This window comes from Hibiscus syriacus, unplaced genomic scaffold (assembly GCF_006381635.1).
Source record: "Hibiscus syriacus cultivar Baekdansim isolate YM2019G1 unplaced genomic scaffold, ASM638163v2 tig00112925_pilon, whole genome shotgun sequence".
NCBI lineage: Eukaryota > Viridiplantae > Streptophyta > Magnoliopsida > Malvales > Malvaceae > Hibiscus > Hibiscus syriacus.
In genome coordinates, this window is record NW_024063420.1 from 698,607 (window position 1) to 767,160 (window position 68,554).

Here is a 68,554-nt window from a genome sequence, read left to right on the forward strand (position 1 = left end):
GGGATCAACATATGAACAATTAGATATAATATCAAAAACAAATTCTTTGACTAGAGAAATAAATATTTCAGGAACAACAAATACAACAACACGTCTTTTTCACTCTTCCTATATCACACGCTTAATTTAACATTACTGTTCAAACTTCAGTTTTCTACTACTATCTTGTCTTCCGTTTCGCCAGCTGATGTTTTCCTATTTTGTGTCTCGGGCAAATCCACAGCTGCCGCTGTTGTTTCCGCCTCCGGTGCTGGTTTGGCCTCGTTCGGTTTGGCTGATTCAATGTTTCCAGGAGGAACAGACACAGGCTCGACTGGCTTTTCAGGTTCCTTGGTTTCCTGATTCTTGGTCATTGATTCAATTTCCAACTCTTGTTTAACTGTATCCGGTGATTCTTGTGGAACTGACTCCAATGTCTCCTTTTTCTCTGATAGTGTGCTGTCACTATCAGCTGTCTCCTTGTTTTCTTTCTGCAAAGAATTAACAATCATTTGCCTAACTTGTGATATTTTTCTGCTTTGCAGATTGGATCCACAGTACATCATTATTGAAAAGAATGCACATTGATGGAGGTTTACAGATAAGGATGTCTAGAATGTTTTCCAGATACATTCCAAAATGTTAGTAATCATAAAGCACTCTATAACGTCATCAATGACTTCAGTTGCAGAATATTATTCCAATGAACAGAACAAACCGGTACAGAAAGTACTTGATGGGCCAGTTCGCTAGCCTAAAAACTATTCATCTGAGGTATTAACCGTGTGAGGAATTTAATCAATCTTTTTTTCTGATTCTTGCGTTTACTTTCACTTTCTCACCAGCCAAACAGTACAAAACCAGTTATAATTCAAAGACAAAACCAAGGCAAAGCACACGTTGAAAAGACAGGACCATATTCAAATGAATGATTCCACCATCCCTGCTTTAATGGGATCACATCAACCACTAAATCAAATAGCTTAAAAAAGCTTCAAGCAGTTAACAGTTGGCTTGAAATTAGAAATAATGACCAACTGTTACCAAAAGATCTACAGCCTCATTCATCCAATTTAGTATGAATTCATTTCCATTCACAGCTAAAACCAAATTAACCAATACACTAATCTGTATTAACAAAAGAAAACCCTTTCTTCTACTTATACTACATATGCATAATGCAGTTACAGAATTAGAAACGGTACCTCTTGGAACAAGTTACTTAGAGATTGTCTCTTGCTCGATTGATCATCTTCCATGTCGTCGGTAACATCTTTGTCCTCGGCAGCCTCGTCGATAGCCAAGGATTTGATTGAAAAAAGCTCAGTGCTTCAGCTCTTAAACTGATCGTCAGTTTCATCAAGATGATGTGATTTTTTATTAGAAGTGTTAAGCAGAGACGGAGCTCTGTGTGGCCAAAGGGTCCGACGCTTGTGAAAATTTTATATATTTGATAGATTTTGATCTAATAATATTTTAATTCATATAAAAATGATTATTCAAATTAAAAAATATAAAAATTCATTAAATATTTAATTAAGTGGGACTCGAAGTAAAGAAAAATAATTAAGGATGGGTACGGGGAGGGTTGGGTCGATTTTTGGTCGTCCCGACCTCAACCCAAAAATATATACCTTATATCTGACCCCATCCCGCCCCGATGAATTTTAATTTTTCTCCCGCCACGATCCCGCTATGATTTTTTAGGTTTAAAACCAACCCCGATCCAATTCAAATATATTAAAATAATATATTTTATAGTAATATATTTTTAACTATTTATTATATTTTAAATTATTAAAATAATATATTTTATATAATTTTATATTTTTAGTAATTAAAGAATATATTTTAAAAATATAAAAATAAAAATCCCTAAGATATTAAATATTATATATGTAAAAGGAAAAATTATTAAGTCGGGTCTCGTCCCAAAATTATATACTATATAACACGTTTCGTCTCGTTCTGAACCTCAAAATATTTTTTTAAAAAAACCTCTATAGTATTAGGTTGGGACCCAGTCCAGTTGTTTTGACCATCCCTAAAAATATCTCATATTATCAATTTTTTGGTGTAATAGCAATTTAAGTCATTATTTTTTTTATTAATATATAATAAGTATAAAGTAGTATCTATTAAAAAATAATTCTCAATTATTTAACATTAATTGCTCGTATCTCTGACATTACCGGTGCTCGAATTCGAGGACCTCAAGGAATATAAATAATTTTTTTACCACCGAAGTCACAAGGGTTTGTGCAACAATTTAGGTCATTATAAGTTTAAATATTAGATAAATTAAACATTATTTTATGAATTATAAATTTAAATACTTAATAAGTTATTGTATTTTTCTTTTCGGTCTCTGTTAATATTTAATCATGGCTCCGTCTCTGATGTTCAGTATTCTACAAACATAAATTATTATTGATTAAATATTATTAAATGGATTTTTAGTTTTTTATTAATTTAAACTATACATTAAAAAGATTGAATCATATCAAATAAAAAGATCGAAATGAATAAGGAAGAAACCAATCTGCTGAAAATGAAATATGATTACCCAAATCAAATAAATATTAGGGTAAAGTCCCTCGATTATAGGACGTTGTTTTGTCGAGTCTTCGAATTATTAAAAGTTACAAAATAGTCGATTAATTAGAGGATATTGCTTTGTTGAGTCTCTCGACTATTAAAAGTTATAAAATTGTAACATGACTATTTATACGTACCAAACTCGTCATTTTCTGTTAAAAAATTGATAGGCGTTTGAGCTGGACGTTAACATACTGACTTAGATATGATAAAATTATATTTTTAATAATGTCTATTGGCATCGTCATTAACTTTTAAGTAAAGGTAAACGGAGAATCGATCTACAAAATACACTTCAAACGGATTTGATATCATATATTATCATATCACAATCAACATATTAACGTCCAACTCAAAATGTCATCAATTTTCTTATTGGAAAAAAATCCAAATTTAGAATATATGAATAATTGAGTGATCATTTTGTAATTTTTAATAGTCGTGGAACTCAATAAAACAACTTCGTACAGTTAAAGATCATTTCATAACTTTCAATAGTCGAGAGACTAAATAAAACAACACTGAATAATTAATGAACCATTTAAGTACCTTACGCTAAATATTACTAATTAACTGGAAAAAATCAATTAAATTCATAATGGTGTTTTAGTACTGGATAGGGCTTCCATAGAATATGTAGCAAGTAGCAACTGTTCATGAAGATTACTCCACCAGAATCGAATCTTCTTTTTCCATCACCAAAAACGAATTTTTATTTATTTTTTTGGTTCCACCACAGAATTCGAATCTTAATTGTGCATCGATTCGTCAAATTTATATTCTGGTAAAGGAATCTCGGAAAATTTTTGGCCTATTTCAGGTTGAACCCAATCGGAGAAATTAAACAAAGAAGAGAAGATAGAACGAAAGCAGGAAACAGAAGATGGGAGTAACAAAGGAACAAGTTGAATCTTCCTTAACTTCAAAATTGAAGCCTTCTCATCTGGTAAACCAACTTCATTTCAGCTTTCTCCAATTTTCTTATCTTTCATTCACGTTTATGTGCTTAGTTTATTCCTATCAAACTCGAAAATTTCCAGAAACCTAAAACTGGGTTCTTGGTTCTAACTTACATCATGTCTTTGTAAAGTGAAGGGCTTTACTTTTTTTCATCCCTAATCATGTTTCCACAATTAAAATGAACCCATGAACGTGCTTTTGCTTGTTACTTTTCTGCTATTTTGATACGTGTACAACTAATGCTATTTTCACATAAAACTGATCTTTCATACTCGTGGGTTGCAGGAAGTGACCGATACATCTGGAGGGTGAGCTTAATTCTGAACATTTTTCTATTGAAATTTCTGCAATAATCCATCCTTAAGTTCAAACATTTAGTAAGAGGTTGAGTGCATCAGGTGCGGTGCAAGTTTTGCAATTGAGATTGTTTCGGAACAATTCCAAGGGAAGAGGCTCCTGGAAAGGCACCGGATAGTGAATGCTGCTCTCGAAGATGAGATGAAACAAATCCATGCCCTATCCATAAAGAAAGCTCTGACCCCAGAGCAGTGGAAACAACAGCAAGATGCAAAAAAAGCTAAACCAAATGCTTAGAAAGATACTAAAGTCGTAATTCAGACAGCTAAATAAGAGTTCATGTAGCCCCATTGAGAACTCGCCCGCTATACTAAACCATCACTTTACCTTTAGCCTAAAATTTGATGTTTTTTTCCCTTAAATTTGTTTAGAATGTTATGCTGTGATTACCTTCCCATGGGGGAGTTTGTGATGCATGCCAAACTACTACTTATGTCGCATGATAGAAAAATATGGGAAAGCAATTACTATATTAAAATCAAGAATGAAGATATATAGACATTAATATGATACATGGCTCCTATTGCATGTGTGGACATGCTGATATTGAAATCCGAATTTTCTTCGGTTATCTATTTTATGTATAGTGTCTATCGTGAAATTTTGTTTGTGTTTATCCCATTCAAAAATCTTGTGCTAATAACATGTGTATCCACTAAAAAATATTTATGGATCCGTCACTGTTTACAACAATATAAAAATATGATATCTATACACAACAACAAACAAAACCCAAAAGAAAACCTTACATAACACAATATCATAAGTGAACCTTGTTTGAAACAAATACACCAAACAACTTTCCGGGTCGTTTTAGGACCTAACTCATATATCAAAGAATGAACTTCATACCTTCCAAGGGTGTGGGTTAAAAAGTGCCAGAAATATTTCATCATTTTCTTCATACTTGTTACACGTGATAGAGAAATATGGGAAAGCAATGAATATATTCAAATCAAGAATGAAAATATATCGACATTAATATGATGCACGGCTCCTTATTCTGCATGTGCATCTTAGAATTAATAATTGCAAAGCTTACGCAAAATAAAATGAAATTGATACCGTAGAATAATACCATGACTGCATTACTTTTCCTCAAACTTACCCCTCCAAAGCTCCCCCAAAACGAGGATAACATTATGCCAGCCCCATCCTATAGAAACATCATAACGCTTACACCATCAACGTTCTACGTAAGTAAAGCAACACCGATCGCTACAATGGAAAAACATGATATAAATAAGGAAATAATTAAAAACCTTAAAACTAGAATTGGTTGGTGGTTTTCAACGAGGAACACCCTTCCAAAAATAGGCGTATGCCACTTGAAGTGGAGAACACACAGTATTCTTTAGTAAAAGGCAAAAGAATAATTCGTTCTATGCTCACCACACGGCTTTGTGAGTTTTGAAGGGTGCTACTTGTTGCTTTATAAACATGAGGAAAAGCTGTTAACCTGCTTTCTCAGTGCGATGTGGGATAGTGGAACTTGACTTGTGGTAATTTCATTTTTATCGTTCCCTCCTTTTAATTTTGTACCAGGAAAAAGAAAACACCAAGCTTTTTTATTTTTTGCTACCATCTCAAAATTAAATAAGCATAAATTCTGCTCTCATGATACTAGATATATCAACTATTAATTTTTTTACTACATTTATATATTTTATTAATCGTTCTCCAATTTAGAGATTATTCAATGGTTTCTTTTGAAATTGAAAAAAAATAATATTCAGTGTCGCAACCGTCTTTCGGTTGGGTCCGGAATTGGGCTTCGACTTGAATGAAATGGGTTAGAGTCGCCACCGATCATTTTAAAACGATATTTAGGTGGACCAGACACCATTTTACCTGATCTGCGTTTTACCATAAACGTGTCGGGTTCAGGAATCAGTTACAGTCAAGGAATGATTAGCACTCTTGTACTGCCCTTTCAGTATCAATTAATTTGTCGGTTGTCTTAATTGTGAAAATTAAAATTAAAATTTAAAGACCTAATTCGAATTACTTACCATCGATTGATTAAAATTACTACTAAAAAAAGGTCAAAATATGTTAGATGGTAAAATAAAAGAAATATCGAATTAAAATTAATTAAATCAAAAGAAAAAAAATCAAAGAATGAAAAAATAAAAAAATGTTATATATAAAAATTGTTAAAAGAAAAACGTAATAAAAGAAGAAAATGTTAAATTTCAGAAGAAAATAATAAAATAAATAAACAACGAAAAATAAAAAGAATAAAAAATAAAAAATATAATAAAAATGTTAAAATAGAAAAACATAATACAAAGAAGAAAAAAATGAAACAAAATGAAATAAAAAAAGTGAAAATAAAAAAAATAAAAATAAAAGTGTTAAATTTTAAAATAAATAAATATGAGTAAATCAGAGACCCAAAAAATCAATTTAAAATAAACACAAGGATCAGAAACTAAAATAACCCATACATCATATACAGGACTAAAATGAAATAAACAAGAAACATGGAGGACTAAGTAACGATTAAACCATATGCAAAATAGTGATTAAAATGTAAACGTGATAAAATACAGGATCAGATTTAAAAATCATTAAACATAGCATAGTAATTAAATTAGTGATTGAAATAAAAACATAGAAAAATAAAGACTGAAATTAAAATTTTAGAAAGTTGCATTAGTATTTAATTGGGAAGATTACAAAACGAGGGGACTAAACCTACTATTTCCCCATGTTCGAAAACACAGAGAGGGGGAGGCTGAAAATGGCGTCGTTTTGGCTTAATTATTTAAGCTCATTTTGACAATGCATGAGACCCAAGTCTCTCATTTTTATCCCCTTTCGTTTATATAGAAAGGGGGGAGAGGTTTCTGAAAACCCTCTCTCTGAAACTATCACTAGTCCCCGGGTTCGTCGCGAACATCGCCTTATACCGTCGTCAACCGCCGCTCGCCAGCGACGAAGAGGACGAGACGACCACCAATCGACGCGTCTTTCCTTCCTCAGCACGGATATGGGGTTTTATTTTTAAGAAAACGAGCTGAAGTTGACAAATCAAGGTCGAAACGATTCGACTTTCTTACCTTAAATCTTTCTTCTGGTCAATGGAGCAGCTGTTGGTGGAGGCACGAAGGTAAACTCTTTTTTTCCTTTTTCTTTCTGATGTTCCTCTGTCGTTTTCTCTCTCGTTTCGTATTTTTTATCCCCGAAATATTTTGTCCTTTCTGTAGGATTTTTCTTCTTTATTTATAGTGCCTCTATTTTTAGGGAGTTTTATTCCGAGTGAAATACTCGGTTTACTGTTATTTGTTTTTTTTTGGTGTCCCACTAACACATGTTGTTGATGGCCGAGAAAATTGGCGGTAGTTGCGTGAGTGGCGGGCTGGAATGGCACTGCGAAGGGAAGAGGCATGCGGCGTTGAAGGATTGGCTTGCTAGGGTTCTGGAAACCCTAATCTTTCGGGTTGGGTCGAGCTTTGAGGACGGTTTGGGTTGCTGGTTCCTAGGTCTGGATCGCGAGTCATAATCTGGTTGTTGTGTAGTGGTCTTGCTGGGTTTATGTTTTATTATTGGGCACAAGTAAGACGAAAATATGGGTCTACAGCTGCCCCTCTTTGTCCTTTTTCGTGGAACGAAAAATAAGAAAAAGATAAAAGGACACAAATTTTCGTTCAGTGAAGTTGAAAATTGACTCTAATATTTCAATTAAGAAAACTCTTTGTCGAATTGAGTTGCAGATATCTCCTCCGTCGCGAAGTCGAGTCTATCTTGAAATGAAATTGAAGTCGTAGCTCGGAACTTGAATCGGAATGTGGCTTCTCGTTTCCAAATTGTAATCAACTTCAGTCTTCTTCTTGTTTTAAAGATCTTGATTTAAAAATTCGACTGGAAAATAGTTCCTTGACTCCACCCTGTGGTTGATAGGCCCTCGAGCTAAACGAAATCGAGCTAAAAAATCTTCGTCTGGAAGATGGTTTCTTGTCACTAAAGCACAGCCAACACATGTCTTCTTCTTGACTTAAAGACCTCGATTTAAACTTTACCCAGAAAATAGTAGATACATCGTCGAGCTGAATGGAATCGAACTAGAAAGTTTTTATTGACAGATAACCCTTCTCGCCTTTGAGTTATGTTGTCCAGAAGTTTAGAGATTGCCCAGATCTTCTTCTTGACTTAAAGACCTCGGCTTCAACCAGATAGTAGTTTCTTGATGCGTCATCGAGTTGAATGGAATCGAACTCGACAATTTCGTTGACAAATAGCTTTTCTCGACTTAAGTTATGCTGTGAATTTGACATGCCCTTGAGCTGAATAAAATCGAAATCGAAGGTATTTTTCGACAGATAACTCTTCTCGCCTTGACTTATACTGTAAATTGGATATGCATTTAAGCTGAATGTAATCAAACTCGAAGGTTTTTTTGTTTACAGATAGCCCTTCTCACCTTGAGCTATGTTGGAAATTTGATGTGCCTTTTAGCTGAGTGTAATCGAACTCGAAGGTCTTTTGTTGACAGATAACCCTTCTCACCTTGAGCTATTTTGTAAATTTAACGTGCTTTTGAGCTGAGTATAATCGAACTCGGAGGTCTTGGTTGATGGATAACCCTTCTCGCATTGAGTTATGTTGTACTGGATATGCCTTTGAGCTGAATGTAATCGAACTCGAAGGTCTTTTGTTGACAGATAGCCCTTCTCGCCTTGAGCTATATTGTAAATTTGATGTGCCTTTGAGGTGAGTATAATCAAACTTGAAGGTCTTGGTTGACATATAACCTTTCTCGCCTTGAGTTATACTGTACTGGATATGCCTTTGAGCTGAATGTAATCAAACTCGAAGGTATTTTGTTGACAGATAGCCATTCTCACCTTGAGCTATGCTGTAAATTTAATGTGCCTTTGAGCTGAGTGTAATCGAACTCGAAGGTCTTTTGTTGGCAGATAACCCTTCTCGCCTTAAGTTATCCTGCGAATTTGATGTGCCTTTGAGCTGAATGTAATCGAACTCGAAGGTTTTTTGTTGACAGATAACCCTTTTCGCCTTGAGCTATGCTGTAAATTTGATGTGCCTTTGAGCTGAGCTAATCGAACTCAAAGGTCTTGGTTGACAGATAATCCTTCTCGCCTTGAGTTATGTTGTACTGGATATGCCTTTGAGCTAAATGTAATCGAACTCGAAGGTCTTTTGTTGACAAATAACCCTTTTCACCTTGAGCAATGTTGTAAATTTGATGTGCCTTTGAGCTGAGTGTAATCGAACTCGAAGGTTATTTGTTAGCAGATAACCCTTCATGCCTTAAGTTATGCTATGAATTTGCTGTGCCTTTGAGCTGAATGTAATCGAACTCGAAGGTCTTTGTTGACAAATAGCCCTTCTCGCCTTGAGCTATCCTGCTAATATTTCCTTTAAGTGAAAAATGGATCCCCTTCACGGGTCTAAGTCGGTCATAATTCTTCAGGTGGCCCCCTTAACGGGTCTGAACCAAGTGAGATGATTTTCCAGTGACTCCTCTTTGTGAGAAAGACAAGTGGGGTAGTTTGTTAGTCGGATACCACCTGTCTGAAGTTGATTCTGAGATCTGTCAATCTTTCAATATGTCAAGTTGTTTAAGGTGTAGCTTTTCACTGTTGAGTTAAGCAACCACCATCGATCTTTAAAGGAGTTTTTGAATCGAGTATCTTTCATCTTGAAGTTAAAACTTGACTCTAAAACTATAAAAATTATGTATGCGAAAAATGATAAATGTGATGCTCTTAAGTATGCGTAATATGCATGCAATATGAATTGGTTATGTTTGATGGAGCCTCATTTTGTCTATCGGTCTTGTACTCGGAATCGACCATGCCCCATTTTCTTCTCGGGTTTTAGCTTCGCGGACCCTTCACATTTGAAATTGTCCTATTTAAAAATCTTTTTCTCCTTTCTCTTATTTTATTAGGGAAAAGGATATGAGAATACAAAAATTATGTAAAACATTGCTCCTTAATTCAGGCTCACAATCGAATCAAATCATAATTATGAGTTCAAAGAATATCAAAGGATTCAATAGCTCTTTTAATGCTTTCAGAGTTATAGTTCTTTGACAAATATTCAAATGGATGAGTTGGTTGTAGGTTGGCATCCTACTTTATAAGGTTTTAGTCATCAAAAATGTCAATTTTTCGATCATTGCAACATGCCTTTTTCTTGGCTTGGCATTTTAATTGGATGCGGGGAAAATGACGCAACTAGCATGATCAATTTCTAGACCTTTTATTTCGGTCCTCTGAAATTTTTCATTTGTTCAAGCTTTGTAAATTCCTCTAAAAAATTCAGTGAAAAAATATCGGTCTAAAAATGAAATTCTTGAGTGCTCGTGTGAAATAGACTATAACAAGTGTTCCTTAACTCCCTTAGTCCATTTTTTACCGAAACTCCTTATTTAATTTTTCATTGTCTGGCTAGCTGGATCCATAAAGCCAAAGCATTTAACCAATTATTTTAGAGGGACAACTCAACATCATTGTATATATATTATAATCACCTTTATCAGGCTAGCTAAATATTATCTATATAGCCGGGACATTTAACCAATTGCTCTAGAGGGACAACTCAAGCTTTATTGTATATTATAATCACCTTTATCAGGCTAGTTGAATCTTATCCATAAGGCGTTTAACCAATTGCTTTAGAGGGACAGCTCAAGCTTTATTGTATATATAATATTATAATCTAGGTATATGGGTCCAATTTCTTAAGTTTGTCAAGAAGAACCTGTTATAGTCTAGGTGTTGTTGAAAGTCAAGAAATATCATCCTTAGAGTTCAATTTCCAAGCAACTGACCTAAACTAGATTCACCTACTCGACTTTCCATCTGCGAAGATCATTATCATCATTGGACGTCTTAAACAAAAGTATAGTAATGTCATATGCCAAAGATGACCCATGTTGTCCGCACCTATGCACATCTAAATACCAAGTCTCTCTTTCATTCCCTTATGAGAGGACAAGGCTATATTGGTTATTTGCAAGAGAAGGGTACAGTGTTTGAACGTATCTTCTGAGACTTTTTTGGCTTTTAATCGTGTTATTTTGTCAAAGATATATAACTCAAATCAATTACAGAGTTTTTAATTCAATTGATATTCAAAGAATTTCAAGTCTGCAAATTTGATTCATTGCTCATCGTCTTTAAAGTAATATATATTTATATAAATGTCCTTACAAAAACTTGAGAAAAGATTAAAAAAACAAATTCAAACAAAATGCTTCAAATGATTAAATGATATTCCTCACTTGGATGTCCCCAAGTTGTTGAAGTCGATTCAGTTCTTGTTACGCATCTTCTGCACGATTCTCTTGAATGCGTAACAGTTCTCAATAGTGTGCCCTGGGACACCGCTGTGATATTCACAATGAGAATTCTCATCATACCACTTGGGGAATGGGGGCTTCATGGGTTCCATAGGATATGTTGACACTACATGGGTGTCAAAAAGTTGTTGATAAAGCTCTTTGTATGTCATCGGAATAGGGTCGAAATGTTCTCTTTCCTTACTAGGTTCTCTGGAATCTTGTTTAGAAGTACCTGACGGTATAGCTGCAGTTGACTTTGAGCTGCAGATTGTAATACCTTTATTGATGTGGTTGATGTTGTTAATCTCTCCATCTATATCCCTCATAGGAGGTTTCTTACTAGCCTCCACATCCTTAATGTTGCCTTGCTTTATGGCCGACTTGATCATTTCTCCGGCCATAACTAAGTCTCAAAAGCTTCCTGATGTGATTGCAACCAGGTATCCGAAATTTGGAGCCTTCAGGATCTGTACAAAAAGTTTTTTGGTTTCTGTTGAAACATTTTGATATTTCGATATAACAAATTAAGTTAAATGGATTTTAAGATTTTCCAAATGATTTTCTAAGTATATTCGATATAACTATTCGAATATCAAAACATTACTCCAAATATTTCAAAAATCATTTTAATCCTTACTTAAGTGTAAAATTAAGTTTTAATCAAAAAACAATTTCAAAATAATTTTACAAAGTATTTCGAACCAATTCAAAGCTAAAAATTCCAGATTGCTCAGAGGGAACCGATTCCCCCCATAGGAGGAACTGATTCCCCCCTAAACAGTTTTGCTCCGAGAATTCCAGTATGCTCGGAGGGAACCGATTCCCCCCAAGGGGGTACCGATTCCCCCCTTGTACAACGGTCGAAATATTTGAATTTTACACTTAGGGAACCGATTCCCTATGAGGGGGAACCGATTCCCCCCACGCTCCAAGCTGTTTTATTAAATGTTTTCACACTAAAACGGCTATAATATCTTCTCTAATTATCCCCAACGTTCAGAAGTGATCCAAGGTGTATTTAAGCAAGCTTAGAAGCCATTGATCAATAACAAGAAACATCAAGCAACTAGAATCAAGAGAGAGTCAAAGAGAAAGCATCAAACCTCAAGTTTGAGCATTTCAAGCCTATTTTCATTCAATACTCATTTTGCTTTCAAGAACACTTTTTGTGCTCAATTGTATTCATCTTTGAGTGTTCTTTTCTTTGTTCTAGAATTGTGCAAACATATTACCTTGTGAGGTTTTCTTGTAAGTTTGCAAATTTGTAATCTTCTCTTTGAGAAAAGAGTGTTCTCAAGAGTTGGGGTATACTCTTGAGGGAATTGTAAGGTTATCTCTTTGGCCTCAAAAGAAAGAACAAATTAGTGAATTTGTTGGAAAATCCTTAGTGTGGATAGCTAAGGTAGTGGACGTAGACTTTGTTTGAGAAAGTCGAACCACTGTAAATCGCTGTGCAATTACTTTCAATTTTCTACAAAAGCTTCCACAAAATTTTTATTGCCAATTCACCCCCCTCTTGGCCAATTTCGTCATTCGATTAACTCAACAATTGGTATCAGAGCCTAACTCATTTGAAGGTTTAATCGCCTCTTGAGTCGATCCGGGAAGAGTTACATCGATTACCAAGTCATCAATGGCCTCCACTTCAAATTACGACTCCGGTCTCGATTCGATGCCCGTCAACAAGCCTCCTTTCTTCAATGGAGCTAACTACGCCTATTGGAAGAACAAAATGATGTACTTCATTCAAGCAAGTGACATGGGAGCATAGAATGCCGTAGAAGAAGGATACATTAAGCCTATCACTCATCCAAGGTTGTGGAGTGAAGGAGATACAAAAATGTTCCAGCTCAACTCCAAAGCCATCCATATTATCTTTTGTGCTCTTGGACCAGATGAATACGGAAGAGTTTCATCGTGTACAACCGCCAAAGAAATATGGGACAAGCTTCAAGTCACACATGAAGGTACCGATGAGGTAAAGAAATCAAAAATTAGTATTCTAACGCATAGCTATGAAAATTTCAGGATGAAACCAAATGAAGACATCAAAGCTATGACGGATAGATTTTCAACGATTGTCAATGGTCTCAAATCATATGGAGAGATCATCTCAAATGAAAAGCTTGTGAGGAAGTTAGTCTACTCCCTCCCAAAATCATGGCAATCAAAGAAGACGGCAATCATCGAGTCTAAGGACCTATCGTCCTTAACTCTTGAAGAACTTATCGGTTCACTCCTCACTCATGAGATGATGCTTGAAGATGAGGTGGACCTTGATAAAGTTGAAGAGACACCAAAGGAGAAGAAGAAGAAGAAAAACATTGGAGTTGCTCTCAAATCCACAAAAGATGAGAGTGATTCTAATGATGATGATGATGACGAGGAAATGGCATTGTTTGCCAAACGGTTCAGAAAAATGATGAGACCTTACCGAGGAAGAAAATTCAAACGAAATGAAGGCCTCAAAGATGAACCAAAAGAGAAGGACTCGATCATTTGCTATGAATGCAAAAAGCCAGGGCATGTCAAATATGATTGCCCACAATTGAAGAAGAAGGGTCAATCAAAGAATAAGCACAAGGCTCATGTGGCTACATGGAGCGATGAAGAAGGTTCCGATGAAGAGGAACAAGAAGTAGCAAACTTGTGCTTGATGGCATTTGGGGAAGATTCTAAGGTAACCTCTAACTCATCTGATTTTGATGATTTATCTTATGATGAGCTATTAGAGGAATATAATGGGTTGGCTTCGGATTATGAGAAATTATTTTTAAAATATAAAAATGATGTTTCAAAGTTGAAAAATGAAAATAAACTCATATCCAAAACCAACAATGCTCTTGAAAGTAAAATTAAAGATTTGCAAATCAAACTAGAAGAGTTTGAAAAGAAAAATTTAGATTTGCAAAATTTACTTTCAAAGGTCAATGATGATCATCAAAAGAAAATTGATGATCTTAAAACTTCTTTTGATAAAGTTGGAACAAAACGTTTTGAAAAAGGAGAAAATTCAAAATCCAACTTTGTTAGAAAAGATTTTAGAAACTACAATCATAGAAATCCTCAACGAACCTTAAATGGTAAAATCTTTAGAAGTATATGGGTTCCTAAAGGACTCATTACTACTAAAGATAAAGATATCCTACACAAATGGATACCTAAGGGAACTAGGATTTTGGAAACTAATGAATATGGACCCAAAAGAATTTGGGTACCAAAAATCAAAAATTAATCTATGTTTGTAGGGAAAGGAGCATTGCTACAAGGCACGGGAAACAAATTCAAATTCATGGTACCTTGATAGTGGATGCTCAAGACACATGACCGGAGACAAAAGCCGATTCATTGAGCTTAACGCCAAAAATGGAGGAGAAGTGACTTTTGGAGACAATTCAAAAGGTCACATTGAAGGTATTGGTACAATAGGTAATACCTCTTCCATACAAATTAAGAATGTTTTATACGTGAATGGATTAAAGCATAATCTATTAAGTATTAGTCAATTATGCGATAAAGGATTCAATGTCTTATTTGAAATTAATGGTTGTAAAGTCATTGACATTGCATCTAATCGGATTATGCTTGTTGGTCATAGAATAGGAAATATTTACATGGTGCATTTAGATTCTATTGATATGACTAATTTATGCCTAGTTGCTAAGGATGAGCATGATAGTTGGTTATGGCATAGGAGACTAGGTCATGCTAGTATGAGTGTTTTGCAACGGTTAATTCAAGGAGACTTAGTAAGAGGGTTGCATTAAATTTGATAATGATAAAATCTGTGATGCTTGTGCTAAAGGAAAACAAAAACGAGTTTCTTTTAAATCTATTAATGATGTATCAACTAGTAGAGTATTACAATTGATCCATTTAGATCTTTTTGGGCCAACTAGAACTACAAGCTTGGGAGGAAAACAATATGCATTTGTCTTGGTAGATGACTATTCTAGATACACTTGGGTTCTATTCTTAAGTACTAAAGATGAAGCATTAGAAAATTTCATCACATTTTCAAAAATAATCCAAAATGAAAAAGGTTACTCTATCACTAGTGTTAGAAGTGATCATGGAACTGAATTTGAAAATCTTGGATTTATTGAGTTTTGTAATTCTAATGGTATTAGCCACAATTTTTCAGCACCTAGAACCCCTCAACAAAATGGAGTTGTTGAGAGGAAAAATCGAACTTTAGAAGAAATGGCTAGAACCATGCTTTGTGAAAATAATTTGCCAAAATATTTTTGGGCGGAAGCCACAAATACCGCTTGTTATGTTATAAATCGAGTAATGATTAGGCCAATTTTAAAGAAAACTCCATATGAAATTCTCAAAAATAAAAAGCCTAACATTAGCTATTTTCATCCTTTTGGATGTAAATGTTTTGTTTTAAACAACGGTAAAGAAAAACTTGGTAAATTTGATGCTAAAAGTGATGAAGGAATTTTTCTGGGTTATTCCTTAAACTCTAAAGCTTATCGTGTATTTAATAAAAGAACTTTAGTTGTAGAAGAGTCTATACATGTTGTTTTCGATGATAATCCCCTTCCAAGGAAGGATTCTTCTGTTAATGATGATGTAGGTATTGTACAAGCAAATGACGTTAGACATGACGTTGGAGAATCATCATCAAAGGAAGAAACAAAAGATGAGAAAACTCATGATTTCCTCGAGAATCCAACCATTGAAGAAAGGGAAGTATCTTTTCCAAGAGAGTACAACTATGTCAAAGATGGTGAAATTATAGGTGATCCATCAAAAGGGGTAACTACTCGATCTTCTCTTAGAAATATCTGTAATTATGTTGCATTTATTTCATGTATAGAGCCTAAGAACATCAAAGAAGCATTAAAAGATGAACATTGGATTATGGCTATGCAAGAAGAATTAAATCAATTTGAGAGAAGTAAAGTATGGACATTAGTTGAAAGGCCTAGTAATAAATCTACTGTAGGTACTAGATGGGTTTTTAGGAATAAACTTGATGAAAGTGGTAATATAGTGAGGAACAAGGCTAGACTTGTTGCTCAAGGCTATACTCAAGAAGAAGGCATAGACTATGATGAAACATACGCTCCCGTAGCTAGGATGGAAGCAATTAGAATGTTATTAGCATTTGCATGTTTCAATGAATTTAAATTATATCAAATGGATGTTAAAAGTGCATTTTTAAATGGTTTTATAAAAGAAGAAGTGTACATGGAACAACCTCCAGGTTTTGAAGATTCAAATTTTCCGGTTCATGTTTTAAAATTGACAAAAGCTCTTTATGGTTTAAAACAAGCTCCTAGAGCTTGGTATGAAAGATTGTCAAATTTTTTAATTGAAAAAGATTTTTTAAAAGGAAAGGTTGACACTACATTGTTTTTAAAGAGAAAAGGTAAAGATTTATTAGTAGTTCAAATTTATGTTGATGATATAATATTTGGTTCTACTAATGATGTTCTTTGCCAAGAATTTTCTAAGCTAATGCAAAGTGAGTTTGAGATGAGCATGATGGGGGAGCTCTCATTTTTCTTGGGACTCCAAATCAAGCAAAGAAAAGATGGCATCTTCATTAATCAAGCTAAGTACGTCAAAGATATGCTCAAGAAGTTTGGACTGGAAAATGGGAAACCTCATAACACTCCAATGAGCTCTTCAACAAAGCTTGACTTAGATGAAGGAGGTAAATGTGTAGATGTTAAATTATATAGGTCAATGATTGGCTCTTTGCTTTATCTAACTGCAAGTAGACCGGACATTATGTTTAGTGTTTGCTTATGTGCTAGATTTCAATCATGTCCTAAGGAATCACATTTACTAGCTGTTAAGAGAATCTTTAGATACCTTAAGGACACTCCTAGTTTAGGACTTTGGTATCCTAGAGACTCTAGTTTTAGCTTGCATGCTTTTTCTGATGCGGATTATGGAGGATGCAAATTAGATAGGAAAAGCACCTCCGATACTTGTCAATTCCTTGGAAATATGCTGATTTCTTGGTTTTCAAAGAAACAAAATTGTGTTGCATTATCTACCACTGAAGCGGAATACATTTCAGCCGGTAGTTGTTGTGCACAAGTTTTATGGATGAAACAACAACTTTTTGATTATGGAATTGAAGTAGGTACTATTCCTATCAAGTGTGACAATACTAGTGCTATTTGTCTCACTAAAAATCCCATCCAACACTCTAGAACTAAGCATATTGAAATAAGACATCACTTCATTAGAGACCATGTCACTAAGGAAGATGTAGTTCTAGAATTTGTTGATACTTTGCACCAATTAGCAGATATCTTTACAAAACCCTTAGACAAGGAAAGATTTTGGACACTTAGGAGAGAATTAGGTTTAACTGACCTATCTTCACTTAGTGTTTAAAATAATTTTAGCACTTTTAATAAATACTGAAAAATGCTTACTATAATAATTTTTGATTGCATTCTTGCTATTAGTTAGGGGGAGTTTGTGATTCTTAGTGAAAATTAATTTTATGTTCAAAAATCGATTAAAGATTAATTTAATTGTTTGAACATAATTAATTTTTGATATATGAGTTGCCAATACCACTAGAAAAGATTAATTTAGCATTTTGTGCTTAAAAAATCGGATTTTAGCATTTTGGTGCAGAGGGAATCGATCCCCCCCTGAGGGAACCGATTCCCCCTTTGAAGGGGAACCGATTCCCCTAACAAGGGAATCGATACCCCCCTGGGGTTCTGTTAAAATCGAACAGAACACCCCAAAATCCCAAAACCCTCATTTTCTTCTCTCTTCCGCCGTTCTTCATCTCCTACACCCTCAAATCTCCATTTTTGCCTCAAATCAACGATATTAATCGGAATTTGCTTCATAAATCATCTGCTAAACCTGTTGGAATCATTAAAATCGTGCAAACAACATCTAAATCCCCTCAATCTTCATCTTTCAAGGTAAATTTTTCTAAACTCTTTATTTCATTATTTTTGAACATAGGATTAGTTTCAATTAGTTCTAGGTTTAAATAGTGATCGGGCATTGATTATTTAGTGATTAGAAACTAGATGTTACAACTAATTTCATCAAAAACACAAGAATTTTTCAATTTTTTTTTTAAATTTTCGAAATAATAAAAAAATGTTATTTTTCAAATCATTGTGTTTTGATTAAATTATGTTGTTGTTATGAAAAACTATACATATATTGTTTCTCAAAACCATATTTTTCAAAAGTTTTTCAAAAACTTTGCCCATTAGGATTGATTTAGAGAATCTTGAAATATTGAGGACTCATTTGAGTTTTGGGATTAATTGAATTGCATACATTTGTTTTAAAATTGCAGGTTATTCTATCTATTCCGATTTCCTTCACCATGTCAAATCCTAAACGTCATAGGTCTTCATCTAGTCGTTCTAGTCGTCAACCAAATCCACCTCCAAATCCTCCTTCTATTCCAATTTCTAATCCCAATCCTACTGATCCTAACTTGACTATCCAAAATTCGTGTTTCAATCATCCTGGGTCTAGAAATCACCGATTTTGGTATTATCAATATTTCGATTCTTACAAAATCCGGGAAGAACGTATTCCTTCTCGTCAAGCTATGTTAGCTATCGATTTTAAATATCTTCCCATTTTACAAGAATGGAAATTTGATAAACTATTTGATCTTGAACCCATCGTTTACCATCAACTTGTTCGTATATTCTACTCTAATGTCGTTTGTGTTAAAAATCAAGATGAAACCGAAACCATAGGAATTTGTTCCTACCTTCTAGGACAATTCTTATATATTGACCCGACATATATAGCCAATACATTTGGATTAGATAATGATGGTATTTCGAATGAAAAACAAATTTTAGGTTCTCGTTATAAAAGAAGAGATAGTGCGAGTGTCTTAGACCTACATGAGCGTTTTCTTCATCTAATGATTTCTTGGTGGTTTCGACCATCCGGAGGTCGTTATTCTACTCTTAGAGCTTTGGATCTTTGGTGGTTACATTGTTTCGAAAACCGTATTAAAATTAACCTACCTCAGATTATTTTTGCTGAAATTGTTGAAACCGTAAATCTTGTTCCTAACAAGAAACACTGTTCATCTCTAGTTTACGGTTGCTTTTTGAGTAATCTGTTTTCCAAAGCTGGGCTTAGAGTCGGTCTAGATGTCGTTTTTCCTCTTAAGAAACAAATCAATCTTCTTTCCTTAACGAGAGCGGGATGGGTAAAGAACAAAGAAACCGGTGAATGGGTTTGATCTTCTACTCCGGGAGCTAGTTCTTCACAAGCTCCACCCGAAGCTGACGAAGATCCCGAGCTTGAGCAATTAATGCAAGATATCGATGAAGCCGAAGATGAGCCTGATCAGCCCGAAGAGCAGCCCGAGGAGCAAGCACAACAAACGCATCAAATGCCTCCATATTTTCAATCCTTTATGGAGACATTCTATTTCCGATACGCTACCATGGACTCGCGCTTTTCCTCTATAGAGTCTCATTTATCCACAATGGGAGCTCAACAATTAGAGATTCTTCGGGAGATGCGTGCAAACAATGAATCAACCAACGCTCGCATCAATGAACTCACACACGAGATGGCCGTTATGCGAGCCCGTTTTCCTCCTACCGATCCGAATGTTTGATTATGTGTTTAGTTTTAAAACTTTGAACAAAAAGAATATTGTTTCAACATTTTGGATATTTTGGATTGTTTGATTTTGTGGATTGTTGGATTTTGGACTTATGAATGGTGTGAACTTATATGTTTGGTGTTTTATTCATTTTTGCATCATTTACATCATCATTAGCAATATGACCAATTTTGCCATATCACATTATTTATGAATATTGATTTATGAAACTAATGGCTAACCTCTCTTTTGATTGTGATCTTAGCAGCTTAAGCTTATAATTAATAAATCAATTGGCTAAATGATTTCAAAACCTTGTTTTACAATGTCTTTTTGATTTAACAAAAAGGGGGAGAAGAATAGGTATGTTAGAGTAAGGGGGAGTAATTTCAAAACTTGATTTCAAAAATCTTAAAATTACTAAAATGTTTTGTTATATCAAAAAGGGGGAGATTGTTGAAACATTTTGATATTTCGATATAACAAATTAAGTTAAATGGATTTTAAGATTTTCCAAATGATTTTCTAAGTATATTCGATATAACTATTCGAATATCAAAACATTACTCCAAATATTTCAAAAATCATTTTAATCCTTACTTAAGTGTAAAATTAAGTTTTAATCAAAAAACAATTTCAAAATAATTTTACAAAGTATTTCGAACCAATTCAAAGCTAAAAATTCCAGATTGCTCAGAGGGAACCGATTCCCCCCCATAGGAGGAACTGATTCCCCCTAAACAGTTTTGCTCCGAGAATTCCAGTATGCTCGGAGGGAACCGATTCCCCCCAAGGGGGTACCGATTCCCCCATTGTACAACGGTCGAAATATTTGAATTTTACACTTAGGGAACCGATTCCCTATGAGGGGGAACTGATTCCCCCCATGCTCCAAGCTGTTTTATTAAATGTTTTCACACTAAAACGGCTATAATATCTTCTCTAATTATCCCCAACGTTCAGAAGTGATCCAAGGTGTATTTAAGCAAGCTTAGAAGCCATTGATCAATAACAAGAAACATCAAGCAACTAGAATCAAGAGAGAGTCAAAGAGAAAGCATCAAACCTCAAGTTTGAGCATTTCAAGCCTATTTTCATTTAATACTCATTTTGCTTTCAAGAACACTTTTTGTGCTCAATTGTATTCATCTTTGAGTGTTCTTTTCTTTGTTCTAGAATTGTGCAAACATCTTACCTTGTGAGGTTTTCTTGTAAGTTTGCAAATTTGTAATCTTCTCTTTGAGAAAAGAGTGTTCTCAAGAGTTGGGGTATACTCTTGAGGGAATTGTAAGGTTATCTCTTTGGCCTCAAAAGAAAGAACAAATTAGTGAATTTGTTGGAAAATCCTTAGTGTGGATAGCTAAGGTAGTGGACGTAGACTTTGTTTGAGAAAGTCGAACCACTGTAAATCGCTGTGCAATTACTTTCAATTTTCTGCAAAAGCTTCCACAAAATTTTTATTGCCAATTCACCCCCCTCTTGGCCAATTTCGTCATTCGATTAACTCAACAGTTTCCTTTTCATCAAGGGTGGATGAACTTGTACAACCAAATCCCTCCATTTCTGCTCGTATTGTCTGAAATTCTCGTTATGCTTCTTTTTCATACTTTGTAGCATAACTCGATCAAGTTTCATGTCATTGGCGTGCTTGTATTGTTCCAGAAATGACTTGGCTAAATCCTTCCAAGTCTTGATATGGGATCTGCTTAGCTGATTATACCACCAGATAGTTGAGCCCGACAGACTCTCTTGGAAACAGTGGACCAGGAGTTGGCATTTTCCTCCATATACTATCATCTTTTGGCAGAACATGGTGATGTGGGCGGATGAACAACTGCTTCCATCGAACTTCTCGAACTCTAGGGACTTGAATTTCAGAGGAAGAACCAAGTCTGGGACTAGACTGAGTTCCGCGGCATCGACTCCATGGTAGTCATAGTCTCCTTTAACTACCTTCATTTGGTCCTCCAATTGCTTGATTTTCTCCTCCATCTTCTTTGCTTTGTCCCCTTCGTCCAAATCCAGTATATGGTAATAACCCGAATTGTTCTCAGGGTTAGATACAGTACTCTATATCTGTAACACCCCTAACCCGTATCCAACCCAGATCCGAGTCCAAGGTATCACATTGGTTTTTCAAAACTCTATTCTTTACAATTCCGTAAAATCTTAAATTCATCATTTAAGAAAATGGGTACTTTACATTAATAATTATAATCAAATTGTTTCTTCAAAACCGATCAGAGCATATTCAATTCAAATCTTGTAACTACATGCCAACTAAACTCTATAAACAAAATACATATGTTCAATATGTTTCTGATCTGATTCTCGTAAGGAAGATACTGACCTGTCTTGCTTCTCGCTACTTCTATTCTCGCTTCTCAAACCTACATATGAAATATTCACACGCTAAGTCGATGACTTAGTGAGACATATAAAACATATAATGGAACTATACACATATTCATGCAAAAACAATTAGTACTTTCATCTCATACAAAAGCATATATCTTTTCATATAACCAATACACACATATACATATATGATTTCACAACGAGTACACGTAGCATCATATCAAATTATACATATTTATGTACAATCATTTCCATTTTTATCACATCATAACACATATATCACTTCCCAACAAAACAAACATAAGATTATATCAAGTTTATTCATATTATTCTTTAACTTCGCCTATGTACATATGTGAGAACTAACGATATTTGAGTACATAGAGGTTGTGCACTATGCTGTCACCACAGCTCGTAAAATTCCCACTAGGGGGCGCATAGAATTTGTCCCAAATGACCACTATGTCCCGAAGGACCACTGATAATCCCTCGACTCTTGGCATTCCAATTATACCCCTAACTCTCATGAAACATAACATGGGCATTATCATTATTTCATTTCACATATTCACATAAACACGTGGTTCACTTTCACATATCATGTAGCTTATACCACATAGATCACTTTTACATAGCTTGTATCAACTTTTCATGTCATTTTATATTTCTTATCACATTGCTTATATCTCTTTGCATAGTTCCACATAAACATATATGTCTTATCTTATTCACATAGATTTTCCAATATAACTCATATCATATGATCCCATTTCATATAATCCTTCTTGTATTCATATAAAACTTATATTCACATCTTTTATCATCATAAAATCAAACAACATACAATCACATGAATCATATGTACAGATGCATTTAACTTCTATATATATATATATATATATATATATATATATATATATATATATATATATATATATATATATATAGGCATATTTATCTACTCATAAACATCATATCACCACATGCTTGTATCTTTGTTTTCATGTAATCCAATATCGGAATTAGACTCATCATAAGTCTTAATTCCCTAATATAACATATCCTTACTATCATGTACTCACCTTAGCCTTGCTTGATTCGAATCAACACTAATACTTTATCTCTCTCTCTCGACTGTGTCTAATTCTTCGATTGTTCCGGAACAGAGTTACGTTCAATATTTACAAAATCATACATTGATACATATCAATATCCAATTGATATACTCTAATCTATCATTTCTTAGACCAAAAGAAAGGTCTATTTTATTTTCCCCTTGAAGTGCATCGGTACATTCTACAATGTATCGATGCATCCCTTAACATGTGTATCGATGTACTACCTATGCATCGGTACACAAATCACCTTCGATGTTTTAATCTTAAGGGGGTGCATCGATGCACTCCTCATGCATTGATCCACTAATTGCATTCGATGTTCATTTATTTGAGAGTGCATCAATACACATTGAAGATGTATCGATGCAAACAACCCCGAAATTACATTTTGAGCCCAAAAATTCTTACTTTGTCCTCAAATTCTACTTATTAACCCCTACTTATGCCTTAAAACTTATCTATACATATGTAAACCTTCTTATAACACTATAACACTCCATTATCCCTCATAATTCACCAAAATTCTTGAATCAAAGAATTTCATCAAATTTCCATGTGTTCTAAATTCAATTCTAACCTTTCATATGCCTTAATTATATTGATGACAAGTTAAATTTAACTTCCAATTTAACTTATCAACTCTCATTCAAGATTTCATTTCAAAGTTCCTTAGCTTTAAGTTCTTCTAACTCCTTCATCTTATGATTTTAAGACAACTTAAGCTTTCTTTATGCTTAAGTATCACCCAATGGTCAAAACCCAACTTAAATTTCAGCTAATAATCAACTACTAAGAATTCTTACCTTTACAAGTTGGAGTTCACGGCTAGGAGAAGAAAAAAGAAACTGAAGAAGACTCTGGAGAAATTCTCTCCTTTCTCAAGTGCTTATTACCCTTTATAAAGGGAAATAAAAATCTTTCCTATGAAATTACCATAATACCCTTATTATTTTCAAAATTTGCTATTAAATCTAACATAAATTTTTTTTCCAATAAGTCATCGAACTATTCAATCTTTTCTAAGATTGGTCACTAAATTTTCTAAAATTTTATTTTGGTCACTGGCCCGACTTTTGGGATGTTACAGTATCCAGATGGGGTCTTCGCTTTTGCAGTGGATGAGTTCCCTTGAATTTTAGGTAAGATTTCAGGTGAGACAACCACTTGTGGGGCAGGTGGTATATTTACACCTTCCGATGAACCTGCCCCAGGTGCACTCACTTGATGTAGACCAGATAACTTGGCCACAATTTGATTGACCAAAGACTCTTGGCTTTTCATGATTATATCCAGAGTACTCAGACTACTCTGGTTTATCTTATCTTCTAGCTCTCTCTGTAACTTCAGCATATTTTCCTCGAGTTGAACAATTTTCCCTTCCATCTTCTTCTTTTTCAAGCGGGTGTTATGCGGATGGAGTGTGTCCAATGCTTGAGGTTGTGTATCCAGTATTTGTTCCTTTTGATAAGATATTATTCAATTATTAATGTGAATGCAAAGAAATAAAAATAACAAAATGCAAAATATGTCTAAATGCATAATGCAAGCAATGTTCGAGGCATTGATCAAAAAATGTGTCTGCTATTATAAATAATCATTATTGGGACAAAAGTGTTATTTCTTTAAGAGACAAAAACCCTTAAAGGCATATTCTGAATAAGTCTTCTAGACCCTGAACGGCTTCTGACAGGTTTATCGATAGTAGTTTTCGTCCGAGTGACGTTTAGTATATATGTTATTATATATATATAATAATATTATATATATATATAATAATATTATATTATAAATATTATTATTTATATAGCCCGAAGGCCCGGTTACAAAGAAAGGTACACAGGCCCAAGTTACAAGTTTAATTTTAGGCCCAATTATAATCAACCCGAGCCCGATTTAAATTCAGGCCAGACCCATCCAAGCCCAGATTTAGCAGGCCCACGAGCGAACCCAGCTATGCTAGGGTTTCCACCATCAGATATTCTTGCCTCCAGCAACTCAGCCACACAATCAGAGGCAGATCTAACGGTCACCAGTCTATCCAGCAGAGGCCCTAGGGTGCTCATTGCAACCCTAAGGCCTATTCCGGCCACCACCTTCACAGCTCCAATCCAGTACCGCCACGATGATTGCTGCCACTCCAGATCTCACCAGAGAACTCTATAAGGCTCTAGAAGATGACCACATGGCGCAAAACACATCACTCACTGGATTTCCTCATCATTACAGAGGATCTCCAGGCCTATATAAGGCGACCTTGCAAACAACACCAACAATAAGCAACAACAGAACGAGCAAGAGACATAGAGCAACAAACACAGAGGAAAACCAGTATCTAAACATAAACAACAAGAACAACATAAAAAAATGAGATCTTACCTTCATCGAAGCTCAAACGTCGCCGGGAAAGCTATTTTACCAAAGGTAAAATTCAAGATCTAGTCTGATTGGTTGGTTTTTAGCAAACAAATGAGCTCATATTCGAATAGAGGGAGCTTTGATCTATGTTTAGGGTAGGTTTGATGTTTTTCGGTCACCGTAGGTGATGGCCGGCGATGGCCGTTAACGGCGGTTCTCGATTGCCACCCGGTGACCAACGTACCTCTAATGAGAGCTTTTAGAGAGATGCCAGAGCATCTCTCAGTTTAGAGAGAGGGAAAAGAGAGAAATGAGAAGAATGAAGGCCTTAGGGCTGGTTATTAGGCATTTATACCCTCACTCGTGCAACGTCGTTTTGGGGAGGTATCTTTATATTTTTTTTGCATGGGTGAACTATACGCGCGATCCCTCCATCTTTGTAAACATTCCACTTTGGTCCCGAAATCAGGTTTTTCGTATATTTTAATTTTGTTTTTATATTTTTAATATTTATATTTTAGTCACTATTATATATACATATATTTAGGTTAAATTATGTATTTAGTTCCTAAATATTAATAAGTTTATATTTTAATCATGTATTAGTAATTAGGTTAAATTATATAATTATCACAATATTTTAATACTATTATGAATTAGGATATTTAATTTGAGTATTTTATGTTTTAATCATTAATTATTAGTATGTATATAATCAATTATCATCAAATTTTTACTTTAGCATTATTATTATGCATAACTTATAATTTAATTTATATAATTATAATATAACATTATAGGACTAATAATATTTATATTATTTAGTATTTATATTAAATTATTTGTAAATTAAAAGCAATTTTATCATTTACTGCAAAGACACTAATTAATAAATAACGGTACCAATTTTGGGCGTTTTGGGGGTGCTAATCCTTCCTCATACTTAACCGACTCCTGAAATCATTTTTCTGGTAAGCAAACCCGAGTTGTATTATTTTAATATTATTCTTAGGAATTTTTATTAAAATAATATGACATTTTGGTGACCAGTCTCACCGAATTAAAAGATTGGTGGCGACTCTACAATTTGGTGTTTCATCTGATTCATGGAAGATAAGCACTTACTTTTTCGAGACTAGTTACACCTTCTGGGGTGTACTATTTGCACTCTCTTTCACCAGGGCAGAGAAATGTCTCGACAGCTTGGTGACTCTGTGGGAGAGTTTTTTTTAAAAAAAGAGTCCAGCCACCAATTTATTAATTATTTGTCTTTGCAATAAATAATAATTTTGTTATAATTATTTTTATTGTTTTACTATTTTTTTATGTGTACAGATTTAATTTGAGTCATTAGAATAGAATAATATGATATATATATATTACTTTATTTCTTTTTATGTTTTTCCTCACCCACTGTGCATTGCATTCATGACATGAGCTAAAACCCCGCTCTTATCCTGTTTAAGTGAATGAGAAACTACTTCCTCGTGTGGTTTTCACCTCCGTATGGACTTAAGGAAGTGTGTTCCTTCGAATTGAACTTAATCCGAAAGTCTGTAATGGACTAGGATTGAGGGCTTTGCAGTCCAAGGGGACTCCAACAAAGGAAAATTCGTTGATCCTCTTACTCTAGAGCCAAAACCAACATATAGTAAAACTTAGAACTTAAGTTCAGGCGAAACCTAACCCAAATAAGTCTTGTAAGGTTAGCACACAAGGAAAAGCATGTTGAGTCTTTCATTTTATTTTATTATATTTTCTGAATAAATGCATGCGAACTAGAAATTATGCGGTTAGGTTATTTTTCCAAACAAAGCATGGAACTAGAAATCATGAGGTTGGGATATGGTTTTTTCTTACTAACTAGTTTTTGTATATATTCTAAAAATGCATATATTAATTATTTTGTTTGCATTTGCATAAACATAACATACCCAAGGGTGTTGATTCAAGAGTGATTATCAAAATCAAAGGCTTTCATTATGGACAAAGGATTTTATGATCAAGTAAATTGTGAAGCAGCCAAAGAAGGGTATCTTAAAGAAGCTTTTAAAATAATGGAGGGTATGCACATAAAAATCCTGTTAGACTGGTACCAAAAGCTTTTTATGGTAAAAGTATCAATAGAAGAAGCCACAAGGGAGAGAATTTTTATGAAGCTCAAGTTCATTTTTAGAAAGACGAAAACAAGAAACTAAGCATAGAGGTTGAAGCCATGGTTGATGATTTCCGAAAAGTCAGTCAAACTTTTAAAGATGTTGGATTAGGAAATACCCCTGAAGAATCGATGACATAAATTATTAAACTGAAGAGTGATGTTGGTTCTTGGAAAAAGAAACATTAGGATCAAGCAAAGAAATTCTCCTATGAATTTCAAATTGCTGAATAAATATACAATGCAACTATCACCAATTTGGAAAAGTGTCAAGCTAAGAACCAGATATTAAAGAATGATGTAGACAACATGGAAACTTCATATATGATCCATCAATGTGAGAATAATACTGAATTAAAATCAACTAGAGCTCAGAACCATACATTGATGAAAATGGTGGATGAATATGGAGATTTGGTACAAGAATTTCTCGAACATAAAGCTTCTATGATAAAAGAAAATGAGCAACATTGTCTATAAATTCAAGAAATGGCAGGTAAAATTCAAGAGAAAGAAGATGAGATGAAGAAAGTTGCTGCTCAAGCAAACAAGGTAGCCCACAAGCTGGTGGACTTAGCTGATTTTACAAGGGAGCTGAAGCAGAATGACAAATCAACTTCTGAGTATGAATAGAAATTAACTTGGCTTTTTAAGGAGATAAAGAAATTATGAGGGAAAGATATCCCTTATATGTAATAATCATGTGGATGTATTGAGAAAAAACCTTTTTGTGTTCAATGGAAGCTGTTTTAAGATAATTACATTAATGATTGAAGTGGACTTTTTTTTGGAAATACAAAGCATAAGTTGCTACATTAATGATTGAAGTGAACTTTTTTTTAAAAAAAAAGAGATGATCGAGTGAAAGAAGATCAAACTTTGGGATCAAGATTGATAGATCAAACTTTGGGATCAAGATTGACATTCATACATTCATAAGAACATCATTTACATTCATTATGCATTTCATTGATACATTTGATTGCATTTGCATAAATACATTTTTCATAAGAAGATGCAGGGACAAAATACCTTACAAGTATAAGGTAGAATCCAAATCACAGGAGTTATGTTTGGAGAGGCAAACATCTGAAGAATAGATGAAAGCAATCTATATAAAGGAAGCATTAATTTGGGGGCATGCCCAACCAACAAGTTGTTCGAAAAATGAGAAAACAAATTTCAAAGTTTCTCATTCAATTTTCAAGAAAATTAAATTTTTAAAAATCTCTCAAGCAAGAGGATTCTTCTCAAGTCAAATGAAACTCCACGGAAGAGTAGTGGAAGCAAATCCATTTTTGAATCTGATATTCACGGAAGAGTAGTGAAATTAGATTCTTGTCAAGTCAATCATTTTCAAACTTCACGAAAGAGTAGTGAAGCAAAAGCATATCAAATTAAAATTCAATCTCCATAAAAGAGTAGTGGAATGAATTTTTCAGCAAAGTAGGGATCTCCACAAAAGAGTAGTGGAGTAATCCAAGATTGAGTTTGAACTTCATGGAAGAGTAATGAAATAGATTATGTTCAAGTCATTCCAGATCAATCTTCATGGAAGAGTAGTGAAGTAAAGCCATTCTTCACAAAAGAGTAGTGAAGCAAGAACAAACTCATAATTCAGTCTCCACAAAAGAGTAATGGAACGGATTTTTCAGCAAAGTATGCAACCTTCATGGAAGAGTAGTGAAGTATCCAATTGCGAGTATGATCTTCACATAAGAGTAGTGAAATTAGATTCTCAATCATTCAGTTGTTTTCACAGAAGAGTAGAGAAACAAACTCTGTTCAAGTCATGCAAATTCAGCCTTCACGAAAGAGTAGTGGAGTGAATCATTTGCAAAGTCATCCTCAGCCTTCACAGAATAGTACTTAAGCAAAAACACGATTAGATCAAAATTCGATCTCTACGAAAGAGTAGTGGAAAGAATTCCCAGCAAAGCAAGAAATTCACTCGATGAAAACTTGTCTTATTATCTTTGTTTTATTCTTGTTTACATAAAAATAAGTAAAGAGGGGCAGCTGTCGACAGTAGTTTTCTTCCAAATGACATTTATTATATACGTTATTATATATATAATAATAATATATTATAAATATTATATTTATATAGCCCGAAGGCCCGGTTACAAAGCAAGGCACACAGGCCCAAGTTACAAGTTTAATTTCAGGCCCGGTTATAATCAACCCGAGCCCGATTTATATTCAGACCCAGACCCATCCAGGCCTAGATCTGGCAGGCCCATGAGCGAACCCAGCTCTGTTAGGGTTTCCACCATCAGATGTTTTCACCGCCAGCAGCTCAGCCACACGATCAGAGGCAGATTTAACGGTCACCAGTCCATCTAACAGAGGCCCTAGGGTGCTCATTGCAACCCTAAGGCCTATTCTGACCACCGCCTTCACAACTCCAATCCAGTGCTGCCACAATGATTGCCGCCACTCCAGATCTCACCAGAGTACTCTAGAAGGCTCTAGAAGTTGAACACAGGCCGTACAACACATCACTCTAGGGTGAGTTACCACCATAGGTCCGGTGACTCACCGAATTTCCTCATCATTACAGATGATCTCTCAGGCCTATATAAGGCGACCCTGCAAATAACACCAACAAGAAGCAGCAACAGAGAGAGCAAGAGATATAGAGCAACAAACACAGAGGTAAACCAGTATCCAAACGCAAACAGCAAGAACAAAAGAAAAAAAAATCGTACCTTCATCAAATCCCAAACGTCGTAGGGAAAGCTATTTTACCGAAGGTAAAATTCAAGATATAGTCCGATTGGTTTGTTTTTAGCAAAAAAAAGGAGCTCATATTTGAATAGAGGGGGTTTTAATCTACGTTTAGGGTAGGTTTGGTGTTTTTCGGCCACCGTGGGTTGTGGCTGACAATGGCGGTTGACAGCGGTTCTCAGTTGATGGCCGATGATCAACGTACCTCTGGTGAGAGCTTTTAGAAAGATGCTAGAGCATCTCTCAGTTTAAAGAGAGAGGGAAAAGAGAGAAATGAGAAGAATGAAGGCCTTAGGTCCGGTTATTAGGCATTTATACCCTTCCTCGTGCGACGTCGTTTTGGGGGAGGGTATCTTTGTAATTTTTTTGCATGGGTAAACTATACGCGCGATCCCTCTAACTTTGTAAACATTCCACTTTGGTCCCAAAATCAAGTTTTTCGTATATTTTAATTTTTTTTATATTTTTAATATTTATATTTTAGTCGCTATTATATATACGTATATTTAGGTTAAATTATGAATTTAGTCCCTAAATATTAATAAGTTTGTATTTTAATCACGTATTAGTAATTAGGTTAAATTATATAATTATCATAATATTTTAATACTATTATGAATTAGGATATTTAATTTGATTATTTTATGTTTTAATCATTAATTATTATTATATATATAATCAATTATCATCAAATTTATACTTTAGCATTATTATTATGCATAATTTATAATTTAATTTATATAATTATAATATAACATTATAGGACTAGTAATATTTATATTATTTAGTATTTATATTAAATTATTTGTAAATTAAAAGCAATTTTATCATTTAACGCAAAGACACTAATTAATAAATAACAATACCAATTTTGGGCGTTTTGGGGGTACTAATCCTTCCCCATACTTAACCGACTCCCGAACTCATTTTTCTGGTAAGCATACCTGAGTTGTATTATTTTAATATTATTCTTAGGAATTTTTATTAAAAATAATATGATATTTTGGTGACCAATCTCACCGAATTAAATGATTGGTGGCAACTCTACAATTTGATGTTTCATCTTATTCATGGAAGATAAGCACTTACTTTTTCGAGATTAGTTACAGCATTTGGGGTGTACTATTTGCACTCTTCGTCGTCAGGGCAGGGAAACGTCTCAACAAGGTTAACTCATCTTCCGCCTTCTTCTGTCACCTGTTGAATACCCTGTTAAATCGTTCCAGCCTCTCTGGGCTATTTTTTGTACTTGTCCCGAGAAATCTCAAATGGTTGCATCTCTGGTTTTCACCCTCTGTTGAGTCGGTTCCTTCAACAAAAGCACCTTTGGAAGCCTCAATTGAAGGGAAAAATCTGAAACTCATTTGTTTGTTTCTGGAGTCTATTATCTTTAACGAAACTCTCAAGCTCAATAATTTTTTTCTCGTCTTGTCCCTGCAACCTTTGCCAGCTCAAAAAGTCAACTTTTGGTGTGTATAGTGTAAATTTCGGTCCATTCTGAGTATTCTCTTACCATAGATGGACTTCTGAACTTTTCATATCTTGTATTATAACCCCTTTGTCCATTAATGCAAATTATTTACGTTTAACAAACACGTTTTTGGTGGATCAACACCTCTTTTGAATGATGTAAAAAAAATAAAAAAGAACAAAAATGAAAAGAGTTAGTAAAGTAAATCAAAACAATAAGGAAAAATAAAAAAAATAAAAAAAATAAATCATACCCCACATGTTTATTATTCCTACCCGGACATGATCTCTATCCCACATGTTAATTTTAAACCAGTCCTAACCGTATAAATTTATAGTTCGCATACTTCGAACAGAAAATAAAGTAGGAAATAATCTCAAAATAGCTTAGGGTTTTGAAATGAGGTTTTAGGGTGGGCTCTAATTCCCTGTAGTCTCCAGTTTAGGTTCTAAAAAGGGTACCCGAGTTCTTCTTGCTGGTGTCCCCTTGGGCTTGCTAGACTCTTAATCCTAAGCCCATTACAAGCTTATGTGGACTAAGTTAAACTCGAGAGGATACATTCTCTTATGCCTGCACGGAGAATAAATTCTCACGAAGATATAAGGTATATGAATCTTGAAGGTTACTTGCTAGGCCCGCACGGAGAATAAATTCTCACTAAGGTGTCGCTTTCACCCCACTTAAAAGGGGTTCGGAGCTCGGGTATAGAGCCTTAGATGGAAAACGTTAAAGATCTGAAATCATTGAAAAAAACTTCAGTACAACTATTTATTTGAAAAATAATCAAAGATAAATAATTGGAATAGAATAAATAAATTAAAATTTAAACTTGCAATTTTCGCTCAAAAAGAAAACCGGAAATTAATTTCTGCTTGACTCACTTACCTGTCCCCAGTGGAGTCGCCAAGCTGTCGCATTCGTCTTTCGGTTGGGCCCGGAATTGGGCATCGACTTGAATGAAATGGGTTTGAGTCACCACTGATCATTTTAAAACGATATTTAGGTGGATCGGACACCATTTTATCTGATCTGCATTTTACCAGAAACGTGTCGGGTTCGGGAGTCGATTACAGTCAAGAAAGGATTAGCACCATTGTACTGCCCTTTCGGCACCAATTAATTTGTCGGTTGTCTTAATTGCGAAAATTAAAATTAAAATTTAAAGACCTGATTCAAATTACTTACCTTCGATTGATTAAAATTACTACTAAAAAAAGGTCAAAATATATTAGATGGTAAAATAAAAGAAATATCGAATAAAAATTAATTAAATAAAAAAAATCAAAGAAGGAAAAAAATAAAAAAATGTTATATGTAAAAATGTTAAGAGAAAAACGTAATAAAAGAAGAAAATGTTAAATTTCAGAAGAAAATAATAAAATAAATAAATGAAAAATAAAAAATAAAAAGAATAATAAAATATAATAAAAAATGTTAAAAGAGAAAAAACATAATAAAAAGAAGAACAAAAATGAAATAAAAAAGTGAAAAGAAAAAAATAAAAATAAAAGTGTGTTAAATTTTAAAATAAATAAATATGAGTAAATCAGAGACCCAAATAATCAATTTAAAATAAACACAAGGACCAGAAACTAAAATAACCCATACATCACATACAGGACTAAAATGAAATAAACAAGAAACATGGATGACTAAGTAACGATTAAACCATATGCAAAGCAGTGATTAAAATGTAAACGTAATAAAATAAAAGGTCAGATTTAAAAATCATTAAACATAGCATAGTAATTAAATTAGTGACTGAAATAAAAACATAGAAAAATAAAGGTTGAAATTAAAATATCAAAAAGTTGCATCAGTATTTAATTGGAAAGATTACAAAATGAGGGGACTAAACCTGCTATTTCCCCTATTCGAAAACACAGAGAGGGGGAGGCTGAAAATGGCATTGTTCTGGCTTAATTATTTAAGCCCATTTTGACAATGCATGAGACCCAAGTCTCTCATTTTCATCCCCTTTCGTTTATAAAGAGATAGGGGGAGGTTTCTGGAAACCCTCTCTCTGAAACTCTCACCGATCCTCGGGTCAGGCGCGAATGTTACCTTGTACCACCGTCAACTGTTGCTCGTCGGGGACGAAGGGGACGAGACGACCACCAATCGATACGTCTTTCCTTCCTCAGCACAGATTTGGGGTTTTATTTTGAAGAAAACGAGTCGATGTTGACGAATCAAGGTCGAAACGATTCGGCTTTCTTACCTTCGATCTTCCTTCTGGTCACTGGAGCAACTATTGGTGGAGGCACGAAGGTAAACTATTCTTTTTTTCCTTTTTCTTTCCAATGTTCCTTTGTAGTTTTCTCTCTCGTTTCGTATTTTTTATCCCCAAAATATTATGTCCTTTCTGTAGGATTTTTCTTCTTTATTTATAGTGCCTCATAACCCTATTTTTAGGGAGTTTTATTCCGAGTAAAATGCTCGGTTTACTGTTATTTGTTTTTGCTTTGGTGTCCCACTAACACATGTTGATGGTCGAGAAAATCGGTGGTAGTTGCATGAGTGGCGGGCTTGAACAGCTCTGTGAAGGGAAGAGGCATGCATCGCTGATAAATTGGCTTGCTAGGGTTCTGGAAACCCTAGCCTTCTAGGTCGGGTCGATCTTTGATGCCAATTCGGGTTGCTGGTTCCTGGGTCTGGATCGCGGGTCATAGGCTGCTTGATGTGTAGTGGGCTTGTTGGGTTTATGTTTTATTATTAGGCCCGAGTGGGACGAAAATATGGGTCTACATTCAGGAAGCTGGAGTGAGAATTAGCAGTAACCATTTCTTTAATTTAAAACTGGAGGTATCCCTAAATAGAATGATAAATGGTAATCGAATTCCATCTGGTTGAGGCAATATTATGGAAACTAAAGTTGATGCAATAGTGTTGAGTTAATCGATCGATGGAGTTGGCCAAGAGGGGGTGAATTGGCAAATAAAAATTTCGGTGGAAGCTTTGCATAAAATTGAAAAGATTTGCACAGCGATTTAGAGTGGTTCGACTTTCTCAACCAAAGTCTACGTCCACTACCTTAGCTATCCACACTAAGGATTTTCCACAAATTCACTAATTTGTCTTTCTTTTGAGGACAAAGTGTAACCTTACAAATCCCTCAAGAATTATACCCCAAATTCTTGAGAACACTATCTTCCAAAGAGAATAATACAAATTTTACAAACTTACAAGAAAATCCTCACAAGGCAAGATATTTGCACAATTCTAGAACAAAGAAAGAACACTCAAGAATAATACAATTGAGCACAATAAGTGTTCTTGAGAGCAAAAATGAATATTGAATGAAATAGGCTTGAAAATGCTCAAACTTGAGGTTTGATGCTTTCTCTTTGATTCTCTCTTGATTCTTGTTGATTGTTGTTTCTTGTTATTGATCAATGGCTTCTAAGCTTGTTTAAATACACCTTCAAATGATTTTGAACGTTGGGGATGATTAGTGGAGTCAATAGAGTCGTTTTAGTGTGAAATCAATTAATAAAACAGCTTGGAGCGTGGGGGGAATCGGTACCCCTCATGGGGAATCGGTTCCCTAAGTGTAAATTTTAAATATTTCGACCGTTAAACAGGGGGGAATCGATACCCCTTGGGGGGAATCGGTTCCCTCCGAGCATTCTGTTTTTCTCGAAGCCAAACCATTCAGGGGGAAACGGTACCCCCTTGGGGGGAATCGGTTCCCTCTGAGAAATCTGGAATTTTTTGCTTTGAAATGGTTCGAAATATTTTGTAAAATTATTTTGAAATTATTTTAAGATTAAAACTTAATTTTACACTTGAGTAAAGATTAAAAATGATATTTGAAAGATTTGGAGTAATATTTTGATATTCGAATAATTATATCGAATATAATTAGAAAATCTTTTGTAAAATCTTAAAATTCAGTTAACTTAATTTGTTATATCGAAATATCAAAATGTTTTCAACAAATAGCTTGATCGAAACAAAATAACTTCATAATAGGTTTATCAGATTTACCATAATGCCAAAACTAGTTAGAGGAAGAGTTGATCAAATAACATAAACATTAAATTGTAATTGAGAAGGGGCCGCGCGTTCGCAGGCCCCAACTGCCACAAATAAAGACGTAAGCTCTCACACTCGGGGAGACCTTAGGCAGGTGCACCTTCTGAGTGCAATGAAAGCCACCAACCTAGGCCATGGATCTTACTGATCACCCATCGACCCCGTCCAGGTAAGTATGTTGCGAAGGCTGCCCATACTTTTTCTTTATAAGCATTGCTCAACTCCCCTCTTTGATGTCTTCCCGGTGTGGGCTTGGAGTTGTTAACAGAGTATCCGGAGGTTTTTTTTTTTTTGTGACAAATATGGGCAAACCTGGAATGACAGGTTGAGACTCGGTTTCTCCAGCAAACTAGAAATATGAATATTTTAATTTAACTTAAAATCCTCTGGCTGTGATGCACAGTTTCTATATGGTGCTCAAATTTCAAGTGGGACAAATACGGTTTTGATTTTGATGAGTTGCTGAAGCACCAAAAGTTTTTGGCCTCAGGATTTCAATCACCACCCTTCCAATCAAACCAAATTATCGATTTTGTAAACCATTTTGGTTGCAGCAGAAACACAACTTCCATAAACCGAGTGTTGTGGACATTAATATGATGCATGGCTCCTTATTTTGCATGTGCATCTAAGAATTAATAATTGCAAAGCTTACCCCAACAACATGAAATCAATGAAATCAATACCGTTTCCATGCTATAGAACAATATCATGTCTGCATTCCTTTCCCCCAAGCTTACCCCAACAATCATCCAAAGCTCTCCAAATTGAATACCAGAAGGCGAAGAAACCATGAAAACTTGCAGAATTGTCTCAACCATATTTACCCAATGACTAAAGAGCAATTGATTACACCACCAAAAATGCTGAAAACAACGCTGGATTACTCAATTTAACAGATGTGCGACATAGCACTTTCCCCCCTCAAAACTAAACTCTCCCAGCAAGTCCACGATCAGGTCATTGACAGTTTCAATCCACTTGCTCTCTAAAATTCAGCTCCTGTGTGCTTTTTTTCTTTAGTACATCATAAACAATAAATTACATGGTGAAAAATTTTAGATAAACGTTTGAAGCTTGTTACATCTATTTTATAATTTGACTTTAACTACAACTGCCTGCCCGTGCCTATCATTTAATCTATTGAATTTGAAATAACCAGTGAAAGAACTCTCCATTTGACCATTCTAAAAATATGATAGATAACTCTCGCCGTCATACCAAGGTAGAAGAGTACCAATCAGTACAGTGGGAAAACATGGCGAGATTCCAGAGCTCCCACCGTTACTACTATACGGTATAGTGTTAAAAAGGAAATACTTGACATTTGGATTGGTATGGGGGCATTCAACAAGGAATGCCCTTCCAAAATTAAGCATATGCCGCTTTAAGTGAAGAGCACACGGTATTCTTTAGTAAAAGGCGAAAGAATAGTTCATTCACTTTGTGCTCACCACACGGCTTCGTGAGACTAGACACAGCTATCAGTTGCTTTATAAACATGAGGAAAAGTTGTTAACCTGCTTTCTCAGTGCGATGTGGGATAGTGGGACTTGTCTTGTGGTAATTTCATTAGAGTGGTTCCCTCCTAATTTTGTACCAGGAAAAAGAAAACACCAACTTTTAATTTTTTGCTTTTGATTTTTTGCTACTATCTCAAAAATTAAATAACCATAAATTCTGCTCTCATAGTACTAGATATCGCAACTCTTAAACTTTTGACTACATTTATATATTTTATCAATCGATCTCCAACTGAAAGTTGAGAGTCTAAAGATTGTTCTTCTGAAATTGAAGAAGAGAGCTAAGAACCTGTAAATAAGTGATATTCTCATGAAGCTAGAACGAGAATTAGCAGCAATAATTTATTTAATTAAAAACTGGAGGTGTCCTACAAATTCTCAGGAAGGTGATATTGTGGAAAACTAGAGTTGATGCAACACCTATGGTTAGCTTGATCGAAGCAAAATAACTTGGTAGTAGGTTTATCAGAATTAAAAATTATGCTAAAACTACAAGGTCAATAAGTATAAAAGTTCAGGTTTTTTCCTTTGTTTCATTATATCTCAACTTTCCTCTGATAATTATTTCACCCATCCAATTGAAGTGACTATATTTTATCCTGGTTCAGATAAGAATCTGAAAAGATGATTTTGGTTTTGATGAGATGCTGAAGCACCGTAAGATTTTCGCCTCAGGATTTCAATCACCACCCTTCCAACCAAATCAAATTATCGATTTTGTAATCCATTTTTGTACTGCTGTTGCAGCATAAACACAACTTCCATAAACCAAGTGTTGTGGCCTGTGAATATCAGTTACCGTCAACTTATTCTTCCATTGACGTTGAAATTGACTCTGACAAGTAAAATGCAAGCAAGACCTGTGAAACAGAAACTTACTGAACCGAGTTCAGCTTCTTAATTGAGAATATCTGTCTTTGCTTTCAAATGTTCAAATCTCTCATAAAAGCAGAACGCCATTGCGAAAGCAACATTTTATTGCTTGGAAGTGCCTGTGTCTGTTTTTAAAGTTGCTTGGGTTTGGAAAATTCCAAGACTCAAACATGAGAAAAGGACTTGGCATAGGTTAGTTTGGTGAAAACACTTTTATTGCTTGGCTTGCTTTACTCGATAACATGGGCCTGCCTAGTAACCACAGAATGCCCCCTATGCAGCACTGAAGAGGAAACCAGGGATCCATTCATAGGTTTGAGATATGGTTCTGCACGCATGTGAAATTTATCCTCGGACTGAAAGATGGCAGGATGCAGTGGCATGGCAGTTCTAAAGGAAAAACTCTGGAAGCAATTACTCTAAAGCTTGCTTGCTTGGAATGTGCCCTTAGCCATGGGGTCCGGCAGGATGGGAAAGGAATAATTGTTAAACAACCTTTGGAGCTTTTCAGGGTGATCAATGGTCATTTACTATCACTTGCACAATAGAGTCGAATGTTAGGGAAATGGTAATTGGTTGTTCATAGGTTATGGTAATATGGTTTATCATTCCGATGACTTTCAATTAATTGTTAGGGAAATGGAAATTGGTTGTTGATGTTGTTTCAAAATTCAATGTTGGTTCATTAGGACCATCTAAACCAAATACCTGAAACTGTTTTTAACATAAAATATTTAAACCCCTGCAGTGTACAAAATATATTTTGTAACCAAGTTCAGAAGTTTCTTCCTCCAACAAGGTTAAAAGTAGATAAACAGGAATCAATTCTAACTCCCACTGATGAAAAGAAAGTATAATAAGTCATGTTACTCTCCAGATTCTGTTTCATTCCATTTGTCTAAAATAATATATGAAAAAGTAGAGAATGACCGACTGAAGCAACTATCCATTATACTATTCATCATATTGTCCAAGGAGTTCCCTCGATCAATTGAGATATAGTCCTTCACTCTTGGCAAATCAATCAAAGAACCCAACGCATTGTCAAATGCCCTAAAGCTAGTTAATAAGATCTGTAATATCAAAAGTTACTTAAGTATATTTAGCATCAATGTCTTAGACATAAATTCATACTACATGTGTATCATCAGCACAGATCTTAGTAGTGTAAGTTCATGCTAATATTTGATTTAACAGTTGGTGGTATCTTTTGTTAATAAAGATCACAGGCGGAATGTCAATTTCCAGTATGATACCAAATGTCAATAGTAAAAATAAATGCTACCATAAGATGAAATGAAACTGGTTCTGTGTGAGTGAAAGCATGAAAGCTATCCAGAAAGCCTACAAACTTAAACAAGTTATAATACCTAAGCAACCATCAATGATATGAGAATTTTCTTTCAATAAAATTTGATCAGTTGGAATATATAGGAATTCCATAGATCATACAACCCTAAACATCAAGTACAATCATAAGTTATATATTGTTAGATTAAAAATACTAAGGTCTCTCTTTCGAACTTGGAGAAACTTGTTAAAAGTGCCCACAAAGTGTTCTAAACAAGCAAAAGACTTGAAGATATGGGCAATATCTGTCATCCAATGTTAAGAAGCACTTTTAACAGCTAATTATTCTGGCAATATTTACAAACTAAACTAATGGTGAATGACTAATCCTCAAAGTAGCATCAGGAAGAAACCAATATTTTTTTCTTATAATCTTAAACAACATCAAACAGGCAAAGTATGATAGCACCAGCAATAACAACAAACGAAAGCTATCACAAGATTAATGATAATATCAATGTAACCAAATCCATAATTCCAGATATAACATCATTGAAAACAATATCAGAATTTGCAAATATAATGAATTTTCTAGCTCTTTTCCAAACACAAAAACCAAGTTGCATATGGAAAAGTCATTCTTGGAACTCAATCTAAAAGCAATCTAACCAAAACAGAAAGGTTATAAAACTTGATATCATCTAAGTTCTGGATTAAAAGATACAATTTTACCGGTGTCTATTCTATCCTTGAATATTAAGCAAGTTCTTGGCTTCACTCTGCTCCTCCAACAACCCTTCACTCGCATACTTACTTAAAAGTTCCATTTTCTTCCTTTCAACAACCATCCTCTCGATTTCCTTCTCATCAGGCAAGGGCACGTGCACAACGAATTCTCTTTCTTTATCTTTCCTCTCTTTCTCCTCCCTCTCCCTCCTCTCCTCTTCTACCACATCCTCCTCTTCCTCAAACAACACTTCCCTCGCCGCAGCTCCAACGCTTACCACCTCCTTCGCTCCTCTCCTTGCCTCTCGCCTAATCTCCTCCACTCTCCGCCATTCCTCCTCCGCTTCAGCCCTCATCTTTGCCTCCACTGGCCCCTCCACTCTAGCCAAAACCCCGTCCTCTTCATCCCTATACCCATAATAACTCGCATCAATCCTCTTATAAATATCATATCTAGTTCTCCTCTTTCGCAACTCCGGCGGCTTCTCAAACAACTCTCTGACTCCTGGCAACTTTTTCGCCGCTCCAAAATACCGATAACCAGGACCACGTCCGCTAGGGTTCGGAACATCCACTATGTTCCCTTCTAAATCCGTCATTTTAGGGGCGTGTTTGGCGTAATTAGAGCCACCGAGTTCAACGATACGGCGTTCCCAATGAGACTTCTCTCGGATAAGTTTGTTGATCTCGTCGTTAAGGTCTCGAAGTCGATGTTCTCCGAGGCCTTCGTTCTGAATCTCGGCGACCTTGCGGCCGATCTCCCGCATGATTTGTTGACGCCATTTATCGGCCTCGGCAAGATCACGGCACTCGGAGGCGAGGAAAGGGCGTCGTTCTTTAGGTTTCTTTTTTTCCTCTGCTTTTAGGGCTATGAATCGATTGAGCATCGACTGGGCTTTCTCTTCGTTTCGAGCCATATCTCGATTGAGGGTGTCGGAACCAAGAGGTAGACTTTCGAGAAAATTTAGCGATCTAGTGAGATTAAAAACTCTAGGAAGATTTGAAATTCAGATCAGATAAAAACCAGCCGATGGAGGGAGGAAATACAATTATTTTTTGCAGCTCGTGCAAGGCACGTGTCTGATTATTTCGATCTTTTTGTTCTTTAATGAACTGTTTTATGCGATTATACCTAGGAGTTAGGGTCAATATGTGATGAGTCGTGTAAAAAATTCGAATTAATGATTTTTATTTTATAATTTAAATTTTGTTTAATTTTTTTAGTCGAATTAAATTATAAAATTAAAGTTAAATCAAGTTATTTAAGTTTTTATTTAAATTTATTTTAAATATTTATAATATTATGATATTAATTCATTTAAATTTAAACGATTTTCTATATTTATAAACAATATATATATATATATGTTTATATTTATATATCATACAAAATTAATGGATTCAACTCAAACATAAAATTCAATCTACTAATTACTAAAAAAATTTAAAAAGTTATTCAAGTTCTATTTTATAACTCAAACTTCATTTAAATTTTTAATTCAAATCAAGTCAAATTTTTCATAATTGAGTTGAAAAAATCAATTTTTTATCTATTTTAATTATTGAACAGTTAGTTAAGTATTTAATTAGACTATGTAAATTTTTTGACAATTTATTCTCAACTTTATAGTTTTTTGTCAAGTTAATCCTTTAAACCAAAATATATCAAACAGTTTACTGTGTTATATGATAATTAGATTGATCATGTAAATATTTGGATCACGAATTAGACATACACATATATATACATACATAAAATATACAAGCAAAATATATATACACATATTTGGATCACCAATATGCTTCCCATTTATAAAGTCCATTGTCAATGGTGAAATGCCTTACTGATGAGGAGATTAAATTTCATCTCCAGAATCACACTCAAAATTCAAAAGGCCAATAAGAAGTTGAATCATAATAGACACAACAAAATTCTAAAGCTTCTTCAACACAAGAAACCAGGTCCAATTCCTTAGTAGGGGTTTAAAAGAAGAAATATAGTTTTAAAAGTGGCATCACTTCAAGCCATCAGATTATTCGGCATACAAGTCCTCAATGACAAAAAAATTGTAAGCTGCAGTCTATGCTATGATAACAACATATCATGAACACGGCAGTTGTAATGTCAAACCAGAAAAATAGGACGTTTGAGACCCTTTGCCATCAAAGAGAATCACACTACAATACAGCTGTAATTCATCATCGGTTTCATAAGCGAAGATTCTCCCTGAGCCTACAGCAGCCACAAAAGATTTTGTGTGAGGAAGATATTCATTAAAACAAGCGAGTTCATTATATGAAACCATCAAATCCCAAAATGAAGAGACACAAGAATAGCAAAGACGCATTCGGGGTTCCTAGCAATTAATGTTGAACATATATTTTCAAGATACCTTGACATCACAGACATACTTGCTAGACCAAAATATATTCTGCTCATGAACACTATTATGAGTAAGAAATGTAAGTACGGTATCTAGATTATTAATTATAAATATATTGAACAAATTTTTACCATCAGATAAAAGTAGATGTCGAAACACACACATGCAAGCACAAAATATTACATTCAAATAAATCACAAATGGAAGTCATGATGAACAACAAGATGGCAATACTAAAAAAATTCAACATGCCAAATGAAGAACTTTAAAGACCATAGACAGGAAGCTCTCATCCGAACTCAGTCAGAGCAGGAAACACTTTTTTGCACAGCATACCTTGATCACAGATATTGTTGTATTTGGCAATAGGAGAATTAGTTATCCAACAATGTAATTTTTCAAGTAAAATGCCATCATGCATTTTTAAACAACAACGTTTGTTTCAAACAAAGCTATCAAGTGCTCTTAAATAATGGAATACCTTTTTATCCAAATCACTCATAGATGGCATATAAAAAGACTAGGAATGCTACACATGCAGACTCTCTCTTTCGCAGAATGGTAGCAACTAGCAAGTAAAACACTCAATCAATTCTATCTTAAGGTTCTACCTTCAATAAATCAATTTCAAGTCCAACGATAGTGAATGGTAGTGCCATCAAAAAAGCTCTCAACGTTAAGTATGATTAAAGTGATGCATAACTGATAAAATCAAGCCAACAAAACTCACTCATCTTTGGCTTCTGAGTTCTAATTGAAATAAATAGTAAAAACTGATATAATAAAGGAAAAAACCATACCTTCCATCTCGCCTTCACCTGAGCTTCTGCTTGGCGTTACTTTTCTTAGTCGCTTCCTTAACCTTCTCAATATAGCCTTCAATAGGTGGAGTTAAAGACGCCATAAGTCGATTTGCCGGAAACGGGGTCAAATCCGGTATCATAGCCGCCTCCTTAAGTTTCTCCGGCAACGCTTCAATTGCCTCCTTTTTCATTCTCAACAAATTAGTCTCAGCAGCCTGCCTTGCCCTATGCTTCCTCATCAAAACCCGACTATACTCCTTGGCCAATCTCCGACCATCCTCCACCGTCAGCTCATATTTGGGTATCTTATCAGCATCGACAAGGCCCAATGTAATCAAATCCAGCCCCGGAGTTCCCATAATCATAGGCTCGTCAGGGACTCCCATCGCCTTTCTTCCTCCTTTCTTCAAATTCTCCATTTCCCGTTGCCGTTCTTTGCTTATTAATCCCATTTTTTCCCTTTCGGCTTCCCGGGCACGCTCTTTCGGTGTGAGATGACGGACCGGAGTGGGTGCATTGAGGCATTGTTCGTAGAGTTTTTGCTTCTCGTCGGAAACTCGGCCACCTTTAGGGAGGGAATCGTCCATGGGAGCGCCGCCTTTTCCCTTTTTAGTGGAGATTTTGGAGCGTTTTAAAGGTTGACCGGCTTTGAGCTTGGATTTGCCTTTGGCTGTTCCGCTGACGTTGAAGCGTTGGAGGAATTGGTGAGTCAGAGTTGCTAAAGGTTTTGGGTTTTTGGCGATTCGGATCATGGTGTTTCTGGGGATTTAAGTGTTTTAACAGATAAAATTAGCCAAGGAATCAAATTTCCTTTGTTATGCTTGTGATTGGAGAAATATGAAACAATTGAGGTTTAGGGTTTATCAGAAATAGTCTCTGGGTCCAGATGATGAAAATCAAATACAAAAATATATAAATTTATGTATTAAATAAATTTTCGATGTACGGCCATGGTAATACGTGTCTTCGATACGTCCGCGCGAATATTATCTTTTTAGAGAAAATTCTTAATAAACAAATGCAATACCACCAGTCGTTGCGAATCTGGAAACTGATTTGCGATACCGGAGATCGCGTTGCGAATTATCGATCGCATTGCGATTTAGTTGGCCATTTTGGCAAATCCAAAAAAATTTGGTTAAAATCGTATATTATAAGACATTTTTAGTCACTTAGGTTATTTTCTCATTTTTTAATCCTTTAAATTACATAAAATATCGTTAAACTTTAAGTCTTGTATCATTTATACTATTGAACTTTCAATTTCTCTAATTATAACACTAAAATTGGTATTAATTTCAATTATGTCACTAGACCGTTAAATTTTAATTACACGATGGCATGAACAAATATTTACGTCATTGTGATGACATGGACAAAATGATATCGTTTTGACGACAACTATTGATGCGTAAAACAATGTTGTTTTAGGCATTGAACTTTAGAAATATATCAATTTTACTACTAAACTTTTAAACATTTTCATTTTTGGCATTGCACTTTTTCGACCATCTTCGACAACCGATCACTGCTCCTCGCTATTAATCTTTCATAGCAACATCAGTTCTAAAATGTTTATATTTCACTCATATTTCCTTTTCTATGATTGATTTTTCACAAAATTCACTCAAAATCGACGAAAGTTCATTTAAAAGTTTAATGTGCTAATACCTTTATCTCTTTCATTGACAGTCCGATAAGACTAGTTTTGTGTTATGTTGTTCATCTTATTAAAATTATACTTCGCACCTTTTAGATTTTTCACACTTTTTAGATTTTCGAATAAACACACAAAATCTTTCAAATCTAAGAAAGCCCTCAAACCCTTAAAAATTATAGATATTTTTTTGGGTCAATTTTTGAGTGTGTTTCATGAAAACTCAATCCTGAGAGAAGAAAAATAAGTAAAATACGAAAGTTTTGATATCAATCTTGCCGCAAAAGAATATCAGTGACGGGCAGTGATTAGCTACCAACAATGCCAAAAAAATATATAACGTCAAAAATAGAATAATTTAATAACAAAATTGATATATACCTAAAGTTCAATGTTTAAAATGACATTGTTTTAAGCATCAATATTTAAATAATGTTGTTTTGTCAATGTCATCACATCATTTAGATTTTAATGATCTATTGACATAATTAAAGTTAAAATCAAAATTAGGTGATATAAAAAGACAAACAATAAGCTTGTTTTCCATTGTTCCATTAGTTGAGGCGTTAATACCCTATTATCCACGAGTTTCCTTATCTCTTCTATTATAGTTGCCTATAGTATCCAATAGAGTGTTTGGATACCTTTATATAAAAATCACAAACACTATTTGGATTATAGCTTTGGGACGAAGAATCTAGCGTCACCTTAATCGGTGAAGGAGAAAGATATTGATCAAATGAAAGAAAAAAAATCTAAAATGGGCACCTACAATATTTCAAGAGCTTTTCTTACTCGATGGATTTTTATGGTGGACGAGGAAGAAATTCTAACCTATAAAACTATACATGTTTTATCAAGGAAGAACTCAAGCTGGATGCTCTTTTAATTTCTGTATAATAATTAAAGTTTTGTCAATTGCAATCAATTTGAAGAAAATTATATCTTCATCACCATTTTCCCAGTGTATTAGTCTCTCTTATTTAGTATCTTTGTTTGTGGTTGTTATATGTCGAAGGGAAGCAAGACCGGATCATTTCTCAGAATAAAAAGGCAAAGCAAGGATGAGGGACTATTTTTGAAGCATGAAAGAATGTTACTAGAAAAACTTATTGCCTCATCTAATGGTAAATGTAATCCTAGCCAAGCAACAAAAGGCTTCGACACCGGTCGGGAAATCTCAAGGTACATTCATTTCGTGTTATACAAAGGTTCTCTCCATGGTCGTGAGATTTCTGTGAAAAGGTACCAGAGCTATAGCAAATGCCTCGAAACGGCTATAACTGATATTGTGATTAGCTCACAAATGAGTGCTAACAAGAATGTTCTTAAACTCGTTGGATACTGCGTAGAGACTCGAAATCCAGTGCTTGTGTATAAGTTTGGTGGTAATAGAAATCTCAAGAGATTAATGTCTGATGTTTGTGAGGGTAAACTTGAAGCAGAGCCATTACCATGGAAGTCTAGAATGAAGATTGCAATGGATATTGCTAATGCAGTTAAATATCTTCATATTGCTTTCTCTAGACCTGTTATTAATCGAGGTCTTTCGCTAAACTTGAAGCAGAGCGATTACCATGGAGGTCTTTCGTTTATGCAGTTACATAAACGAGAAGTGCTACAAAATCATCTCCTGAGCCCTTAGTGAAAAGAGAATGTTCTGATGGAGATTGAATAAATCCAAATCTGATAATAACTTGAGAAAAGCATGGGACCATTGTCTGGATGCTTGTTTCAGACCATAAACAGACTTTTTAACCTGCACACCATGTTTCCTGAATTATTCGAACTATAGCCAAGTGGCAATCTCATATATACTTCATCAAGAGTCCCAGTTAGAAATGCGTTGTTAACATCTAATTGAGGAAGATGCCAGCCATTGACAGCAGCCAAAGCAAGCAGAATTTTGAAAGATTTCATTTTAGCAACAGGAGAGAAAGTGTCAGTGTAGTCAACACCTTCAATTTGAGTGAAACCTTTAGCTACAAAACGAACCTTATACACCTATCTATCTTGCCATCATCTTTGTACTTTATTCTATAAACCCATTTGCAGTCTATCGATTGTTTTCCTTTTGTAAGCGGGACAACTGTCCAAGTCTGAAGATCATCCATAGCCTTTAATTCATCGTGCATGGCTGATCTCCATTCTGGATACTTAACTGTCTGATGATAATAGGAAGGCTCATATGAAGCAGAAACATTGCTAATAAATGATTCATAAGAAGGAGAAAGTTTAGAAGTTGAAACATAGTCTTCAATAGGGAAATCACAAGTGGAATATGTATTATTGCAGTAATAACTATTAAGGTAAGAAGGTTTTTGAATAACCCTGGTCGAGCGCCTAGAAACTCCTTCCACGCGTATAGTATTATTTTGTGCAACATGAACAACCGTATGTGAAACTTCTTGAGATGGTGCATATGTATTTGATTCATCTTGATCAACGTCATCATTAGTAACCTGACTATCACTTTCATGCTGAGTAACATCATGAACCTCATTGTCAGTCAATATATAGGAGTAATTTGAGAATTTGAAATCTGAGCATCTTAGCTATGAATTAAAGAAGAGTCAGATACAACCTTTGGCAAAGAAAAGGATTGAAAAGGATCTAGAACTGGATCAGCACTACTCAAGGAATGAAAAGGGTATATATTTTCATGAAAAACTACATTTCAAGACGCCACTATAGAATGTGTTTGAAGAGTGTAAACTTTGTATCCTTCAACCCCTAGAGCGTAGCCTTGAAATATCCCATAAAACGCTCGAGGTGCAAACTTGGCTCTGTTAGCTTTAAGGGTGGAAACAAAAAGGAAACATCCAAAGGTTTTAAAATGCGAGTAAGAGGGTGTTTTATTGAACAACATTTCATATGGAGATTTATTATTCAATACGACAGAAGGAATTTTATTAATGATATATGTAGCAGTAAGCAAGCAATCTCCCCAAAACTTTACTGGAACTTTGGACTGAAAATAAAATGCAGGAGCAACTGCCAGCAGATGCTGATGTTTCCTCTCAGCAACAGCATTCTGCTGAGGTGTTTCTACACAAGAAAACTGATGAATTATACCAAGAGAAGAAAACAAATCTGTGAACTTAAGCTCATGAGCATTATCAGATCAAAAGATCTTTAAATCAAAACCAAACTACCTTTTTATCATGGTAATGAAATTAGGAATAATTGAAGTTACTTCAGACTTGAATTGCAACAAGTCCATGTAGATCGAGTATAATCATCTACCAAGGTTAAGAAATATCGTTTGTTATCATAAGTTGCATGTTATTAAGGACCCCAAATATCACAATGAACAAGTTCAAAAGATTGAGAAGAATATGTAACTGGTGAAGGAAAAGGAAGTCTTTGTTGTTTAGCAAGAGGACAAACAAAACATGGTCCATTTTTATTCAAGGCAGGAAGATTCAATACATCTTTAAGCAAGTACACCACTCGATTACTAGGATGACCTAGTCTACTATGCCAAGAACAAAAATTGACAGTATTAACATCATTCGATTTCATGTCATTTGAAACATGGCTAACATCATTCAAGCTATCACTAGGCGATAATTGCAGCAAATATAATCCTTGATGTAGATCACCCTTCCCAATCACCTGGTAAAGGTCCTGAATTAGACAACAAACTTTGTTAAATAAAATGGTAAAATTAGAATCTTTAAACAATTCGCTAACGGCCAAAAGATTAAACTTAAATTCAGGAACGAAAAGAACATTTTTAAGAACAAATTTGGAATTCAAACGAACAGTACCAATAAAGCTAACAGGAACTATTGACTTATTAGGAAGCATAATAGAACCACTTGTAATAGGAGACAAATTTCAAAAAAAAAACGTTAGAACAACAAATGTGTCTAGAAGCTCCTGAGTCAATTATCCAATTGGTACTATTGCTAAAAGAAGGTAAACTATTAACATAAGACAAAATCTTGCCTTGCATGGAAGAATTTATGGATGTGGAAGAAAGATCAGAAATAGAAGCAGCCTGCTATTGTGTAGTGAGCATGGCAATAAGCTGTTGATATTGTTGTGTAGTTAAAGAATCAGCTCCATTGATTCTTTAACTACACAGCAATGTCAACCTTTGATTTTCTTCTTGTAAAAAGAAAAAAAAACCTTGATAATAGATGGCAGAGGATCCATCAATAAAATCTGTGCACGAACATGGCATATTGTTCATGAAGCCCCATTAAAAACTGCATCATTTGCTCTTTTTAATTATCATTTAACATCTTGCGAACACCTCCATAGGTGCATTGCAAACAAAAACAAACTGGTTTGACAGAAACCAATTCATCCCATATGATTTTAAGCTGAGTGTAATAAGTACTAACAAACATTGAACCCTGGGCTAACTCGCCAAGTTTCTTCTTGAGATGGAAGATACGAGGCCCATTCGACTGTTGAAACCTGTCTTCAAGATCTCTCCAGATCGCATCAGCAGTAGAGTGATAAAGAAAACTTGCTGCAATTTCCTTAGAAACGGAACTCAAGATCCAATAATTTACAAGATTATTAGCTCTTGTCCTAGCGTTATGCAATTTTGTTGAGGTCATAGGAGGAGCAGTAATTGACCCATTCACAAAGCCAAGCTTATCCTTAACAGATAACGCCATCAACATGGAGCGTTTCCAGCTATTATAATTGTCGTTGGTTAAGGGTTGAGTAACCAAAACCATCCTTGGATTATCGGATTGATGAAGGTAGTAAGGATTGCTACCATTATCAAAAAGATCATTTAGATCACCCATGAAGAAAAGAAACTGAAAAGAAATATTACAGAAAAGAAAACAAGAAGGAAGACTTATTTACGCGGAAGCAAGAAATATTACTTCTGATACCATATCAAACTTCCTGAAGTTTATTAAAGATGGATAAAAATCAAATACACAAGTAACCTATTTATACAAACTATTAAACTCTAACTAACTTATAAAATAACTATCTGTTATAATAGGGATAGTTGGGGACGTAGCACCTGAGGTTTTGGAATGCAAAATAAATGAAAAGGCTGATGTTTTTAGTTTTGGGATACAATTACTTGAGCTTTTGACTAGAAGACCATCTGGGGATCACAATGTGGTGGAACTGGAAGCCACGTTTAGAGAATTGGTGTTGAATCATGTCGAAAACAACCTGTTAACTGAAATTGTGGATCAAAAGCTCTTAAGTGAAGGAATCAATGGTGATGAGTTGGTGAGTTTTGCAAAGATTGCATTTTGTTGCACGCAAGAAATCCGTAGAACCGACAGATGATAACTGATGTTGCGAAACATCTAAGGCAACTTAACAAAGATTGTTCATGAATTTCTTAGCTTTATTAGCTCAGTAGCTACAATAATGGAGGATGATACTTTCAGTGGTAAACATGATGATGCTTCATTCTCTTTTCCTTTTTGGTGAAAAAGAAGGCATTGCACAGTTCCTCTTTCAAAGTGAAAATTTAATTTAGTAGAATTACTACACTGCTTCTCCTCAAGGGTTCGTTTGTTATTTGGTTGACATCAGTTATGGGTCATTAGCAACAGAGTCTCATGAATAAATTGCAGGCATATCGTCATGGCTTTGGTTGTTTCGTTTCAGATAATTCTTTAATTAAATTGGAAACTTGAATTGATACGGGGGCATTCAACAAGGAATACCCTTCTAAAAATAGGCGTATGCCGCTTGAAGTGGAGAGCACACGATATTCTTTAGTAAAAGGCGAAAGAATAGTTCGCTGCTCACTAGACGGCTCCGAGAGTTTGAAAGCCAGCTATCAGTTGCTTTATAAACATGAGGGAAAGTTATTAACTTGCTTTCCCAGTGCGATGTGGGACGTAACTATGGTAATTTCATTTGAATCACTCAATCTTGTTATTAAGAACTATGGTAATCAATGCCATTAGCGTGTCTGTTTGCCATCTTTAGCTATGATTATATGAAGAACTAAGGTCCAAAATACTCGTGCGCTCAACAACGCTTATCTCATATAAAGAAGTTACTCAGGAGTTTCAATTTGAAATTAAGATGAAATACTATGAAAATTTTAAGAATAAAACTACTTACAAATCTTGTTTGCAAAAACTTTTTCATCCAATTCCACAGTCAAACAAGAATTTGAGGTTAATTGTGAGTGTAATTTCTTTAGCACAATCAAACAATTTGACTAGCCAATTGAGCTACCTTGACTTCTTTTGGTCAAATCCTTTGATTTTTTAATATTGATTAACGAAAAAAAGGGTCTGAAAATAGTTGTTGACGGGTCAAGTGCTACTACTTTCGTCGACTGAGTATATTCTTCCATGGAGAGGATCTATCAATCTTTCAAACATTTGTTTCTATATGAACTCTGTTCTATTAAGGTTTTCAGACATTATGGCTGAATTTGTTTACAAGTTCGTTAAATTTGTTTTCTCTTTTAAACATTCTTTTGTTTATATGATAGAAGTTATCTAGAAATTAGAATCTTAGACTTGTTAAAACGTTCTTTAAACTCGACAATTTTTATTTTGAAAATATGTATATTTGAATTTTTGGAAAAAAACTGATTTTGAAGTAGGATTTAGTCACTGTCAATCATTTAAGGTTAGACATGGTCGAACATTGATAAAATCAACTGATAAAGAAAGATTATTGAAAACCTCTTTTTAGATATAATTTGCATTTAAAAACCAAAGAAATAAAATAAATTGGATTTGAAAGTTGATTATGTGTTAGATTTAATAATTAAACTTACCCTCGGCGCTCTCTCTCTTCCGCTCCTACTCACGGCCAACCCTTCTAAAATAACGCCAAATCTAAATTTTGCTTAACATAATGGAATAATTACATCCCAAGCCCTTTCCCCTTTCTTGAGATTTCCACTTCATCCCTAGGGCCTACTAATTGGGCCCCAAATCCATTTCTACAGAACCAAATCTGTACTGATTTAACCCAACACCTTAGAATTCTCCTGTCGGTACTCATCATTCGAGCATCGACTCGATGTCTTTCCCAAACTGTTACAATAATCCTTTATGAGTGCAAATTTAGTTAAATGGGTTGAACTTTATTAGATAATAAAAACCCTGATTGAGTTCTTTCGAATTTACATAGTTCAATCCATCTTTTTTAAGACAATGTTATTTTATTAGTGATGAAGTTTATTGTCTCTGTAAATATAATGTAGGTCTTAATTTTTAAAATTACGAGAGATTATTATTTTAGAGATACGTAATTATTTTTGTAATATTTGTAACTATTGAGGTTTATGTTGTAAATATGAGTTTTATAGAAATGTTTGGAGAATATTTTGGATACAACTTTTTTTAGAAATATATATATTGAGTTTTAGGATACTGGGAATTTCATGTATTTATACTCTTTATAAAGAGTGCATTATTTGTTTCTTTTATTCATGAAGATAGATAGGATCAAATCAAATAAAACCTCATCTCTTATATATGATCTACTTCATGTGCAATTCCAGTAGAAACTCTACTGATAAACACGTCCTTTTCTATATTTCTTATTTAGTATAAATTGTGTGATAAAATAAAAATATGAATTCCATTAATTATTCTTTTAAATTTGCAAATCTGGAATTATTGAAGTTTGATAAAATACTAAAATTGAGTGAATTGTAATGATTTTACAATTTAAATCTAATAAAAAATGTTGATTAATATAAATAATTTAATATAATATCTTATTTGTTCATATTATATTTCACTCATAAACTAAAAGATGATGCGTTTAAATATATTTGAATTATTATTTTTATGTAATATTATTTCAAGGTTAATATTTTTAGAACTTTTGGAGTGGTCTTAGTGGTTAAAAGAATTTCATTTCTCCCTTGATGATCTAGATTCAAATAACTTTGTATGTGTGCGTAAATTTAAATCTAGATCTTTTAAAAATATATATTTTAAAAAATACAATATTAATTGTGTTAACCGAAAGATTAACGTGACTTCCTCTCTCGTTTACATAAGGTAACAAAAAGAGGTCATTGTTTTTTTCTTTTTAAAATTAACATAACAACGCTTGTGAACCCATCAAGTGCTCTCACCGGTAAAAGAAAATATTATTCTCTCTAGAGGTATTGGATTCAAGCAACTGTATCTACTTCGACGGCTTATGGAGAAATATAGGGAAAAAATAGAGATCTTCACATGGCGTTCATTGACCTTGAGAAGGCGTATGATAGCGTTCCCCGCAATACGATCTGGAAGACCTTGGAAACGAGACGAATCCCAACTGCTTATATTCGGGCGATTCGTGATATGTACTGTCGATCTACTACATATGTCAGGACTACAGTTGGGGACACAGAGGCTTTCCCAGTAGAAATCGGACTCCATCAGGGGCGGCTCTTAGCCCTTACATCTTCGCCTTGATTATGGACGACATCTATTGTGCGACACCAGACGGTGTTCCATGGTGTATGCTTTTCGCTAACGACATTGTCCTAGTTGCTGAAACAAAAACTGAGTTGAATAGTAGACTGGATATCTGGAAGAAAGCTTTGGAAGAAAAAAGTCTAAGGATCAATATTGAAAAGACAGAGTATTTATGTTCAAACTTCAGTGGGAACCAAAACGATGAAGATGTAGACGTATGCATCGAAGGACACGTTCTCCCCTCTAAGGATTGTTTCAAGTATCTAGGGTCTATGATACATAAAGATGGGGGTGTAGATGATGATGTAACGCACCGTATAAAGGCGGGATGGCTAAAGTGGAGGGCAGCTACTGGAGTTTTGTGTGACAAGAAGGTACCTCTAAAACTTAAGGGAAAATTTTATAGAGTGGCAATAAGACCAACGCTGATGTATGGATCAGAATGTTGGGCAATCAAGAAGGATCACATAAGGAGGATGGAGGTCGCATAAATGAGAATGCTTCGATGGACATGTGGTAAGACTCTGTGGGAAATGACTCCAAACTCTGCAATTGGGATGGCCTTGGGGGTGATGTCTGTATCCGAAAAATTGAGAGAGGGAAGACTACGGTGGTTTGGGCATGTCCATAGGAGACAATAGTCGGATGCGGTCAGGAAGGTAGAGTCGATTATAGTCGACGGTGCCAGAAAGAGAGGACGACCAAGGAGGAAGTGGGTAGATTGCTTAAGATCTGATTTGAATGATTTAGCCCTTACCGAGGACATGACCTCTGATAGGAAAGTATGAAGACTTAAGACCAGGGTAGCAGAGTAGTGTGGGTCACAGCCATAGGGTGTAGCAGCTCTGCCTTCTTTTTAATGCCTTTATAGTAATTTTCTTGACTTCTACTTTTAATGTGTTTCTGTCATGGGAATTTTTGAAGGATTAGAAATAGGATAGCGGAGTATTGTTGCATTAGTTTATGTTTTAACCCATTTGACATTATTCCTTTATCGTAGCTTGCAACCACTGACTTCTGTATATCCTTCTCATGTTTCGTCTTTTAAATTTATTCGGGACTTACATTTTTTGTCTATATGCAGAGATTTGTACGCAGGGATAACTTCCAATTACAGAGGCGCATATGAAGATTGCATATGAAGACTGTTTAACTATGTATTTATTTATTTCTTTATTTATTTATACATACATTGTATTTTATCTTTATTTTTAAATTTTTCTGACTGTAGGAGATCTTCCACGGAAGCTGCTCTCAACCTGGCGTTGGGGACAGCCTACTACCATACCTCCCCTAACCCCATTACATATGGGAATAGGGTTTTGTTGTTGTTGTTGTTTTCCTTAAATGTATTGTTTCAATGTATATCATATCATCTTTAGTTCACACTTGTACCTACTATTTCGTCTTCTTTCTTTCCCCAACGTCATTATTGTTCTGGTTTTAGTACACACAAACAAATAGAATTTTAAGCTTTTAAGGCGTTGTTTGACAACGTTTCAAAAAAAAATCAATATCTGAAAGTGAATATTTTTAATAATAGAACTTTTAAAAATATATTTGATGAAAAATCATTTTAATTTTTTATAAAAATAATAAATAAACAAAGACCCACTTATTATTTAGTGAGCGTTTGAAAAGTCACATAAATATTGAAGTCGGATATAATTATATGCAATTATACCTTTATTGCATGTTTGGACAACCATTATGGTTTATAGGCTTGTTGAATTTGATGTAAATGAGCTTCCATCCACACTCTTCAATTCTTAGATGAAAAAGGTGAGAATTGTTACAATTGCACGAGTAGTTACATTCTTTAATTTTATAATTGATATTATTTTAAAATTTAAATTAATTTGACTGTATAATTATAATTTTTACTATCAAATATAACTGAAGAATTAAGATCTAATTACACCCTAACACTCAAACATGTTTAAAGAGTTAAGCTTTCTTATAATTACACTCACTCACATATTATTATGTTAGTAATTATATTTTCATATAATTACAGTGTACTGTACAACCACACTTTTAATGTATAATACGATAAATATTTTTTTAATTATATTATTTTTTAAAATTGTTTTTATCAAATACTTTAATACATTAAACAATATTTATTTAAAAAATTAAAAATAAGGAAGAAAAATATGATGGGATCTTAAGCCATCTTTAGAATAGGAAAAAGCCTAGTCAATAGTCTATTTTCTTTAAGTTACCTTATAAACCTTATTTGTCGCTTTCAATGACATCCTATAGTATAAACCAAAGCAATAACGACAACATTAAAAAGAACCCCTAATTTTACACCATTAAGAACAACATTGACACCTTCAATATATGCTTCAAGGTTCCCCCAATCAAAAGCTTTGACCAAATCAACCCTATTAATTTGATGGCTCAAGAACTAAACCAACTTTATTCCAAACTTAAACTGGTCAATAATTTATCACTTTTTTAAGTCCAAGAAAAAAATGTTTATATTTAATTGGAGTGTTGAATTTTTTTATGTTTTATCATATGATTTAATAATAAATTAGTTTATGCTTTAAATAATTGTCGCAACCGTCTTTCGGTTGGGCCCCAGAAATATGTCGGGCTCGGGAGTCGGTTACGGTCAAGGAAGGATTAGCACCCTTGAACCGCCCTTTCGGTACTACGTAATTTCCAGTTTTCTTAATTAAGAAAAATAACAAGTTAAATTAAAAGGTAAAGTTTCGACCCCAATTACTTACCCTTGATTGATTTGAAAATATCCTTAAAAAATCGAGAAATGTGTTAGATAAACAAGGTAAAGAAAACAGATAAGATAAAAGGGAAAAATAAAAAAATAAAATAAAATAAATAAGATAAAGAAAAAAAATAGTAAAGTAATAATTATATATAGTAATATTTGAAAAAAGAAAAAAAATATATATATATACATCAAAGTATTAATAAAATAAATAAGCTATATATATACACCAAATATTTAAAAATAGAAAAGTTACCCTCTCACTTCACCGAAAGTGAGGGGCTTTAGTCAGAAATAAGACAAAAATGGGTCCTCTAGGTTAGTAATATATAATATAATGTTTAATAATAATAATGATAAAGACACAAGGTTTTTTTTAAAATAATATAATAATAATAAATAAAAAACAAAAATAATAAAATATATATATATATATATATATATAAAGTTATAAGATATATTACGTAAATAAAAAATAATAATCAAATAAAAATAATTAAGAATATATATATATTAATAATAGGTATATAAATAAACTATTAAAAGTATAAAAAATATATGACTAGATAAAGATAATTACAATATATATAGTAATAATAGACTTATAAGTAGAATATTAAAGAAATGTATATATATAATAATAATAAAATATAGTAAAAGAATGAGAATAATCTAAAATATATATATATACATATAATAATAATAACATGAATAATAAAAATAAATGAATAAAATATCCATATAATAAATAAAGGGACTAATATAGATTTTTAAAAAGCTTTTCCCCTTTTTTAACCGAAAATCAAACCGGTTTTTCAAAATAAGCCTCGGGGTAGATCTAGGTTCGAAACTTCGAAACCCTACCCATTTTGGTCATCGGCGCAACCCACGTTTTGGGTTATTCGAACCAAATCTCAAGAAAAATAAAGTGCACATGCAAAAGAAAGAAAAAAGAAAATGCTACCTTTTATTTCCTTTTCGAATTCTTTACAATAGATTTGCCTTTGTATCTTCCCGTGCTTTCCTCTATGTTTTGGGTGTAAATTGTGTGTTACAATGGTGAGTTACAATGGCTATTTATAGTGCTTGTGGATCCTATCTTTAGGAATTTAAATCTTAGTAGAACTCTATCCTATTTTTAGGAGTTTGAATCCTAGCAAACTTTTATCCTATTTTTAGGAGTTTGAATCCTAGTAGGACGAAAATGTGTGTTGACAGCTGCCCCTCTTTGCCCATAGTCGTGTAACGAGGATAGGGCAAAGATTAAAAGACACACTTTTCGTTCAGTGGAGTTGAAAATTAACTCTGATGTTTCAATAATTCCCTGTCGAATTGAGTTACGGATGACTCCTCCATCGTGAAGTCGAGTTCATCTTGAAATGATATGAAATTAAAGCCGTAGTTCGGAATTTGAATCAGCATGTGGCTTCCCGTTACCCTTCGGTCTTCTTCTCGGTTTAAAGACCTTGGATCGGAATAGAACTGAGAAATCTTCATTGACAGATAGCTTTTTCTTGACTTAAGCTATGCTGTTTGAAAATGTTTGCTTGTCACTAAGGCACGGCTAACCCAGGTCCTCTCCTCGACTTGAAAACCTCGACTGCAACCGGAAAGTAGTGCGATTGATGTGTCATCGAGCTGAATGGAGTCGAACTCGATAATTTTGATGGCAAATAATCCTTCTTTGAGTTGGATATCCTTCGTCGTGAAGTTGAAATCCAAGTAGGTAGCATTGTTCCAAGTCCAATATCCTCCGTCGTGAAGTTGAAATTGGCTCTGGAACCGGGAAATTGTTTGTTGACAACCAGCCGTCCCTTCGTTGTGAAGTTGAACTTGTGTTGTCTCGAGTCCAATATCCTTCGTTGTGAAGTTGAAATTGAATCTGAATGAAATTTTATTGACAAGCAGCGGTCCCTTCGTCGTGAAATTGAACTTGCGTTGTCTGGAGTCCAATATCCTTCGTTGTGAAGTTGAAATTGGCTCTGAGATTGGGAAGTTGTTATTGACAAGCAGCGGTCCCTTCGTCGTGAAGTTGAACTTGCGTTGTCTGGAGTCCAATATCCTTCGTTGTGAAGTTGAAATTGGCTATGAGATTGGGAAGTTGTTGTTGACAAGCAGCGGTCCCTTCGTCGTGAAGTTGAACTTGCGTTGTCTGAAGACCAATATCCTTCGTTGTGAAGTTGAAATTGGCTCTGAAATTGAGAAGTTGTTGTTGACAAGCAGCGGTCCCTTCGTCGTGAAGTTGAACTTGCGTTGTCTGGAGTCCAATATCCTTCGTTGTGAAGTTGAAATTGGCTCTGAAATTGAGAAGTTGTTGTTGACAAGCAGCGGTCCCTTCGTCGCGAAGTTGAACTTGCATTGTCTGAAGTCCAATATCCTTCGTCGTGAAGTTGAAATCCAAGTATTGTATGTTGCGGGTGGACACAATTCCCTTCGCCGTGAAGTTGAAACCGTGGAGACCCCTTTATTGTGAAGTTTGGCTTCGAGCTAGATATCCTTCGTCGTGAAGTTAAAATCCACTCTCGAGCAAATCGTGTCGCTTTGAGTTCAATATCCTTCTCCGCGAAGTTGAAATTGACTCTAGCTAAAACCTGAAAAAGTTATGCATATATGTGATGCTATGGATGCAATGCTCTTAGGTGTGCCTAAAATGCATATGCAACATATGTTATCTTGGGGCTCTGGAGAGAAATCTCGATCTCCAGTTGCCTGTCTGGAATCTTGATTCTTGAATCTTCAAATTTTGATCCCTGATCTTGAATTCTTCAAATGTTCAAATCTGATGTGCACATTCTATTTTTGATTTGAGAAATGCTTCTCGACCATCTCAAGTATGTGCCTGAGCTGAGTGTAACGGTTCAGATGATGCTTCAAAAGAATTTGTCTTGAAAGAGATAAAATTCGTTTCAAGGGAAACGATCTCAAAGATATCTGTTGTTTCATGAGAAACGGTCTTAAGGGAAACAAAATTATGTTTTAAGGGAAATAAATTTGAAGATTTTGTGTTTCAAGAGTAATTGTCTCAAGGGAGACAAAATTTGTTTTAGGGGAAATAAATTCAAAGATTTTGTTTCAAGGGAAACTGTCTCAAGATAGACGAAATTTGTTTTAAGAGAAACTGTCTCAAGAGAGACAAAACTTAGTTCCAAAAGCAACTGTCTCAAGGGAGACGAAATTTGTTTCAAAGAAAACATATTCAAATATTTTGTTTCAAGGGAAATTGTCTCAAGAGAGACAAAATTTATTTCAAGGGAAACTGTCTCAAGAGAGACAAAATTTTGTTTCAAGGGAAACTATCTCAAGAGAGACGAAATTTATTTCAAGGGAAATGTTTTCAATGTTTATGTTTCAAGAGAAACTGTCTCAAGGGAGACAAAATTTGTTTTAAAAAAGCAATCTCAAGTGAGATAATCATCTGCATTAAATGAGACTGTCTCAAGCGAGACAGAATTTATATTGGAAATGTCGAATCTAAAAATGAATGTCGATCTTTCTATCTGTTGAGTTGGTTGAAGTGTAGCTTCTTGCTGCTGAGCTAAGCAACCGACATCAATCTGTAAAGGTGCTTTTGAATCGAGTATCCTTCGTCTTGAAGTCGAACTTGACTCTAAAGCTGTAAAAATTATGTACGTGGAAAGAAAATGATAGATATGATGCTCTAAAATATATGCATAAGATGCATGTAACATGAATTGGTTATATTTTATCTCCTGAAAAAGGTCTGATAATTCGTATTAGGATGTTGAATCCCCAAAGATGCCTCAATATCCAAAAATGCCCCAATATTTGATGTTGAATCTTCAAAGATACCCCAAATGTTCCTCATTTCTTGTTTCATCATTGATTCTAAGCATGAGCTTTGTGTTTGAGAGTCACATGTCATTTACCAAGATCCACTCTAGAGAGACTGTCTTGTTTGGAAAAAAAAATATTTTTCTTTCTCTTTTATGAAAATATCAATTAAAAGAGTTTCAAAAAATGTTTAATCTCAAGTTTTAAAAATATTGCCCCTATCACGGTTTTTCAATTGAGACGAATCATAAAACTAGAGTTCATCGGATATCAAAGAATTAATTATAATGTTAATCCTTCAATAAATTATAGCTATTCGACAACTGCCAAGATCCAAGCTATCTTTGGGAGATAGTCAAGTAAGGAAAGGATAAAAAGTCTCAGGTTATTGTGTTTGGTCAAAGGTTTGGCATTTGATGCTCAAAGGTTTGGCATTTGATGCTCAAATGTTTGATGGGATAGCCTGCATGCTCCTCTACTGGAAGTGTTCTTCGACTCCCAGTATTCGTGGTCACACTCGGATTGTGCGATGCCTTATCAAGGAATTTGTGTGATCGCCTCAGTTGCACAATTTTTATATTCGAGCCACCTTTTCAGGTTTTCAACTCGAACCCTCCTTTGGTTTCAAGACGCTATTAAGGATGTACGTCTTGAACCCCCCCTTTGTTATTTTTCTCTACCATGCATTAATTACATTGTTTTTTGCAAACAAAGATTAATCCTGATGGGCGGGATGAAATCTGAAGATAGTCTCTTCTGTTTAAAAATCCATGTATGATTAGAAGGGACTTTTAAGGTACGTAATGTAGGCCAGGGTTCATGGTTATGAAAGAAAATGATAAATAGGCCCAAACAAGTGTTTCAGGGTGTTGAACTAAGGATCAATTCATTCTGATGCCTTCAATCCTATCTTGCTCAATTTGAATCTGCTCATATGTGTTTCTCTGGATTTTCTCTGGATGTTCCATGATCTTCGAGTGAAGTGATTCAGAGATTCGAGAATGATCGTGTTTGATCAATCTCATAGTTTGAAGATTGATGTGCCATTTGTCTTTAGGGAATATTTGCATGTGCTTTTTGTTCCTCTTTCTTTTTGATTCTTGTTTTTTCCTTTTTTTCCTTTTGTTCTTTTGTTCTTTTTTCTCTTTGTTTTTTTGCTTCTTTTCTTTTTTCTTCTTGATTGGATCTTTGCACTTGTCATTTGGTCCACCTCGTGGTATCTCCTTTGGATTGATGTCTTCACTCATGTGAGCAGATTTCTTTTATATTTCCTCCCAGTGTGGAGGGTGATCTTTGGTTAGGGTTGAATCAGAAGAAAAATATTATAGGCTCAAAAGGGGACACAATGGATATATTTTTTCTCCTGTTGTGAAAGGATAAAGAAAGAAAGCCGTTCATCATTTCATACATGGAAGTCCTCACAAAAGAGGTATCCCCAGGGGGATAGATTTGCAGGATTAATTCTATTCACATGAAAACAATGTAATTAATGCATGATAGGATTACTTCGAATGAATTGTTTTTTGTTGCTCCTTGCTCCCAACATGTCTCAACGTTCAGGCTCCCCGCGAGATACCCCAAGTTGTTGTCTTAGAAGAATGCTCATGTTCAAATGAACAACTCGATGTTGTGGGCTTTAATGGTGTAAAAATGTCAATTTTGAGTCTAAAAAGACAATGGTGTGATCTTATTGACTCAAAGAAAGGCGTGGGTGTATCAAAAAAATAAAGATAATGTTCAAGAATTTTAAAGGGAGGTAATGTCAAAATTTGGTCTTTTTGGTAATGACCATGAGTTATTTTGGGTAAAGAATCAAGGTATTTTGTTTTGGAGTTTGAGATGGGATAAAAAAGGTCTAATCTTGCCATATGTCAAAAATCTATAATTCTTGAAGAATTAAAAGAATCCTTAATTCATTTAATATTCGAAGAACTAAAGATTAAAATTTGTTCAATTGCTTCACCTTAGAAAGTAGCATAAATTCAATCGTTTAACAGATTAAGCGAAAGATCAAAGACGTGTTCAAACAAAACAATCCTCTAAGTGCAAATGGTATATGCCATGCCCCCTTCTTCGGCAAGCGCCTTACAGGTTTCAGAGGAATGTTTGGGGCTTCTTACGTGGTAACAGCTAGCAGCTTCAACATCGTAGCCCTTAGGATATGGGGATTCTTTTCTTAGATCATCCTGGCAAGCTTTGTCCTACAATCAGCTGATTAGGCTCTTTAATGTTACAATCTTGCTTCCATGTGGTTAAATTCGCTTCATCGAGTCCTTCACGACTTAATTTCATGTTTGTGAAAATGCTTAAAATGTAGATGAAAATGCAAAAAGGCAAAAATACAAAATGCAAGAATGCACGAAATGTTCGAGGCATTGATCCAGAAAAGTGTCCATTATTATAAATAATCCTTATTCAGACAAAAATGTTTTATCTTGTAAGAGATATAAAAACAATAAAAGGTATGTTCGGACTAAATCTTCTAGACATCCATCCGAGATACTTTCTTCCATGACTCGACTGCTTCTTTGATCATCTTCTTATAACTGTCACTGTGATACATAAACTCTGATATAGATAATCCATATGTTGCTGGGACAAATTGATGTGCCCCATACTGTCTAAGTGCCAACAACGGAGCATACCCAACTGCACCTCAAAGTCCAAATAGGGTCATAGTGTCAGAATTCCCACACTTGAAAAGAACATCACTGAGGAACAACCAGGGGGCTCTCCAGGTAATATCCCGGTCCTGAAGATGAGTGAAGACTTTCATCCATTTCTCTTTTGAAGCGCCTTCATGTCATGTCATGGTGATGAACTCTCTCAAAGGTGAATACGTAGTGCTAAATCTATAGTAGGCAACCCCATTAGTATTCCAGAAGTGGATGTGAATCCCGACTTGAAGGAACTGAACACATCCAATGAATCTACCTCCGCCAGCTCTTCGGTAATGGTTGAGAGACCAAAAGGTCTCGGCTGAGATGGTCGGTGCTGGGTTGACTCGTTTCGGAAGTTGCTCAAACAGTTCCACCACGGCTGCGTCAATGCATCCCAAAACCTTTGGAAAGATGATCAAGCCATCCAGACCTAGTGCAAAAATGTTTATAGTCTTCCATTCATCAGGGTGGTCCTTCATTAGTTCCCTTATGTGGATCCACTCAATTCATTGCCCGTTACCTTTGTTTCGGAGTCAGTCAGTCACCCATTTTTCATCAACTCCTGCAATCTTAGCCAGTCCGTTCTTGAAAGGCTGACTCTTGATGTGTTTGATGTAGGCTCGCTCCAGTTTAATGCTTTCACAGTGCAATAGTGTAGTATACTCCTCGATGGTAGGTACCATGTCCTCCTGGTTAAAAGTGAAGCAACTGTATCCCAGGTTCCAAAATTGAACCAAGACTCTGATTAAGGGCTCATCGATCTTAACATGAAGTAAAAATGCAATGTCACCATACCGCTGACTGAACTTCTGTTTCCGATCATTCTCAGATGTCTCGAAGTTCTTGCACATTATTCTGTTTTAGGCTGATAGAGGCGTAGCTAACCAGCTCTGACACATAGCTTCCTTGAAGACTGTCTCCCTTTTCCTTCTGAGTCTTCTCGGACCATAGTCGTACCTCGGGGTTTTTAATCTCTTGTATTACAACACCTTTGTCCATGGATTCAGATTATTCGAGTTTTAACAAACACGTTTTAGTGGATCAATGACCTCTTTTATGATGCAAGTGATGAAAATAAAATAAAATAAAATAAAGATGAAAAGAGTTAGTGAGGTGAAAAAAAATAATCAAAAACGATCATAAAAATGAAAGTCCTACCCCACATGATATCTACCCCACATGCTTATTATTCCTACCCGGATATGATCTCTATCCCGCATGCTACTTTCAAACAAATCCTAACCGCATAAATTTCTAGTTCGCATGCTTTGAACAGAAAGTAAACTAGGAAATAATTTCGGCATCCTAGGGTTTGGAATGAGGTTTTGGGTGGGCTCTAACTCCTTGTAGTTTCCCGGTTTAGGTTCTAAAAAAGGTACCCGAGTTATCCTTGCCGGTGCCCCATTGGGCTTGCCAGACCCTTAGTTCTAAACCCATCACATGCTTGTGTGGACTAAGTTAAACTCGGGAGGATACATTCCCTTATGCCCATACGGAGAATAAATTCACACGAAGGCATAAGGTATATGAATCCCGAAGGTTACTTGCTAGGCCCATACGGAAAATAAATTCACACGAAGGCGTCGCTTTCACCCCCACTTAAATAAGGTTTGGAGCTCGGGTATAGAGCCTTTAGATGAAAAAGTTTAGAAAGCTGAAATCATTAGAAAACAGTCAGTACAACTATTTACTCGAAAATGTAATCAAAAGTAAGTAATAAGGATCGAAAAATTACCTTAAAATTCAAACTTACCCTTTTCGTTTAAAAGACAACTGAAAATTACCTTAGCCTGACTCACTTACCTGTCCCCAGTGGAGTCGCCAAGCTGTCGCAACCGTCTTTCAGTTGGGCCCCGGAATTGGGTTTCGACTTAAAAAAATGTGGATTGGAGTCGCCACCGATCATTTATTTAAAAATAAATGGGTTGATCGGATACCCTATTTTTTACCTGATCTGCGTCTTACCAGAAATATGTCGGGCTCGGGAGTCGGTTACGGTCAAGGAAGGATTAGCACCCTTGAACCGCCCTTTCGGTACTACGTAATTTCCAGTTGTCTTAATTAAGAAAAATAACAAGTTAAATTAAAAGGTAAAGTTTCGACCCCAATTACTTACCCTTAATTGATTTGAAAATATCCTTAAAAAATCGAGAAATGTGTTAGATAAACAAGGTAAAGAAAACAGATAAGATAAAAGGGAAAAATAAAAAAAATAAAATAAAATAAATAAGATAAAGAAAAAAAATAGTAAAGTAATAATTATATATAGTAATATTTGAAAAAAGAAATATATATATATATATATATATATACATCAAAGTATTAATAAAATAAATAAGCTATATATATACACCAAATATTTAAAAATAGAAAAGCTACCCTCTCACTTCACCGAAAGTGAGGGGCTTTAGTCAGAAATAAGACAAAAATGAGTCCTCTAGGTTAGTAATATATAATATAATGTTTAATAATAATAATGATAAAGACACAAGGTTTTTTTTAAAAATAATATAATAATAATAAATAAAAAACGAAAATAATATATATATATATATATATATATATATATATAAGTTATAAGATATATTACGTAAATAAAAAATAATAATCAAATAAAAATAATTAAGAATATATATATATTAATAATAGGTATATAAATAAACTATTAAAAGTATAAAAAATATATGACTAGATAAAGATAATTACAATATATATAGTAATAATAGACTTATAAGTAGAATATTAAAGAAATGTATATATATAATAATAATAAAATATAGTAAAAGAATGAGAATAATCTAAAATATATATATATACATATAATAATAATAACATGAATAATAAAAATAAATGAATAAAATATCCATATAATAAATAAAGGGACTAATATAGATTTTTAAAAAGCTCTTCCCCTTTTTTAACCGAAAATCAAACCGGTTTTTCAAAATAAGCCTCGGGGTAGATCTAGGTTCGAAACTTCGAAACCCTACCCATTTTGGTCATCGACGCAACCCACGTTTTGGATTATTCGAACCAAATCTCAAGAAAAATAAAGTGCACATGCAAAAGAAAGAAAAAAGAAAATGCTACCTTTTATTTCCTTTTCGAATTCTTTACAATAGCTTTGCCTTTGTATCTTCCCGTGCTTTCCTCTATGTTTTGGGTGTAAATTGTGTGTTACAATGGTGAGTTACAATGGCTATTTATAGTGCTTGTGGATCATATCTTTAGGAATTTAAATCTTAGTAGAACTCTATCCTATTTTTAGGAGTTTGAATCCTAGCAAACTTTTATCCTATTTTTAGGAGTTTAAATCCTAGTAGGACGAAAATGTGTGTTGACAATAATAATAATAAATTATTTTGAGCAAGCACATTTGATCCGTTTGTCAAGCTATTTATCTTTGATCATTTATATTCTTTTAGGTCATGAGCTCTAAACCTACTAGAACATCTATCCTTCCTTCCCCTAGAGTCTCTCTTTCCCCTCCCCTATAGGTATAATTATGATTAGATTTAAAATTTGTCAAAAAACTAATAAATTATTTTTGAATAAATTAAATGATCTCATTGATAAAAAGATACTACATTGTAATCACCACTATTCAATAATAATAATAATAAATTATTTTCATTTAATTTGAACAAAAATAATGAATATATATATTAACTTGTATAATAAATAAGCGTGAAGGTGTTACGGTTGCATGACGAGAAATAGAGTTAAAAAGAGGGTCAAATTAAGAAATAGTCAAACAATTAAACGGGCAGTCCTTTAGGACGTTGCATGTTAAAAATAGTGTTAGAAGCATAGGATCAAAAGATTTATAAATTATTATTTTAAATTCTGCCATGATATTTCCATCCAACTTCATATGAAACATCACCGCAGTTTTACATTTTCTTCCTTAAGAACTTCATCTATATATTTTTGTCTTGTACAACACGTACCCTCAAAACACGCTGTACGCCAACCCCATAAAAGCAAAAATACCCCTTCACGAAGACCATTAACCAAACCAAACTCCAAAAGGAAAAAGAAAAAAAACAAGAAGAAGAAGATCGAAGGAAGAGAAGAAACCATTTAATCATTGGTTTTGTTGAGGTTCAATGTCGACGGATTTAGAGTCTTCAGATGAGTTGCAAGGGTTGTTGTTGCTGATGTCGGACTCGGACATGACAGCCGCGGCTCAACAGCTGATGCAACTTAGCGATGAAGATAACAACAGCTGCTGCAGCAGCAGCAGTGATGGCAACAACAACAAGATGAAGAAAATCAAAGGAAAGATGACAAAGAGCGAGGGGTGCTTTAGACAAAGTCAATGTGAGATAACTTGTGGAACATTCGAAGAAATTTTTGGGAAAGAAGAGATTTCGAGACCAACCAAGAAGAGGAAGTATCGGTTCATTGAAAGTATTTACAAGGAGACAAAGTCTGTGAAGGTTAGCTATGGCAATAATTTATGGTCTTGAACAAAACCCTAGTGGGTTCTTTTCTCTAGAAATATTATCAAATTTCTGTAAAGAGGAATTAGTTATTTTGTTTTTAGAAGGGAAAAATGAAAATGAAGACTTGTTTATTTTCCCTTGTTCGTTAGGGGTAGAACTAAGCTTTTTGATCAGTGTTTTGTTCTGGGTTTGCCTCATTAATCAGTAATCACGACCATGAAGCTTGATGATCAACAGAGTTAATTTGGTAAAGAATCTTTAGTGGGATTGAAAAATTTCTATAGTTTTAATTTGTTGCTGGGTCAAGGGTGCTTTTTAGATAGAAAGTTGAGCACGGTTTGGCCATGGCTGCCATTTTCCTTTCATCTGCAATGCAAATTCGCCTGCTATGTTTATATCTGTAATATGAAGAGCTCAACGTGGCTAAAACCCAAAATTGCTGTAGTGGGAGCTACAGCTACACTAGTAGCAATGTGCGTGGCTGGGTTTATTTGCAGTGCAGGTTGAGGTAGCTTATTTCTCTATATTAATTTGCTTTTGTCTTAGAACTAGAAAACGTGTGGAAAACTATATCCTTTGTATAAGCAGACAACAAATTAAGACATTAACACTCTCTATTCGCTTGCTTTACCATAAAATTCTTCTTCGTTATCTCTCTCATTCTCATTTTAATTGTCTAATAAATATACTAACCTTCATTTACATTCACTTGTTATTTGGATGAGGAAAAAATGTTAAAATTAAATTTATCTTTATTTGGTATACATTCATATTTAATACATCTCTTGAAATGAATTTTTTCAATTTTTTAATTTTTCGAGTTATTCAAGTCAACTCAGTTTTTTCTTTTTTTAAATTTCGAATTTGAGTCAAATTTAAACTTGTAATGTAACACCCAAAATCGACCCAAAATCTTTGTTGGGTTCGATAGTGTCACATTTGGACTACTAGAGTGACCCATAAAATTTCTTCAAAATTATTTTTCAAAAAAAAAAGGTGAACTAACTATTTACTATTTAGTCGATCATCTAGTATTTTTTAATTATGGTTTTGTCACCCAACTATTTTTTCTTAAAAACAATGTCTAACATTACGTTTTGTTTCTGTTTTGATCTCTTTGTTAAAAAAAAACTAACGATTTACAAGTAGTGTTAATTTTTTAACGACAACCGATCAAAACATAAACAAAACCTAACATTAAGTATAATTTAAAAAAATAGTTGAGTGACCAAAACAAAAGC

General features: G+C 34.4%; 4 protein-coding genes, 3 non-coding genes and 1 pseudogene across 9 annotated transcripts; 2 read left to right on the forward strand and 6 right to left on the reverse strand.

Moving 5' to 3' along the window:
• The first annotated feature begins 3,416 nt into the window (after nucleotides 1-3,416).
• On the forward strand, nucleotides 3,417-4,334 carry LOC120184604 (protein BOLA2-like). The gene is made up of 3 exons (XM_039189024.1): nucleotides 3,417-3,523; nucleotides 3,823-3,845; nucleotides 3,936-4,334. Exons 1-3 carry the CDS (start codon nucleotides 3,461-3,463, stop codon nucleotides 4,129-4,131), a joined length of 282 nt encoding a protein of 93 aa, XP_039044955.1. The 5' UTR covers nucleotides 3,417-3,460; the 3' UTR covers nucleotides 4,132-4,334.
• Nucleotides 4,335-5,178: 844 nt separating this feature from the next.
• LOC120184673 lies at nucleotides 5,179-5,295 on the reverse strand. The gene has a single exon (XR_005522055.1). It is a non-coding gene; the product is annotated as a U5 spliceosomal RNA (small nuclear RNA).
• A 23,735-nt stretch (nucleotides 5,296-29,030) lies between these two features.
• On the reverse strand, nucleotides 29,031-44,459 carry LOC120184651. 3 transcript variants are annotated; one of them, XM_039189065.1, is made up of 2 exons: nucleotides 43,622-44,459; nucleotides 29,031-29,040 (listed from the first exon to the last, which is right to left on the reverse strand). In XM_039189065.1, the coding sequence occupies exon 1, from the start codon at nucleotides 44,379-44,381 to the stop codon at nucleotides 43,641-43,643; it is 741 nt and encodes a 246-aa protein (XP_039044996.1). In that variant the 5' UTR covers nucleotides 44,382-44,459; the 3' UTR covers nucleotides 29,031-29,040; nucleotides 43,622-43,640. The 3 variants fall into 3 exon arrangements, with proteins under 3 accessions (XP_039044996.1, XP_039044995.1, XP_039044997.1); XM_039189064.1 differs by lacking the exon at nucleotides 29,031-29,040 and adding an exon at nucleotides 42,433-42,675 and having other exon boundaries at nucleotides 43,627-44,458; XM_039189066.1 differs by lacking the exon at nucleotides 29,031-29,040 and adding an exon at nucleotides 43,558-43,576 and having other exon boundaries at nucleotides 43,627-44,459.
• LOC120184679 lies at nucleotides 36,047-36,207 on the reverse strand. The gene has a single exon (XR_005522061.1). It is a non-coding gene; the product is annotated as a U1 spliceosomal RNA (small nuclear RNA).
• On the reverse strand, nucleotides 37,372-37,494 carry LOC120184671 (annotated as a pseudogene).
• LOC120184650 (pre-mRNA-splicing factor ISY1 homolog) lies at nucleotides 40,287-44,687 on the reverse strand. Its single transcript, XM_039189063.1, has 2 exons — nucleotides 44,682-44,687; nucleotides 40,287-41,414 (listed from the first exon to the last, which is right to left on the reverse strand). The coding sequence occupies exon 2, from the start codon at nucleotides 41,357-41,359 to the stop codon at nucleotides 40,460-40,462; it is 900 nt and encodes a 299-aa protein (XP_039044994.1). The 5' UTR covers nucleotides 41,360-41,414; nucleotides 44,682-44,687; the 3' UTR covers nucleotides 40,287-40,459.
• A 1,561-nt stretch (nucleotides 44,688-46,248) lies between these two features.
• LOC120184585 (non-functional pseudokinase ZED1-like) lies at nucleotides 46,249-50,674 on the forward strand. The gene is made up of 4 exons (XM_039189008.1): nucleotides 46,249-46,901; nucleotides 48,275-48,328; nucleotides 48,853-48,913; nucleotides 50,265-50,674. Exons 1-4 carry the CDS (start codon nucleotides 46,296-46,298, stop codon nucleotides 50,561-50,563), a joined length of 1,020 nt encoding a protein of 339 aa, XP_039044939.1. The 5' UTR covers nucleotides 46,249-46,295; the 3' UTR covers nucleotides 50,564-50,674.
• Nucleotides 50,675-50,930: 256 nt separating this feature from the next.
• On the reverse strand, nucleotides 50,931-51,043 carry LOC120184676. Its single transcript, XR_005522058.1, has one exon. It is a non-coding gene; the product is annotated as a U5 spliceosomal RNA (small nuclear RNA).
• Nucleotides 51,044-68,554: the final 17,511 nt, after the last annotated feature.

Coding starts and splice junctions, on each gene's coding strand:
- LOC120184604 (XM_039189024.1), top strand. CDS start 3,461: ATGGGAGTAACAAAGGAACAAGTTGAATCTTCCTTAACTTCAAAATTG. Junction 3,524..3,822: donor AATTGAAGCCTTCTCATCTG/GTAAACCAACTT, acceptor CGTGGGTTGCAG/GAAGTGACCGATACATCTGG. Junction 3,846..3,935: donor GTGACCGATACATCTGGAGG/GTGAGCTTAATT, acceptor TGAGTGCATCAG/GTGCGGTGCAAGTTTTGCAA.
- LOC120184650 (XM_039189063.1), bottom strand. CDS start 41,359: ATGGCTCGAAACGAAGAGAAAGCCCAGTCGATGCTCAATCGATTCATA.
- LOC120184651 (XM_039189065.1), bottom strand. CDS start 44,381: ATGATCCGAATCGCCAAAAACCCAAAACCTTTAGCAACTCTGACTCAC.
- LOC120184585 (XM_039189008.1), top strand. CDS start 46,296: ATGTCGAAGGGAAGCAAGACCGGATCATTTCTCAGAATAAAAAGGCAA. Junction 48,329..48,852: donor AGCAACAGCATTCTGCTGAG/GTGTTTCTACAC, acceptor AGCTATCACTAG/GCGATAATTGCAGCAAATAT. Junction 48,914..50,264: donor TTCCCAATCACCTGGTAAAG/GTCCTGAATTAG, acceptor CTGTTATAATAG/GGATAGTTGGGGACGTAGCA.